Source organism: Pipistrellus hanaki, assembly GCF_964339955.1.
Source record: "Pipistrellus hanaki genome assembly, chromosome: 10".
Lineage (NCBI taxonomy): Eukaryota > Metazoa > Chordata > Mammalia > Chiroptera > Vespertilionidae > Pipistrellus > Pipistrellus hanaki.
The window spans coordinates 31535615-31607703 of NC_140512.1; the positions used below are offsets into that span (position 1 = coordinate 31535615).

The following is a 72089-nucleotide window of genomic DNA, read 5'->3' on the forward strand; positions in this document are numbered from 1 at the left end:
AAGAGGGGAGAGACTTCGGGTTTTACTCTGGTGAGAAACCACTGGAGGGTTTTGTTGAGCAGAGGAGTGACATCTGATTTACAGTTTAGGTGGAAAAATGACCGGGGTTGATCATGGCCAGAAGCAGGAATCCAAGGAGCCACTGCATTGTCCAATTAAAGAGACCGTGGTGGAGCAGGAATTGGTGGGAATGGGCGAATTCTGCCCATTTTGTGGGTGGAACCATCAGGATTTGCTGAAGGACCAAAGGTGTGACCGGACAGAACTAGGCCGGGTCGCTGTCAGCTTTGGAAACCCACCACACCCTCAGCATCACTTCTGCACAAGGTGGACATTTGTAAACGTCCTGATTCGACTTTTGCATCTCAGACTAATCAGAATCTCCAGCCTCCTGGCCTTGGAAACAATTCTTTTAAAATGACTCCCAATGTTTTTTTTTTTTTTTTTTTTTTTTTTGTGCACAGCCAATTTGACTTCAGATAATGAAACTGGCTCGGGCTCACTTGAATTACTTGAAAGAGGTCACAGCTTCAGGAGACAAATGAGGAGCCCAGCACTGTGCAGAGTATGAGGGTTGGTAGGCTCCTGGATGGACAGATCAAGCCCACTGGAATCCCTCTGGCATCGAGGTAAGCATGGCAGGCTTCCTGGAGGAGGCTGACTTCGGAGAAGGCTTTCTCAGGCCTTTCTCAGGGGGGCAGAGAGGAAGATGAGTGTAAAGGATGATGGGGTGTGGCTGTGGAGTGACCACTGGCTCAGGCCGATTGTGTAGTTGGCGTCCTCTCTCATCCGGACGTTGCCCTTTCGGCGGCTCCGACCCGACTCCACACCCCGCCCAGACAAGCAACCGGCCGTTGCCCCGGTGCCCTGCCCGCCGTCGTAGCTCCGTTTCCGGAAGGTCCTGATTTCAGGGCGGACCAACCCGGGAAGGAGGTCGCACGCCCACTTCCGCCCGGCGCAGGGCACGGGGCTCCCGGGTCCCAGTGCGCAGGCGCGGTCTGCGGCCCGAGGCCCACGCGCGGCGCGATGCCGGCGGCGCACGTCGCCCGGGTGCGGGCGCTGTACCGGCGCCTCCTGCTGCTGCACCGCGCGCTGCCCCCCGACCTCAAAGCCCTGGGCGACCAGTACGTGAAGGACGAGTTCAGGCGACATAAGGCGGTGGGCGCGGACGAGGCCCGGCGGTTCTTGCAGGAATGGGAGGCAAGTGCTGCCCCCTTTTCTCCGCCCTCCACCTCCGGCGTCCGCCCTCTGCCCCCCACACCCCCAGGTGTCCCGGTTTGTTCCCGTGGAAGACCGCCTGTCCCACCTGACTTTCCCACAGCCTCTTCCGCCTGCGTTAAACTGTTCAAAAGGCGCAAAGCTGTTCCAAAGTTATCCCCCAAGTGGCATCCCCAGCCCTTCAGTCCGTTTCTCCCTCCCGATCCTCGCCGGACCAGGTGCCGGACCCCGGCGTCTGCAGTTCATTGGGGCCGAGCGAGCTCCTAAATATGGGTATTGAGGACTTTCCTAAATTTAAAACACTGAGGCATTAAAAACAGTGTGTGTTAGATGTCAGGAGCCTGCCTGGAGTCAGGGAAGTTGAATGTTCCTCTCTGAAGAGATGACTGAAGTGTGTGCGGGCGCCTCTGGGGTGGGAAGGGAGGTTACAAAAGGGAATCAATCACCGGCAGGTGCTCGGGGAGCTGAAGTCCCGCACCGGGCAAGCGCCTGTGAGTAAACGAGTGGTTTTCTCAGTACCTCTTAAGTTTGCAAACTTAGAGGCTTGTTTCCATAATGACAATTTTTTTTTTTTAAACCTCAGTGCACCTTAATAATGTACTCAGTTGACTGATAGAGAAATCAGGTAAGCCTGGGGAAAAATGCTGGTCGATGAAGTCAGGTGAAAGCTGGTTTCTCCTGAGTTTCGGGGGTCACGTTGCCCTGCCACACTTCGCATTACATTTAATTGCATTACATTTGTTTTGTTTTGTTTTATTAAATTATTATCCGTGTACATATACCATTGCTTCTCCCTCCCATACGTGTCCTCCCTCCCCAGAGTTTTGTGTCCATTGGTTGTACTTATATGCAAGCAGACACGTGCATTAGGAGTTAACCTGTTGACTCCCCACTTTTTTTTTTTTTTTTTTTTTTAATGAAGGGAAAGGATATTCAGAGTATTGGGTGGGGTTCTGGATCCTCTAGGATTGTCCCTAGTTGTGATTTGTAAATATCAAGAAGTGAGTGGAATTGGAGATTCCAGCAACATCTCAGGTATCTGAATGCATGAAGCAGTGTTTGTAGAACAGAGGTGAGCGGTTCTTTAGCCTAAAATGTTGACGATTGAAGAGATGACTGAAGCCTGTTTTTTAAAAAAAAATCATAAAGGTTGGTGGGATGAACACACAGCCTTTTTACTGAATCCCAGAATTCGTGATTGTGGAGTCTTCGAGGCTTGCAAGAGAGGCATTTAGGACAAAGATGGAATTTAGAACTTTCCTAAATATCGTGGGTATTAGATGTCAGTAACCTGCCTGGAGTCAGGGAAGTTGAATGTTCTTATATGCAGACTGGTATCTTTTAAGATGGTAACTTGGTCTTGGAGCCAGAACTGGATTCAGATTCAGGTTCTGGCTTTTATGAAATATGTCAGATCACTTCATTTTTCTTGTCTTATTTCCTTGTCTGTGAAATAACAGTAGTTGAAATATACACCTCTAAATTTTTGCATATAAATGTTTTTAAAAGCACTTTGTAAATTGTTAATGGCAATGTAAGATAAGGTTTTTAAGTCACATCTTTCAAGCCAGGCCAGTTTGAGGCAGGACAAGGGGAGAGTCTAGCTCTGCGTTGGGAAGAAGTAAAGACATTTGGAGAGGTCCTAAAGTGTAAGAACTTGGAAGCTCTTTTGGAAGGAATAGGAATTCGGTATAAATTGGTAGTAGGCTGGAGGAGAGGCATTAAAAACATGGGTAAGTATAACATGTTCTGCTCAGCCTAGGTGGCTTGGTATTAGGAATTCAGTTTTTCCTGTGGGTTTTTATCCCCTTCTTCACTCTCTTGGAAATTATTTTAGACTTGCAGAAGTTATAAAGACAGTGCAGAGTTCCCACACGTCTTACACTCAGCTTCCCCTTGAGTTAACATTTTATACAACCAGTAATTGAAACTAAGAAATGAACATTGCTACAGTACTGTTAACCTCAGTCTTTATTCACATTTTGTCCATATTTCCACTAAGGTTCTTAATGTGTTCCAGGATCCTCCATTGTATTTAGTTATCCTATCTCCTTAGTTTCTTCTAGTCTATGATAGTTCCTCAATCTCTTCTTACCTTTCATAACTTTCTTGAAAAGTTTTGGTCAGTTGTTTTGTAGAATGCTTTTCAATTTGGGTTTGTCTGATGTGTTCCATTGATTAGATTGGTTATGTGCATTATTGGGAAGGGTCCCACCAGGACGACCTGCCTTCTCAATACCTCAGGTCAGAGGGCACATTATGTCCATTGCTTATTACTGGTGATGCTAACTGTGATCACTTGGTTAAGGTGATATATGCAAGTTTCTCCACTATACAGTTGCTGTTTTCCTTTTTGAAATTAATACATATTTGGGGGGAGATACTCTGAGGCTGTACAGATAATCCTGTTTCTTCTTCTTAAATTTGGCCAACTAATTTCAGCATTCACTGATGGATCTTGCCGTTGTGTTCCAATGTGACTTTGTTTCTCTCATTTATTCTGAATTTATTAATTGGGAATGTTTCTGTAGGGAAGCAGTGTCCCTCCTTCCCTGTTTTTGATCTAGCATTTTTACTTAAAAAAAAAAAAATGAACAAAAGTGTTTTCCCTGGGGCTAGAATCCTATTGATAGCAATTGGGTAAAGGTAAGTTAAATCTAATTATCTATTTGGATAAAATAATAGCTCTCACAATTACAAGGCACCTCAGTCTAAGTGTGGGATTAGAATAAAGTAGGGTGGATTCTACCAAGAGAGCCCGTTTCTTTTTTCCAAGGATGAGGCTAGAGAAGATTCTAATGACTTGGAGGGGAGAAAAACCTGGCTAGGGCAGCAGTACGAGGAGCATATTCCTCGTTCGGCCTTCTAAGCTGTTTTCCCCTTGTGTTCTTCAGAACATCTGATTTATGATTATCATATTGGTGATACTAGTTATGGGATAGACTTCTGTTGCTTTTGGTAAATGATGATTATAAACTTGGTACATTATCTGAGTGTTATTACAAGCTTGATGCTTATGTTTATATCAAGCTAATTGAGAGTGACATAATTAATTATGATTATAAACTTGGTACACGTTATCTGAATCTTACAAGCTTGATGCCTATGTTTATGTCATGCTAGTTGAGAGTGGCCCAGTTGTGGACTTACTGTGCTACATGGAATTGGTCTCTGGGATTCTCTCACGCACTTCTGAAACTACTTATGAATTTAATGGATTCTGAATGTGTTTTACTTAACTGGCAAAGTTGGGTACCACTGGGGAAAAAGAAAGGGGAAGGATTGGGAATATTAGAGGCCACGGTATTAGGAGGAGAGTTTTGTATTCCGTTGATTTGTCGTCACGGACAACTGTGGCCAATATAAGAGGGAATTCAGCTGGGAAGTTTTTGTTCAGGAACCATTTGGGATAGGTAGGAGAAAGCTGTTTCCTTTTATCTTTAGGATAAAACTGTAAATGCATATTTACAGAGTAAATAGTGATTTTATAGAATTCTTTACCTCAAGAGAAAGATTGTAAATTCAGGATGAGATGTTGAGAATCTGTTAGGGAGAACGTTTGATAACTGGTTGGTAAAATATCTATTGTAATCTTACTCTCAAGTCTTGTAGGAGGCAACTATTGGAAGTGGAGTTGGGGCTGGGTAGCTCAGGGGTCTTTTTTATTATGGCATTTAAAGTGTTAACTAGCTCAGTTTTGGAGTATAGCTGATTTAGACAGTGCATTCCTTTTTTCTCCCTGTGCCCACCGAGTTGTGGAGAGAAGAACTTAACTTTCTGGGAAGTCATAATAGGCATTGAAAATTAAATAGTAAGTAAAACACATTTGTGATAGGATGAGACAGAGTAGGAAACAGTGAGCTCCCAGGAGCTGCTCTGGAGAGACTCCATGTGTTTAATTTTCTCTTTCTGTCCCATTTGTTTGTGTCTATTGCTTTCTTAACTGGCTTCTGTGCTTTTTCTTTAATGGCTGCTTTGCTCTACATCTATTGGGGGATGTTTATAGAGGAAGTTCTGTTTCTGGGAAAATGTAAAAAGGTTTAAACATTCTATAAATAGTTATTGGTCACTTATTATTGCTAGTCATGTGGGACACAAAAATGAATAATAACTTTTATTTTCATGGTGTCCAAAATTTAGTAGAATATAACCTACAATCCTATATATATAATAAAAGGGTAATATGCAAATTGACCCTAATGATGGAACAACCAGAACAACCACTTGACCAGTCACTGTGAGGTGCATTGACCACCCCTTGGTCCCTTTCCCTGGCTGGCAGGCTCCGATTGCCCACTGTGGAATGGGGAACTGGGGGTGGGTTGTGGGGGATGTGGGTGGTGCCAGGCCAAGGCCTCTGCCCCACCAATTGCCCCCCCACACAGAGGGCAACCTGCAGCAGGGCAGGGCTGGCAAGCAGACAGGAACAGCTGACCCCTTGGTCCCTTCCCCCGGCGGTCAGGTTCCAATCACCAGATGGCAAATGGGAAACCGGGATGGGGCGGGGCGGGGGGGCGGGGGGGGGGGGGAGGGAGGGAGGGGGGAGCAGTTGAGGGCAGCTGGGGAAGATGGCCCTGATTGCAGGCCAGGCTTAGGGTCTGTACCCACACATAAATTTTGTGCTCTGCAAATCGACCAAACGGTGGAACAACCAATCACTATGATGCACGCGACCACCAGGGAGCAGACCCTCAACGCAGAAGCTGCCCCCTGGTGGACAGTGCGCTCCCACAGGGAGAGCGCTCAGCCAGAAGCTGGGCTCATGGCTGGCGAGTGCAGCACTAAGGATGTTTGACTGACAGCTTAGGCCTGCTCCCCAAGGGCTCCCGGACTGTGAGAGGGCATAGGCCAGGCTGAGGGACACTCCGCCAAGTGCACCGGGCCTCTAGTATAGACAGCCCTTTATACTATATATAAAGGGATGGAGGAAGTTGAAGATCACATGCGATGTCAAAGCTGAGTCTTGAGCAAGTCAAAGTTACTTGACTATGTCAAGAAAAACAATTTTTAGAAAGAGGGAATAACGTACGCAGAGATAAATAGTAGTATGATTCCTCCAGATCTGTGGTGATGTGTTTGGAATTTAGTGTGTTATATGTGAGACTAAGAAGAGAGAACGCTAAAGAGCTAGCAAGAGACAGGATATTCTGCTAAGACTAAGTTTTTATTTTGGATTGTTGAAAGAGTTTAAGCAGAGGTGGAAATGATTCAGAGTATATCCTAGAAAGATTACTTTAGCAGCAACATAAAGGAATGATTGAAGAATGAGCCAGACTGAAGATAGGGAGAACTATTAGGAGAAATGTAATAATCCTAAATATATTTTTGCCTGCACCAATTCAGAGGTGAGGATGTAGAGTATGGATTAGGCATTATCCTTTTTAAGGTAGAATAGGACTTGATTTGGGAATTGATGAAGGATGAAGGGGGAGGAAATAGAATGAATAACTCTCAGGCTTTAGACCATGATACCAATAACCAGAATAGTACATTTTATGTTAACAGTTCTGGCGGGACAGTCAAGTGGAGATGTTCTGATATATATATATATATATATATATATATATATATATATATATATATCTGACACTTGGGAGATATTATCTGTAGTTGGTGGTCCAGAGGAGTGGGTGAAAGTGCCCACATTGGGTATAACATAGGGAATGGTGGTCAGATAGACCACTAACATTTAGGAGTTAAGAGAATGAAGGTAGTAGCATAATGCTGGAACTGTTCGGTTTTCTTCTTCTGTATTTGTTTGTCCTAACTACTTCTGCAAAGGAGCATACTTTTTTCCTTCTTGATTATGTTTAATTGTTTAGATTTGTGTGATAGTTTAGATCTCATAACAGTTGCTTTTTTGTTTTATTTTTATTTTTTGTATTTGTTTTAGAGAGGAGGAAGTACTTCAAATTTAATGTAACCATCCATTTGAAACTCACATGGGACATCTTTTTCTTATTTATGACTTTGAAGTGGATCATCAGATAAAAGTATGATTAAGTTGCATGTCACCTATATTTAGAGTTTTTTTTTAAACTTAGTGTAATTAGGGTTGAGTGGGTATTTTGCAGTTTTCATAATTGTAAGCCTCTCTTACCTAATTTAGGGACCTCATTATGTTGCTTTTGAACACTCTGATTTGTAGTTTGTGTTTTAGCTTTGGGGAGAAAAGGAATGAATTAGCTCTCTATTCAGTAGATGGATCATGTGTGTGTGGGATGTATCTACCAAGTATGAGCCGGTCATTTGGGGACCTCTCAGTTGTACTGTTTATTCTGTGTGTTATTCATTGTAGTGTTTCTGTGATAGTTTATTGAATGGTGATGTCACACATGTATGTTTTCTACATCAAGTTTTACCTTTTACACAATTTTGGCATTATTGTGGTCCATAACCAATGATTAGAAAGGAATAATGAAGAGGAAGGATATGAAACTGTGTATCCTTGGAACATAAAATTTTTATTTTTTTCCACTTCTGAAGTATTTGGAGTTTTAGTGAAGCTTTTAAGATGTTTTTATTTAGGAACATTTAACTTTTATTGGTGTCATGACATGTTATAACAATGCTTATGTATAAACTAACTAAAGGTGTTTTCTTTAAAAAATCAATATTTGATCAATTTTGCGTATATTATTGACTTTATTGGAACATAGAGGTGTATGTTCCTTTTATTTAGGTGACTTAAAATGTATTTGAATTTACAGATTTAAAATAATGCTAATAGCATGACAGTATCAATATGCTAGATCTGTATGTCTACGTAGGGATGTCTGTATTGTGTATGTATGTATACATCTAGTCTTAAAAATTTGAAGTGAATTTTTGTACAGAACTAAACATAAAGGAATATATATATATATATATATATATATATATATATATATAATGTTACTATCATATGAAGTAAATATATTTTATGGTTGCATAATAAGAATAAATGTGTGAAATTTTACGTAGGGAGTATTATAATTGAATGAAAGATAGCTTCTACCCTAGCCAATTTTGGCCAGTGGTTAGTGTGTTGTCATGCAAGAATGATGGGCCGCAGGTTTGATTCTGGTCAAGGGTATATACCTCACTACAGGACTCGATCTCTAGTTGGAGCATGTGTGGGAGGCAACCAATTGATGTGTCTCTCTCACATCAATATTTTTGTCTATTTCCCTCCCTCCCTTCCATTCTCTCTAAAAATCAATGGCAAAGAAAATATCCTTAGGTGAGGATTAACAAAAAAATAAAATAAATAAAAAACAAAGGGAGCTTCACATTGCTTTAGTAAACTCTTATTTGTTTCCATGTAATTCACTTAACCTTAAAAAAAAAAGTCAAAGTAATGTATACATGTAGTTTAAAAAATAATTAATATAGGAGGGCTTATAATAAAGAGCAACATTTTTTTTAAAATATATATTTTGTTGATTTTTTATAGAGAAGAAGGGAGAGAGATAGAGAGCTAGAAACGTCAATGAGAGAGAAACATCGACCAGCTGCCTCTTGCACACCCCCTACCGGGGATGAGCCCGCAACCACAACGTACATGCCCCTGACCGGAATCGAACCTGGGACCCTTTAGTCCGCAGACCGAGGCTCTACAGCTGAGCCAAACCGGTTTCGGCAAGAGCAACATTTTTAATTTCTTAATTTATCTTTTCTCCTGGGGACATTTAAAATTTTATTTGGTCTCTTTCATGTTTCACATATCTTGTGAATTTGGTTAACTATCCATATTTGCAAGTTAAGCAATAAGAACTGACTGAGAACTCCACATATAGGTAGGCTTGTTGATTGGAAAATTACCTTCCGAGTTACAGAGTTTCAAGTAGTCTCCCTTGGATTTGCTTTTCCCTTCTGACTTCCTTACCTTGCTGGAGTTTGTGTTCATTTGGTTATGGCAGTTTGGCTTTATCTTCAGCTGTATATTCTGTTTTGTGTTCTAAACTGGGGTTTCCTCTATCTGAGCTATTTTGTTGCATTCCTCTTCCTATCTTGAAAAATTTGTTGCTGTCTCTTGGCTGCTGATGGCTCCATTTTGTTCTCTTAGTCATAAGGGATTACTCCTTTAACAAATTTCTCTAGTATTCATTCAGTGAGGCTGTGGAAGGGAGAGGAAATAAGAAGATCCTGTGATTTCTCTAGTCTGCCATCTTGGGCTAGAAATTTGCAGTTCTTTCATTTTAAAAAAGAAGAAACTTAAGGCCTATAAAAATAAAATGATAGCCCAGACTGGTTTGGCTCAGTGGATCGAGCGTCATTCTGAGGACTGAAGGGTCCCAGGTTCGATTCCGGTCAAGGGCATGTGCATTGGTTGCGGGCACATCCCTAATGGGGGGTGTGCAGGAGGCAGCTAGTCGATGATTCTTTCTCATCGATGTTTCTAGTTCTCTGTCCCTCTCCCTTCCTCTCTGTGAAAAATCAATAAAATATATTTTTTAAAAAATAAAAAAAAATGATAGACAAAAATCTTGTGTTCTTACCTCATGAAAGTCTAGTTAAGCTTTTTGGAAATTAAGTTCCAAACGCTATAAACGTTTGCAGTATAAAATGATTATATTTTTTTTCTTTGAATTATGCTTGTTACAGTTTATTTGTATATCTGAACTATTGATTTTTTCTTTACTTTTTGTACTTTTCCCAAGAGAAAGGAAAGCTTGTTAAACAAGTTTTTATCTTTTACAACTCTCGTATGATAAATGTTTAAGTCATGATTTATTTTTGCTTATTAGCCCAAGATGCTAATTGACACACCACTCTCAAAATTATATATATATATTTTTTCAGCAATGAAATAAGAATGGAAGTTGCTACAGTATAACTTAAATTCTTATACTAGTCAGGCACATAACGTTTTCTGTGTCATTTTTGGAAGGTTTCTTTGGACTTCAGTTGTCTCAGTAAGAGAAATAGTGTTTTACCCTTGAAATTAGGGATAGACCAAAAGGTTCTCTTTTAACTCCAAGATATAATTTTATTAGGAGCTGAGTTAAAAATACTGTATCACCCATATCTTACTGGACCTGCATCTATTGTCCAGTCCCTTTCCCTAATGATTAGTGGGCAACAGACTTGGAGAGTATTAAATTGCAGCTTTCTAGCAAAGCTGTATAAATGGCATGCCTATACTATCTGGTCTTCCCTTTACTCCTTTCCTGTTAAATAATAACCAGATTTATTACAACAGAATCAACACCACTTACCATAAAATTATGAAGAACTTATAAGCATATATGCATAACCAATGGACACAGACAATAGATAGGTGAAGGCCTGGTGAGGGGGATGAGGGGAAGGTAAGTGTGTGTGTGGGGGGGGGGAGCAAAAAGAAGAAAACGGGGGACATCTATAATACTCTCAGCAATAAAATACAACTTTAAAAAAATGAAAAGTTTAGGGATAATTCAGACAAAGGATGTACAAAACTGCACTGAAAACTATAAAGTCTTGCTGAAAAAAAAAGTGTAGATTCAAAATTAAACTTTAGTTACCTTTTTTTTTTTTTTTTTTTTTTTTTTACGTAACCACTAGAAGGCATATTTAGAATCGTTAGGGCTCTAAACTGAGATGAGAAAAGAATTATTTGGGCCATCTGATATAGTATTAAGTCTTTGTAAGTAACATGAAGGATCTTCTCATGTTTAATTTCTTAGAGGACATACCTAAATACTATTCATTGATTCTCCAATAATTTATTTTGATCAAAATTAAGTTGCTACTTAATAACGTGAAATCTGTTGTATTTTAATTTTTCATCTTTTTCTAAGTATTGTAGAAGGTTGCATGAAGGTTGACAGGGAGCTAGGATTGGGAGGGCAGATTAGTTAACTGCTAGTTTGTCTTTTGGCAGGTCAGTCAGAGAGGATGCAAGACTGGTAAACAGGCTCACTTGGTGACTTGGAAACCAGTAGGCTTAGGAAAGAAATTCTAGGTGAGTATGTGCCACTCAGGGCAGTGATTGTAAGTCCTGGTCATTGACCTTGTAAGTCTGGAATTAGACTTTACCTATACTCAGAGACAATCAGATACTGGCATCAGATTCACACTATGGAATCTGATGGAATCTTACCTAATAATAGGCAAACATATAAATTGACCGTACATCTGCTATGCCCACAACCAATCAGAGTGAGTATGCAAATTAGAAGGCCAAAGATGGCGGCTGCCCAGCTGCTCCAGGTGTGGAGTGGCCAGGCTGGGCAAGACCCCTGCTATGAGAGGGAGAGCTGGAGGGTGGGGGGGGAGGGAGCAAAGGTATTTACAGGAGCAGACAAGACTGAAGACAAAGAAGGCAGACTCTGGCCGGAGTAAAGGCCTGGGTCCTGGGTGCCGGAGGAAAACCGGTGTTGGAAGGTGGTGCAATGGGCCTCTAGTTCTATATAATAAAAGCCCAGTGACAGAACAGCTGAACAACCAGAATGACTGGTTAACCAGTTGCTATGACATGCATTGACCACTGGGGAGCAGACGCTCAATGCAGGAGCTGCTCCCTGGTGGTCAGAGGGCTCCCACAGAGGGATGAGCAGCTGTTCCCGCAGCGGGCCGACCCCTGCAGGCCACGTCCCCCACCAGTGCACGAAGCCTGTGCACCAGACCTCTAGTCTTTGTATATGTATGTAGTGTTAAAGTATAAATTGGAATGCTGATTCACTCATTTCTGTGGGTAGAGGACAGGAGGCTGAGAAGAGGGCTCTCCTTTTTCAGGAGTCAGAATATTTACCTGTAGATCCAGGGAACTCACTTTCATCTGTCTCAAAATTCAGAAATTTTCTAGATTTTAGAAAGGCAATAAGGCATATTATTACATTTTAAGAAACACCCAGTGGAATCTTGGGTGGTATATCCTGTAATAAAATACATTAATATTTCTGCAGTAAAGTATGTGACTCTTAATATTAAGTACAGTAAATAAAGGCTTCATGTCTATTTTAGGTCAGGATTTGCTGCCAGATAAGTTTTGAAAGAGCTTTTGTTTTTTTAAACTTCTTTGACTTCAGAATTGCAAGTAAGGAATGGTGGACTATGAAGCTTTCTGGGAAGCTGAATTAGTGTTTAGAAGGTTGCCTGGTAAACATGAATTAAAATAACAGGAAATGGGTAGGCCTGAGAGGTTTTCTTCAGGCCTCACTGTGTCTGCAGTGGAAGCGCCATGGGTACTGCTGCCCCCTGCTCTTTTCCTGGACAGTGCTGAGCACACATTAGCAAGTTTGCCCGCTCGTACCAGTTTAGTTTTATTTTAAGCACCTTTTTTTCTGTCAAAATATTATTATTATTATTATTATTATTATTGTATTAATTGATCAAGCTACCCAATTTGTCTTCTGGGCCTGAAGGAACTCATACGATTTCCCATTGTGTGTTGATTTAACTAGCTTAATACCCATGGGAGGATTATATTTATCTTACATGTTTTTGCCCTTTACTCCTAAATCATTAGAACTTGAAGGATTTCTAAAACTTGCATTTTGACTTCTAAGTTATCAAACAGTAAAATGTTTATGATTTATTTGAATATATATATATTGTATATGAAAGGTATTTTCATTTATATATATATTCTGCTATTTTTTGTATGTTTAAGTGGCAGAGGTTTCTGGACTTCGATGTGGTGGCTCAACTTTTCTGGAGATAAAGAGGTCTATAGTTAGTTTTTAAAACTATCCTTTTGAATGAAAAAATCGATCCACATCACAGAGGAACCTCTCCCCCTTCGAAACTAAGAATGGCAGTAAACGAAGTGGCAAATACATATATGTATATTTACACAGCCACCACAGCAACAGTGTGCAGCATCAGTGGGTTTGGCGTCACAGCGCTTAGTCTAAACTACAACCCTTCCTGTCACCTTGCTCACTGCCTCACACTTCCCAGGCTGGGCCTTGGCAGTTTATCTGTTATTTATTCCCTTTTTAAGTTGTAGATATGTGCAATTGATAATTCAGGATTTCTAATGATAATCATACTTAACACCACTTAAAAAAATGCCATGAACATCTTTAAATGCCTTTACAAGGCTAAGGGCAAGATACACAAAGTGAGAAATTTAATTTAAATTTAAATTAATGTACAAATATGATATATGGGTAGTTTCAGATGCTTATGAAATATGTACAAATTTGATATATGGGTAGTTTCAGATGCTTATAACACCTTAGCTAATTCATGTAAGTCACTTTAAATTTCCAAGCGACTTTGGAAACTGTAATGTGACTATATTCTAATTTTAGAATTCAATCTAATGAAGTCAGAGACACCTCAGAGAGATATATTATGATACTTCCCCTTCTCTGGGATGCATGCTGAGGTATATTATATTTCCCTATCCTCGTCTCTTCCTTAAATGACTCCCTCTCCTTTTCCTCATGTCATCCTCTTCTCCTTCCTGTTCCCTTTTTTCAGACAATAGACTGTCTCTTTTGCACCATCAGATTTTCCCGAGTCAGCTAGATCATTTTCATATCTTTGGCCTCACTATCCTACGTGGTAAGGCTGCATGCTTGCTATCAGATGACCCCACATCTATTCGGTCTTCAGTGGAGACTCCAGGGGTTGTGAATTTGCTCTTTGGTGGAACTCTAAACCGAACAGGAAGGTATCTGCAGGCCATTCGGGTCCTTTCTGCTTCCCTTAGTCCAAAATGCTCCAGTTCTGGATCAGCAACTTTGGATTTCCTCTTCCCAGACATTGTGTTCTACATCTCAGAGCACTTCTTAGAAAGCTGCAAAAGAAAAACAAAACAAAACAAAACAAAACAAAACTGCAACACTGATGGGAATCTGGATTTTTCTTCTTTTATACTGCTTGTCTCCACAAAGGAGGCAAAGCAGATTCTTTGTTCTATGGTTCTTGGGTCTCATGATTATTATTAGTACAGTTATAATAGTATATAAATATATGCCCTGACTGGAAATTGAACCCACCACTTTTTGGTGTACAGAAGCACACTCCAGCCAACTGAGCCACATAGGCCAGTTATAATAAACATTTCCATGCCATTTTCAACTACTGTCTTTAATCTGTTAGTTTCACCTGTTTAATTTATGAAGCTGTTGGAGAAAGATTTTAATAGTAGAAGCTTTTGAAGCTTGGTAGTTTTGTAACTACTTTTATACTGTATATTTCTGAAAGGTTGTTTAGAAATTGATTTTTTTAATGGAACAATATTTTATGTATATTAGCAAGCTTACTATTATATTTAAATACAGTCTTTAGTGAATCCTTTTGTAAAGGGAATATTCAGCCCATAATTTGTTTCTTTGTGTAAACCTTCATTTGCATACATCAAATTTGTTTTAAATGGGATTTATCTACAAATGTCGATCTATGTGTCTGAAAAGAAGAAAATTTAATTTCTGTTTGATGTGAAGAACAAAATCAGATTTGGCACTTTTGATAGATGAGACAAGCCAAATTATTTTAGTTCTATTCTTTTTAACTAAATGCTATCAAAATATGATCTACTCCCTAAATTAAGGGGTGGCAAGAGTTCATATGTTAAGGTTGAACTAAAGTATATTTTTAAACTATATTTTCTTAAATAGTAACAGGGCTAGTGTGAAGTTACACAAAGTTTAAATCATTATTTAGTAGCTTTATCTTTACTTTCCTGAAAGCATAACTGGAATCCCAAATCTTGATGATTTTTTTTGTTTTTAAAAAAACTTTTACTTTTTCTTAGTCTATAGTCATAGAAGTGGATGCATATATTGCTTTTAATTATGTGTTTGTTAGCTTTTTACTTACCAAACTTTGATGATACCTACCAGTTTATTAAGCTTTGTTTAATACTGGGAAGATATTAATAAAAATGCACCCTCCTTTTAGTTTGGATACTGAAACATTGTTAATTAGAATTAACCGTAAACCGATATGTAGTTCATAATATAGCATAAGTATAGTAGATTTATAATGCAAAAATAAGATGTAATTGTTGTTGTATACTATTTAACTGCATTGTGGTTAAATAGCCTTATTCCTGCAGGGCTGTCTGGGAGCTAATTACTATTTGTTACACTGGTTCTCTGGGAAAGTATATACAAATTAAAGCTGACAGCATTGGGAACTTGACCCCATCTCTCAGACCCTCTGCACAGCCTACTGATAGTCAGTCAAAGGAGAGCCCGCTCACGGTTTAACATGCGCACTGCACGGAAACTAAAGCCCTTCCTTCATAACTGAGGAAGAAGTCAGTGGGTTAGGGAACCCTTGGAAATGTCATAGGATCCAGCCATTTGTCCACAGACTTAACAAGTTGGGTGTCAGGAATAATCCAGAGGACATTGTTAACGTCAAAAATGGGAAAGAAAGCAAAGAATCAGGAGCATAAGTTTGAGCGACAAGTTCAAGGTGGGGCCTAGAGACATTTTTCCAAATGTAGGCCTTGACCTGTGTGAGGATTTGGGGCACACTGTGCCAGGGAGGACTAGACAGAGTGGCCCGACTGAGTTTGTTTGCTCACTCCTTCACTGTCTACTGTTCTTCAGGGGATGCAGAGATTAATACAGGGCCACTGTTAACGCGTTTATAAGTGGGCTACAAGTCTGTATAAGATAGAATGAGACTTGTACCTCAAAGAGTTGTAGTTGAGAATGCTGATCTTTTCGTAGTAGGGCAAATAATGAGTCTTATGAATATGGAGGAATACTTTTTCCCTTTAACCATTGAACTTATGATTAGACAGTTCTCTAACTAATAAATCTACCCTGTAACTTGCCATTCCTTTTAAGAATTTTTTTGAGTTTCCTTTAAAAATATAGCTATTCCTATGAGACTGTGGTTGGCAAACTGCAACTTGCAAGCCTCATGTGGTTCTTTGGCCCCTTGAGTGTGGCTTTTCTACAAAATACTGCAGCCTGGGCGGGTCTGTTTTGAAGAATTGGTGTTAGAAGAAGTTTTAGTTTAAAAAATTTGGCTCTCAAAAGAAATTTCAATCATTGTACTGTTGATATTTGGCTCTGTTGACTAATGAGTTTGCTGACCACTGCTATGAGAGATTCCATTTTAAACTATTATCAGTTAACATTTCAATAATTATTTGACATTGGTGAATATTTAGCCACTTACTATGTGACCTTGAGTAATTTGATTAACCACTCCAAGCCTCATTTTCCTCATCAGTAAAATGGGAATGAATACCAACAGTACTTAACTCTAAGCTCTAGTGTGGGAGAGGAAGGCGATTGATAGGAAGAAGGCAATATTTCTAGGAAAGAGCTTTGAGGGTGCTGTAACAAATTTTGTAATTTCATTATTTTAATTCTTTGTTCACTTATCTTCCATATCCAAATAGTTGCTAAATCCTGTTGATTATTTCCTTTTACCATGTCAGAGTTGTGACCTATTATCTCCACTTTCATTACCTTTGGATGTTTGTAATAATTTCATAAATAATCTTGCCTTTAGTCTCTTAACTATCAGCTTATAAAGCACAACTTTGATCATATTATTGACCTGTCAAAAACCATCTTTGTTGCCCTTGCTGGTTTGGCTCAGTGGATAGAGCATTGGTCTGAGGACTGAAGGGTCCTGGGTTCTATTCCAGTCAAGGGCACATGCCTGGGTTGCGGGCTTAATCCCCAGTGGGGGATGTGCAGGAGGAAGCTGATCAATGATTCTCTCTCTTCATTGATGTTTCTATTTCTCTCCATTCCTCTCTGAAATGGATAAAAATATACTTTAAAAAAAAACACCCACCATTGTTCTCCCATTAACTTTTCTTTAACCTGGAATTCAAAATTGTGCAAAATATGATTTGAATATATTTATCCTACCCTACATCTTAACATTCTCTGTCATATATTCTGTGTTCCAGTCAGATTCCACTGAGCATTATTCTCAATGTGGCCTTAAATTGTTTTGACTCTCACTGTCTATTTGGTCTAAATGTTTTCCTGTCTTTTTCTGGTCAGATCCTAAAATGTCTTTCAAAACGGCTCTAATTCTTTACTATCAACTCTATTCTTCATTAATTCTTTTTAAAAATATATTTTTATTGATTCAGAGAGAATCATTAATTGGCTGCCTCCTGCACGCCCCCTACTGGGGATTGAGCCCCACAACCAAGCATATGCCCTTGACCGGAATCGAACCCGGGACCCTTCAGTCTGCAGGCTGGTGCCTTATCCACTGAGCCAAACCAGCTAGGGCTTCTTAATTCTTTTTTTTTTTTTTTTTTTTTTTTTTTAAATATATTTTATTGATTTTGTACAGAGAGGAAGGGAGAGAGATAGAGAGTTAGAAACATCAATGAGAGAGTCATCGATCAGCTGCCTCTTGCACACCCCCTACTGGGGATATGCCCGCAACCAAGGTACATGCCCTTGACTGGAATGGAACCTGGGACCCTTCAGTCCCCAAGCCGACGCTCTATCCATTGAGCCAAACCTGTTTCGGCTTGATTAATTTTTATAGTAAAAAGCAAAACACCATGTTTTCTTATTTCCTAAAACATTATTTTTTTTGGTGTTTTTGTACTCAATGCTTTCTACATTATCTTATGGTTATTTGTTGACATTTTTGGCACTAGAAGATGGTAAGTTATTTGAGAACAAAAACTATGTTTTACCTATCTTTGTGTACTTTGAAGCTCCTAGAACAGTATTTTGCTTATAATGGATGCTCAGTAAATCTTGCTTTGTGTTTTTTATTTTTCTTAAAAGAAAAATGTGTGACTATTTTTTAAGATGAAGACAAAACATGCTAATGTCCACAGGTAGATAAAAAAGTTAACCAATCAAATGTGTGAACCATAATCTTTATAAAGATGAATAGTTTAAGCCAGTGGTCAGCAAATTCATTAGTCAACAGAGCGGAAAACCGCGGATCGAGAGCCACATGTGGCTCATAAGCTGCAGTTTGCCGACCACTGGCTGAGGATATCTAATGGTATAGGTCAGTGGTCGCAAACTCATTAACAGAGCAGCAAACTGTGGCTCACGAGCTGCAGTTTACTGACCACTGGTTTAAGCAAAAGCATTTACCCTGATTGTGGGAATTCTTAAATTGTATTTCTTATATATTTGAGAATTCAGTGTATTTCATAGGGTACTAGGCTTATTCTAAGCACTTTAATTCATGTTTTAATCTAAATAGACTGTCAGATAACTAGGCATATGAATGTATGAATGAATAGCTGTTTCAGTTTATGATTGTTGTTATGATTATTGTGCTATATAGCTATTAATAAGCTTTTGATATTGGTCATCCGTGGTTCCTGATTATTCAGGACAAGTTAAAGTAGCTTAATATCATTGCTTCTTTTTCCATTTAATAAAGTATGCCTAAGATGGGAGAAAGGTAAGGAAAGATTATTTACGGAACTTAAGACCATGAACTGGTAGCGACCCAGAATAGTCATAACTGCTAAGAGTCTTGAAAACAAAAACGTAAAGAAGTGTCCTATGGTTCCTTGAGCTATAATGAACACCATTTTTCTCTTAAGAGGAAGAGAGAAGCTAGGAGCAATGATCATTTTCACTAAATTCTCCTAGGAATGTTTACCTGTTAGCAATTGGATTCATCCTTTCTAATATTGGGAAATAAATACTAGTCAGATATAGGAATTTATTGTGTAAGTGTAATTTAAAAAGTTGCCACACGATGGCAGAAGACCCTTGTATCTGGAAAGACATAAAAAAAAACTCAGTTTTATTTGAAATAGTATTTGTCTTTTTATATTTCAACTAGTAATCATCATGTTTGTGTTGTCTGATATAGATTTATTGTTACCATTTTAAATGTTTCACTAATTTTAAAATGGAATATGTGTTTTGTTGTATTTTTCCCCCCATTTCTCATATACAAATTTAACCCATTTTTAAGGTTTTATGTATTTCCCCTGAATAGTGTTTTAAATAATTGGTAAATGTATTTTTTCTTAAATAAGTCAATTTAGGGGAAATTGGGTGCAGTTATTTATTATTTATAGATAAATGCATGAAACCCAAAATGTGGAATTTTTACTTTATTTTAGAAGTGAAGGAATTGATTCATTCTTTGTATTAATTTGCTTAGAGTTTGGAATGGCCATCTCATGTTCTTTTGACTGTTTTGTTAGTTGCCTGCTTTATCACTGTCAGGTTTTCTCTGAAATTTTGTCTTAATTTAAGAAATGGCTCATTCTATAAATATTTATTAAATGCTTACCATGTTTCATATAGTAGCCAAGATACTGAAATTTATAGTGATTAAAAAATCCATAAGATATAATCAGATATAACTTTTTCAGAGTTCATAATCTTGCAAGGCAGATAGCTACCAAATACATTATTGTGTTTGACTTCATGTTTGTGGTTCTTCTTAACACAAATATACTTTGCATACAAATTTAAAGAATATACAGCTTTTACATAGAGTAGATTAATTGTAAAAATATTGAATTATATGAGTGATGACCTGGAAAAGATAAAAATAAAGATTTGGAAATTTGGGGAAAACTTAAATAGTTCAAGGTTTTGTTTTGTGTTTTGAAAGATGTTAGATTCACTAGTTAAAAAGGGAGGGGGAATAATATAACATTTTAAAAGTTTAAACTAGTGACATTTTGGACTTTTTCGGTGTCCACATGATTTTCCTTATATATTGTTAGTTTGTATAATTTATAGTCAAAACTGGGACATGATTGTAAAGAAGCACTAAAATAAAATCATATGACACATTTACAAATATGTACTTGAAATGTATACATTATTGACTATTAAATTTGGTTTATTGCTAGAACTATAAAATAGTTCTTTATGAAAACAGCCTTCAAAAAATAAAAATTACATATATCTGTTACTGTAAGACAAAGAAAACTCTTCCACCTTTATATTGTAGTAATTATATGAACATTGCAAAAATAAAATAAACAGAATAATTGATAGTGGGATATATTAATGTGTGTCTTCTTTTTAGCTGTTTCTATCTGTAATACTTTGTTTTTTCTGAAAAAATGTAGTTTTTACAATATGGTATTAAATTTTTTCTTAAAATTGCATGCAAGATTTTGCATGCATATTTTATAGTTAATAGGTTTGAATTGCTGACTTCTTTAACTGAGAAAAACCTCCTTTTTGAGTTAGTGCTTTTGATCTCTCTGGATAAATACCCAGATGTGGAATTGCTGGGTCATAGGGTAGTTGTACATTTAAGTTTTTGAGGATCCTCCATACTGTTTTCCATAGTGGCTGTACCAATTTACAATCCCACCAAGAATATACGAGAGTTCCTTACTTTTCACATTCTTAGCAATACTTACGATTGTTGATTTATTGATGGTAGCCATACTGAGATATGTGAGGTGATGTGTGTGTTTTAATATGTTTTTATTGATTTTAAAGAGGGGAAGGGAGAGAGAAAGAGAGAAACATCAGTGAGAGAGAAACATCAATCTGCTGCCTCCTGCACACCCCCTACTGGGGATGAAGCCTGCAACCCAGGCTTGTGCCCTGAACAGGAATCATGCCAGTTACCTCTTGGTTCATGGGTTGACCACTGATTAACCCCAGCCTGGTCATTGTGTTTTTAATTTGCATTTCCCTAATGAGTAGTGATGTTGAGCATCTTTTCATGTTATTGGCTATTTGTATGTCCTCTTTGGAGAAGTGTCTATTCAGATCCTCTGCCCATATTTTAATTGTATGTTTGTTTGTTTTTTGGTGTTAAGTTGTATGAGTTCCTCATATATTTTAGCTATTAATCCCTTATCAGATGTTTTATTGGCAAATATTTTCTACCATGCAGTGGATTGTCTTTTCATTTTGTTGTTAGTTTCTTTCAAGATGCAAAAGCTTTTTAGTTTGATATAGTCTCTCATTTGTTTATTTTTCTTTTGTTTCCCTTGACTGAGGAGATGTGGCTTTTTAAACACATTATTTGGGGCCTCAAGAAACTTTAAGATGCAGAAGAAGAGTAAGAAAACTACAGATATGATATAAGGCACTTGTATTAGGAGTATTAGGAGTATAAGGAGTCAAGTATTAGGAGTATAACTATTGTGGACCAGTATTAGGAGTATAAGGTGTCAAGTATTAGGAGTATAACTATTGTGGACCAGTAATTCTATTGCTAGCTTTACCCAGTGGCCAAATAAGTTTCTATTGAATAAGTACAAAAAACGTTTTACATAAATGTTAAAGGCATGCTTTAAAATTAAATACCCATTGCATTTTAAAGTTATTTATTATATGTTCTTACAAGCTATTATCTTTTTAAAGTATGATACTTTGTAAACACTGTGTAATATGAAGTGAGAAATCTTGTGATCCGTCCATAATGTGTTAAGGAAAAATAAGTTATAAAAGTGGAAGTTCAGAGTGATATCTTGAAAAAGAAATTATTAGAAAGGAATTGTATTTTATTGGCAGATGTTAGGTGACTTACTTGAAGATATTTCACTTTTTGAAAAAAAACTTATTCTTTCCTCATATTTTTTAAAAAGCTTCCAAAATTGAAATAAATATATATTTTTTAACATCTCTCCATCTGAAAATGTGCTTTTGGATTTTTGTGTACAAGAACCCAAGATGTTTTATGTATTAAGTATATTTTTATTGATTTCAGAGAAAATGGAAAAGGGAAAGATAGAAACATCACTGATGAGAGAAAGTCATTGATTGGCTGCCTCTTGAACACACCATACTGGGCACTGAGCCCACAACTGGGGCATGTGTCCTGACTAGGAACCGAACAGATACCTTTTGGTTGATAGTGAGTTACCCTGGCCGGGCTGGTGAACATCTTTTCTTGTGCTTACTTACCATCTGTACGTGTGTTTGGTGAAATGTCTATTCATGCCTTTTGCATATTTTCTAATTAGATTATTTTTTTTTCTGTTGAGTTTTGAGAGTTCTTTAATATTCTAGATACTAGTTTATTTATTTTTTTTTAAGATGTGGTTTGCATATATTTCTCCTAGTCTGTAGTTTGTTTTTCATTCCTTTAACAAGATCTTTTTCAGAGTGAAAGTTTTAATGAGTTCCACTTTATTACTTTTTCTTTTTATGATCATGCTGTTGATGTCAAGTATAAATTCTTTATTCTTCCTAGGTCCTGAAGATTTTCTTTCTTTTACACTTTACATTTAAGCCCATGATCTATTTTCAATTAACTTTTGCATATGATGTGAGGTTTAGCTTGTTTCTTTTTCTTCTTCCTTTTTTGGTATATAGTCCATTTGCTTCAGCACCATTTGCTGAAAAGGCTATTTCTCTTCCATTTTATTGCTCTTGCACCTTCCCAAAAAATGAGTTAGGCATGTTTGTGTGACTCTGTTTCTGGGTTCTCTGTTTTGTCCCATTCGTCTGTGTGTCTATCACTCCACCACACTGTTTTGTTTGCTGTAACTATAAAAGTCCTAACATCAGGAAGAATGATTTTTCTGAAACTTGGGGAGATCAGCTTTGGGGAAAATGACATCTTAACTATGCTGAACTACTTCAGTTTTCCCATTTAAATTTAAATAAAGGAAAATTAAGAACTCCGGTTCTATGGTATTATATTTCAGGTGTTCAAGTCACATTGGCTTGTGACTACTCTGATGGATAATGTAGCTCTAGACTACCATACATACTAGTTCCTGTGTCTGAAACACCCCCTCCTATTTATTATAGCTTGATCAGCTTCTTATCCTTTAGATGGCACCTTGTTCTAGATACCCTCTCGGTCCCTCAGCCCAAGTGCTGCCATGGAACTCTGTGTTCAATTCTAATTATGGCAATAATTATGCACTGCCTCCTCATTACTACTCTTTTACTTGTCTGCTCCACCACTAAATTATAAGCTCCTTTGAATCAGAAATTGTCTGGTTATGCTTATATCTCTAGCACCTGACATTTAGTGTGTGCTCAATAAGTAGTTGGTGATATATGAGCAGTATATCACATCTAGTTAATTTACTTATTTTTTGTAGACTGTCTTCCAGTTGGGATTTGTTCAGTGTTTTCCTCATGAGTAAACTGGGGCCATGGGTTTGGGGAAGAAAGGACACAGAAGTAAATGCCATTGTCCTCACATCATATTAAGGGTACATTATTGCCATTGTTTTGATCTCATTAATGTGTTTGATGATGATGAGCTTGTGCCTTTCTCTGTTACTTTTACTTATTTCAGCATTTATGGACTACACATTAATTAGAAAATTGGATTTTAGTAAGTAATGGTAAATGCTAAATCTTTAAATAAGAGTTATCTATTAAATAGTTGGAAAGTTATCTGTTGACTAGTATCTTTTTTTGCTTGTGCTTGCATTATTAATATTGTTTTCAACCACAGGATTCTTTATAAGCATCTTTTAAAGTCTCCTGTCCATTAGAACAGATAACATAAATTGTAAATCCACGTAACTGGATTTACTATAGCATGTCCCAATACTGGGCTCTGGGAGCAGATTTTTGTGGTTGTAGGGAGAGGTTTCTCTCAGTTTGGTGGCATAGGGAAACTGGGGAACTAACCTTATATTACTTATTGCCTGAATCCTACATGACTTTCACAATGTTAGACAGTTATGTGACACCCTGCAGTTTAAATACCAGTAAAGCAAAAATTTCCTTATTTTTAAATAAAAATCCTAAATAGAAATTCTTATCTTTTCTTCCCTTGCTCCAGTGGATTGCCTTGCTGTAATATCCCCAAGGTACTCACATCTGACACTAGAGAGTAAGTCTAGAAAATGAAAAGAATTTCAAAGATATTTTTCCTGCCTCCCTAAATTGATTCTTTCCTATAGTCTCAACTTCTTTAAGTGATTATTCCTTTTTACACGGTATCCTTGTTATGACAATTCCCTTTTTTTATTTTTATTTTTTATTGTTTGAAGTATTACAAATAGAGGTACATATGTTTCTCCCCCCGTTAGCCTCCCCCTGGCCTCTCCTACCCCCCAGTACATGCCCTCACCTGCCCACCCCCCTCCAGTGTCTTGTATCCATTGGTTATGCTTATATGCATGCATACAGGTCCTTCGGTTGATCTCTTACAGCCACCCCACCCCCAACCTCCCCTGCCTTCCTGCTGTAGTTTGGCAGTCTGTTCAATGCTTCTTTGCTTCTGTATTTATCACCCCCCTTTCCCCCATTTATTTCCTTTAAAAAAAATTTTGCCTCTGCAGACTAGAAATGAGCATATAATAACAAAAAATGTTTGAATCCCAATTTCAATGTTCAACAGTTCTGAGTCCCTGTTTCAATGTCAAACAATTTCTTATGTGTACATGTCAGCAATGATATCTGGATGGTGGGCACATGATGGCAATGTAGGTCTGGCTCTCTCTGGTTTTGTTCTAGGCAACCTGTAGCAACGCACAGCTGCTGACTGCTAGCATGGCAAGGCATAGTCAGTGTCTTTCATCTCTGGACTGTTTCTCCTCTTGTCTTTGTGGTTGGAGCAGACCTGTCAATTCCTCTCTGTTGCTGGAATCCACCTGGTCTTGGAGTTGTTTTCTGAAAATATACAAACATATTCTCAACCAAAAGTTGTTAAAGGAATCTTTTCTATATAATTGATTTGGGATCCTTTTTATTTTTGCCCAAACGATTTTCCTTTGTGTTAGACACCATGTGCGTTTTTCATGGGTGTATTGCTGTTAGCATTACAAATGAAAATTAATTTGGACAATTCCCTTTTATTTCCTGACCAGAGGCCCAGTGCACGAAATTTGTGCGGGATGAGGTGGGGTTCCCTCAGCCCAGCCTGCACCCTCTCCATTCTGGAACCCCTCAAGGGATGTCCGACTGCTCATTTTGTGAAACTATTGTTAATTTTTTTTTTGTCTAAAAATATCCAAGATGAATTCAGGTTTAGGGTTTCGGTTATGTCAGGTAAACTTAACAATTGAATGTTTTTTCATTTGTCACTTTGCCTTCCCATTGTTTCAAATGATTCTTTTTTTTATTATTCAGATCTATTCTCTTGTTACAGATTCCTCATCTGCAGCATTATAATTGAGGAGAAAAATTGCATGGTATTGAATACAATTTGAATAGCTTAACAGTAATCTATAGTTATTTACCCAGTTAATATTCCCAGATGTTAATGCTAAAACTCTGACTCAGATGAAATTCTTCTTATAAGATAGATGTATTCTATAGAAATCTAAGCCATTGCTTGATTACTTATCTTAAAAATTTAAGACAAGTTAAATTTGAGTATATGTGATTTCACTCACCTAATTTGTATTATGAAATGTAACATTCAGTTAAATTTATTTTTGAAATTTGGTGTTAAGTCACACATACTGGTGCCAATTTCTTTGCAGCTCTTAAAAAATACTGTATAGTCTGTGGGACTCTACTTCATAATTAGCTGCTATTGGTTGGAACTGGAAGAAGGAATGATTACAATAGCAGTATTTCTTCTCCAAATAACTTCTTGAAATATCCTATCTAATAAAAGTCTAATATGCAAATTGACCATCACTCCAAGATATAAGATGGCTGCCCCCAAGATGGCCACCACAAGATGGCCAGCAGGGGAGGGCAATTGTGGGTGACCAGTCTGGCAGAGGAGGGCAATTGGGGGAGACCAGTTGGGGGGGACCAGGCCTGCAGGGGAGGGCAGTTGTGGGCGATCAGGCAGCAGGGAGGGCAGTTAGGGGTGATTGGGCCAGCAGGAGAGGGCAGTTAGTAGTAATCAGGCTGATGGAAGTGGTTAGGGGGTGATCAGGCTGGTAGGCAGAAGCAGTTAGGGGCAATCAGACAGAGGCAGGTGAGTGGTTGAGAGCCAGCAGTCCTGGATTGTGAGAGGGATGTCTGACTGCCCGTTTAGGCCTGATCCCACTGGGCCTAAATAGGCGGTCAGACATCCCTCCAGGGGTCCCAGATTGGAGAGGGTGTAGGCTGGGCTGAGGTACACCCCCACCCCCACCCCCTATGAATTTCATGCACCTGGCCTCTAGTATTTATATATTTACATACACATTGAACAGGCTATATTTTTATTTTTAATGTTTTTAGTGACAATATAAAGAAAATATATTTCCTGAGGGTCTAATTGAACAGTAAAAAAGAAGTCATTTTTCTTAAGTATTTTATAGCAAAATAGCATATAAAATACCTATTTTATAGGTTCCTTCAAATCTAGGTCTATATTATTTATATAATTAATGCCAACTGCCATAACAGATAGTCCCAAAGTGTCAGTGGCTTAATATATAAATTTATGTCTTGCTCTTGAAATGTGTGTAGATGTCCTGTTCAGGCAGTGATACTGGAAACTAAACTCTTTCAATATTGTATCTATGTCCCATGTGTGTGATCTTCTAAATACCCAGAAATATGTGGGTTCTTTTCAAACTCGAACTCCCCAAAGCATCTCATTTACCAGCCTTTCCTTCCAAGTGTATTGGTTAGCCTGTTGTTTGTCTCAACTGCCATCCCTTGTCCTAGGCATCTGTGACTTGTACATGTGCCTTACATGTCTTTGAAAAATGACTCCAGGTGCCCCTGAGACCCCCAGCACTGGAGAGTTCAGAGTCGATGAGATAAAGGCAAGCCCATTGAGCTACTCTACTCCTCCAGGAAGTCACCAAACAGGTCACAAAAAATCTTAAATTCTCTGAGAGTAAGATCTGTTATATTCCCTCTGATACTGGGTACCTGTACTGGGAACGTGAATTAAAACCACTGCCCATCTGGAGGGCTTTCTGACAGGATCAGAGAGTTAAAATACCACGGAGCTCTCCGACTGAGACAGCTCTTTTTTCTTGACTAGATGTTTCCCAAGTTGCTGCCAGCTTCCTATTGGTGCCCAGAGTTCTGAAAAAGTTGGTTTTTGCCAGTGCATTTGTTGCTTTTGTGGAAAGTTGAACCATTGGAGTTCTCTATTTCACTGTTTTTGCTAACATCTGGGTCTAAGATGGTTAATGTTCGAGAATGATTTTATCCTGAGGACACTGGGGAAGGAGAGTGATAACGACAAGGATATTTACCCATTGGATACTAACAGAAAGTATCCAAAAGGAGCTGCACTGTAGGCAGTTGGAAATATGGACCTGCACTGAAAGGCAGAGGTGTCATGGTTTGAGGCCAGGTTTAAGATTTGGTAATGTTGAATCTCTAGAATTTAGAAGTAAATTTTAGAAAGAATAGCAAAGGGCTGCTGAGGCGAGGCGTAGGTTTGAAGAATAGCCTACAGATATTGTGTAAAAAGAAACCTGTGAAGTTAGGGCAATATAACTTTTTTCTTTTTTTAATGGGAAAATTATTTTTGGAATTTGATGTTAAGGAACATATCTGATGCCAATTTCTTTGTCAGCTCTTAAAAAATACTGTGTAGCCTGTGGGACTCACACTTCACAATTAGCTGCTGTTGGTTGGAATTGGAAGAAGGAATGATTTATAATAGCTGTGTTTCTCTGCTTAGTTTTTATCAGAAAATCACTAATTTGTACTGAAAGAAATAGAGTTGGATACTTAGTGTCTTCTTTATTTTCTGTTACCTTTTTTTTCCACTTCGCCAATTCTCTCCCCTCCCCAAACTCATGTAGCTTATTTCTAGTTTCCATTAAACTAGAGCCAGTGATTTTTCAGTCTTTTTCATCTTATGGCACATAAACTACTAAATTATGCAGCACACCAGAAATTATATTTTTTGCCAATCTGACAAAAAAAGTGTATAAATTTGATAAATTTTACCCTGAACGGCTATTGTTGTGTTGGCCATTATAAATTTTTTGACAATCCAAGGGAAAAGAGGTCAGTGCCCCTTACTAAATAGTGATGCATGGTTTTTTTTTTTTTTTTTTTAAGAATATATTTTATTAATATTTTACAGAGAGGAAGGGAGGATAGTTAGAAACATCGATCAGCTGCCTTCTGCACACCCTCTACTGGTACATGCCCTTGACTGGAATCGAACCTGGGACCCTTCAGTGGGTAGGCCAATGCTCTATCCACCAAGCCAAACCGGTTAGGGCAGAGATGCATGTTTTAAAAATTCTTGGAGCACACCAGTGTGGCATACCATTGAAAATCACTGAACTAAAGCTTTAATCTGCCGAATCAACTTGGACAATAATTTCTTCTTCTCATTCTTTTTTCCCTTCCAGTCTTTACTTCTCTCTTTTTTACCGTTGTTTATTACAGGCCTGCAGGCATTTGTGAAAAGTCAATGAAATGAAATTTATAAAAAATTCTGATGTACCTTGCCAATTTCCAGGATGAACTACCAGAGGCTTTAATTATTGGGAACTACCAAAAAATCCCATTAAATTAAAAAAAAATGTATAGTTTATAAATATAATATAGACTGAATCATAACCTCTTAGGAATTTCAAAATAATTTCTCTAGTGACTTACAAGTTACTTGTCTTTTAAAAATCAATTGATAATTAGACTGGAAAAGAAAGGATATGTTTATGAAAGTTTTAATTGCTCCCTAGGTGTATTTTACCAAAGTTTTAACATTTTTTTTTTAATTGGAAAAGGAAGGCACTATACTATTTATAGGCTGTGTTATTGAAAGTAGAAACACCAAAAGCATTTCCCCAGGAATATTGGTTAAATCATGTTAATAATTTGTCTGTCTACTAATGAGGTATAGAGACTTTGAGGAAATTCTATTTAGAGTTGGATATTCAATTTTGTGAACATGTATTCTTTAAAACATTCCTGTCCTATTATTGTATGAGGACATAGTATAAAACATATTACCTATATGCGATGGAGCTTAGTATGTATATGCCTTGGAAGCTGGTCTCATAAGGCTAGGACAGTGTTCGGCAAACCGCGGCGTGAGCCACATGCAGCTCTTTGGCTAACATCTGGCTCTAAGGTGGAGCAGGTAGGGTGGTGCCAGGCCACAGTGGGGTGTCAGGAAGGGCTGCAGGGCTATGAGGCTGGGGGCCGATCCCTACAGGCCACCCACTTGTGCACAAATTCGTGCAGCGGGCCTCTAGTTTTAACATAACGAGTAAAGATTTTGAGGAAAGTAACCCTTCTCCAACCCTTTTACACCATCTGAATATGTTAATATTTTTGTTTTGTTTTTAATTTTTGAAATGTAGATATAGCACAAAGTTGAATAAAATTACATAAAATCTTGCAAAGACATGAATCTTTGTAGTCACTTTAATTTTATATTAATTTTTTATATTGATAATTTTTTTTAGAAACTGTAACTATAAATTATGATTACTACATTGAAGTAAAACTCCATTTAACTATATTGCTTTCTTTTCCAACATACATCCAGATGATTTTAGTAATGCCCCAGGGTTAGTGTTAGCTTTTTATTTTTACAATGGGAATTAATTTTTTGCAAATATTTACTGATGTGAAGTATATAACACACATTATATGTGTCATTAAAATATTTGTGTTTTATTTGAATCCTTTATTCAATCTTAAGCTGCCTTCCTGGGCTATTACAGAGTTATTTAATCTTAAAAATAATGAGTTTTGTTTTATTGGCATTTATAGTCGTGCTACAGAACACATTCTATGGCTTTTTTTTTTTTTTTCGCTGTAAGAATTGAGATGAGACAAAGCAGTTAAAAGTATGTGATATTGTCAGTACACCCAGTTTATGTTATAGTAGTTGCTCCTATTTAACTAAATTACAGTTTTTATTTGGTGAAAAGGACTCTGAGCATCCTTTCCATATTATTTTTCATTGAACTCTTAAAATATTTCAAATTTAGCTCTAGCTGGTTTGGTTCAGTGAATAGAGCAGCTGCCTGTGGACTGAAGGGTCCCAGGTTTGATTTCAATCAAGGGCACATGCCTGGGTTGTGGGCTCAATCCCCAGTGGAGAGATTGCAGAAGGCAGCCAATCAATCTCTTATCATTGATGTCTCTCTCCCTCTCTGAAATCAATAAAAATATATTTTAAGAATATATTTCAAATTTATTATTAAACACCTCTTAGTTCCTGGATATTAGAGGGCTGAATAAAGAGCAGTGTTTAGAATAATTGTCCCCTTCTCCCTAGGTAGTTACGTTAAGCAGAACTGATCTTCTGCATGGGCTGAGCACTTACATATGTGTTTGACAGGATGTACCCTTTGTGAAGGAAGGAGTTGGGAAAGATACTGTCTAACCATAATAATAGTGGCTCTCAAACTTCTGGGGACCTCAGACTCATCTGGAGGGCTTCTCAAAACACAATAGTTTGATTCTATAGATCTGAGATCAACCTGAGAATTTGCATATTTAACAAGTTCTCAGATGCTGGCTATTTTCTATTTTAGAGACTTAGCACATTGCAGACCGATCACGAGAACTCTTCCTTCATATTACAGTGTTTTACAAAGTATCATACTTTAAAAAGTCATTAGCTTGTAAGAACATGTAATTAATAACTTCAAAATGCAATGGATATTTCACTTTAAAATGTGCCTTTAAAATTTATATAAAACTTTTTTTTGGTACTCGTTCAGTAGAAACTTATCTGGCCACTGGGTAAAGCTAGCAATAAAACTACTGGTCTGCAGTGTGTTAACAGAGATAAGGCTGACAGGAAACTCAGAAGGAAGACTTCACTTTTGGAAATACAGGCAGATGAGAAATCTGAGAAGCAATTAGTGCAGGTGTTCCTGAACTAGACCTTATTCCCTATCTGCCAGAACAGTCATTAAACATCCTTTATTTTTTTTCTAAGTTTTAAGTTTACATGGTTTCAAGAGTGAATAACAAACATTTACATTAAAAAGTCATCATCCTATCACATTCTTCCTCATTCCTGCATTCGTGTTTTCCAAAGACAGTCACTTTTAATTCTTCAGTCTTAAATCACATGATCAGATGTCAGCTATTAGATCTTTCTCACACACAAAATGCCTTTTTAATAGATGAATATTACCTATAAAGCAAAATAATCCTGTAAGCATCTAGTTAAAGTACAGAAAAGGGAAAGCATTACAATTTCTAATATGCAGATAAATGAAAAAATCACTTTGATATAGTATTTATAAAATATTGATTTTGACCTTATCCAATTTTGTCTAGTTTTTTTTTTTAATGAATCTCAAAATATAAAGGGTTTTTTATAGCTGCAGTTTCAGTCTTAGTCTATCTTCCTTAAATAAACAAGGCATGTATCCCTTTACTGGTAAGTATAGTTGACATACAATATTATTAGTTTCAGTTGTACAACATACTGGTTAGATATTTATATACTATATAATATGATTACATGGGAAGTCTAGTAAACATCTGTCACCAAAGTTATTGTGATATTGTCGGTGTTCCGTATGCTATGCTTTATATCCCTGTGACTTAGTTATAACTAAGTTTGTGCTTCTTAATCCCCTTCATTTTTTTGCCTATTCTCCCACCACCCAGCCCTCTGGCAACCATCAGTTTATTCTCTATCTTTGAGTCTGTTGAGTTTAGTTTTTTAGATCCGCATGTAAGTGGCATGATAAAATATTTGCCCTTCTCTGACATATTTTACTAACACAATATCCTATAGACCAATCCATGTTGTCCCAAATGGCAGGAGTTTATTCTTTTTCATGGCTGAGTGGTATTTTGTGTGTGTGCACAGGGGTAGGCAAAAGTAGGCTTACAGTTGTTTGCATGGAAAATAATACAATAATATTTAAGAATAAGTTGTTTCATGTTCTCACAACTGTAAACCTATTTTTGCCCAATGCTTATACACACACCACTTTTTCTTTAAATATCCATCTATCTGTGGACACCTAGGTTGTTTCTCATCATGGTTATTGGCAGTAATACTGCGGTGAACATAGGCATGCATACATCTTTTTTTTTTTTTTTTAAATATATTTTATTGATTTTGTACAGAGAGGAAGGGAGAGAAATAGGAAGCTAGAAACATCGATGAGAGAGAGTCATCGATCAGCTGCCTCTTGCACACCCCCTGCTGGGGATATGCCCGCAACCAAGGTACATGCCCTTGACCGGAATCGAACCCGGGTCCCTTCAGTCCCCAAGCCGACGCTCTATCCATTGAGCCAAACCGGTCTCGGCTGAATACATCTTTTTGAATTAGTGTTTTGTTTTCTTCAAATTCCCAGAAGTCAAATTGTTGGGTCCTTCTTTGTCCCCTGTTATAACCTTAGTTTTATTTTGTTTGGCATAAGTATTGCTATCCCAGCCTTTTATGTTCGTTTCCATTTTCATGAATTATTTTTCCATCCCTTTACCGGTACTTTGTGTCTCATGAAGCATTATAGGCGAGGGTCTTGTTTTTTAATCCATTCAGCCACCCTCAGTTTTTTAAATGGAACACTTATTCCAATAACATTTAAAATAATTACTAATATATATATATATATATATATATATATATATATATATATACTTATTGCCATTTTAATTATTTTTATACTAGCTATAAAAGTGGTTGGTCTACTACCTTTATTATATGTGTGCCTTTATTGGTGACTTTTTTTTCCTTATATTTTCTTATTGCTAGTTTTGGCATTTCCTTAACATTTTTTGTATGCCAATTTAGTGATGATGAACTCCTTTGGTTTTTTGCTTGTCTGGGAAATTCTTGATTTCTCCTTCAAGTCTGAGTGATACTCTACCCTTGAGGGAGGGTAGTTTGGTTGCAGTTTTGTTTTTTTGTTTTTTTTCTTTTCATAGTGTTGAGTATATTGTGCCACTCCCTTCTGGCCTACAAAGTTTCTGTTGAAAAATCAGCTGATAGTCTTGTGGGCTTCCTTTTGTATGTAACTAATATTTTTTCTTTGGCTGCTTTTAAGATTCTAACATTTTTATCCTATAATACATCATCTGTATTTTGCATTGTGTACTTATCACCCAAAATCTAGTCTCCTTCCCTCACCATATATTTGACCCCCTTAACCTTCTTCATCCTCCCTCCCCCTCTGATAACCACCATACTGTTGTCTGTGTCTGAATTTTTGTTTGTTCATTTGTTCTGTTTTATATCCCACATGAGTTGTATCATATGGTTCTTATCCTTACTTAACATGACACTATTTTTTTAGCCTTTTCTGATATCCCAATTAAATGGAAATCTCATAGATACATTTATTGTTGAAAGTATTTCATATGTCTCTCTCCTGTTTCTGGCTTACTGTATTGGGCAGAGGAACCTAGGGAACCTGATTCCAGAGAGGGCCAGCTTCATGGCCACCTGAGAAATACACTTATTGGTGACACTAGTGTTACTTTGTATTGTTTTCTGTGAATCATTGTGACGCATTGGGCTAGCAAATGGCATAGGTTATTTTTAATGTTTTTTGTATGCTATAAAAATGGAAAATCTATCATCAGTGACTTGAAAATCACAAAACTGCGTCAGAAAGAGCCAATATAAGTCAAATTTATTATTGCCAACATAGATTCTTTTCTGTAATATAAGATATTCTGTATTAATGACTTGAGCAGCTGTACTTCAAATCCCCACAGTGTCTTTGAATTTAGTTTTTGTAATTCAGGTAGCTTTCAGGTTTTTATGGGGAGGGGGGTTGTTCCTTGAGGAGGCATGGCATTTTTAATCAGTTCTCTAGGGAAAGCTTGATTAAATGCTCCAATTAAGTTTGTTGGTTCATTGTTGCTAATAAAATCTTATAATTGTAGAAGAAAGGTAACTTTCTTCTAGATATAGTTGTTGCCATTCTGTTTGGGAGTTTATATTGAAAGGAGTGCAAATAATTTAATTTGCTGAAACTGAAGAATTACTGTCATTTTATTTTTCTAGGAAATTATGGGTATAGCAGCACCATATATGCCTGTCTTGTAAGGGAATTTATAGTTTTCACTTTTGCAGGAGCAGGTTTGGCTGAAAACCATCCTCTTGGGCTCCTCCTTGCCCCCCCCCCCCCCCCCCCCCCGCAGAACTGACCTTCCTCTGGGGCATCCTGGCAGCGGGCCGGGTGCCTGAGGGCTGCGTTGTGCCTAATGAACCTGGGCTGCCTCTTAAATTCACTTTTAATATATTTTCAGATAATTCCTACTGATATAGTTTCAAGTTCCTTGAGTCTTTCAACTCCAATATGCTTGTTAAATGCATTCATTGAAGTTATTATGTATTTTTAAGTTCCAGATACTGAATTTTAGAATTCTAGAACTTTCATTTGGTTCTCTCAGTTTCTTATTTTCTGGTGAACTTTCTCTATGCATTCATTTAAACCATATTTTCTTTTACACATTGAACATATTTATAGTTGCTGTTTTAAAATTTCTGTTCTTGCTAATTTTAATGCATTGCCTTTCTCTTTACTGTTTCTTCATGTTTATAGTAATTTTGGATCCCCTCCCCAGACACTGTAAATGATACTATGATTTTCCAAAGTGTATTGATTTTGTTTTTATCAAGGTGTTAGCTTAACAGAACTTAGATTCCAAATTCTGTATCCCCTTTGACATGAAGCAGCTGAAATATCTGTTGTTATTTTTACCTTAGCTGGGCTGTTGAAGTCTGTCCTGAGCCATGCCTTGTTAAGCGGTTAAACAAAGATTTTTTGGGAGAGATAGTTTGCATAATCTGGGGTTCCCCTTCTGTAGCTCCTTTACCCCGATATTTCCTCTTCTCACTTTCCAATTGCTATGGTTATCCCACACTGTCCTCTGATTCATCAGTCACACTGAGAACCCCCCAAGACAAAAGCCATAAAAATAGGAATCTTATCAGTGTCTCTGCCATTCTCTGAAGAGTCAACTCTTTTCTACTTTTTGTTTGACTTCGGTGGTTCTCCAGTGCCTTGGGTTATTTTGCTAATATTTTGTCCAGAATTTATACCACAAACTCTTTTGTACCAAACAAACTGTGCTCATTAAGAAATAAATCCTCATTGTCCCTGGTAACCTCCATTTACTTATAAGTGGAATCCTATAATATTCTTTTTTGTCTGGTTTATGTCCCTTAGCAAGATGTTTAAGGTTCATCCATGTTATAGAATGTATCAGAACTTCATTCCTTTTTAAGGGTGAATAATATTCAATTTTAATTTCTACCATATCTCATATATCCATTCATTCATCTGTTGATGAACAATTGGGTTCCACATAATGCTGTTACGAACATGGGTATACAACCATATGTTTGAGTTCCTGCTTTCACTTATTTTGGGTATTACCTGTAAAGAAATTGCTGGGTCAATCTTATGTTAATTCTTTAACACATTAAGTGTCAAGCCTGTTTTGTCTTCCTTTCTATTTAGCCCGTGATAATCCGATTTCACCGATATGCTGGCAGCACTGGTGACTGACATGGCACTTTACGTGTTAACTTTGAGGAACTGCCAAACTTGTGCTGCAGAGTGTCTATATACCACTTTATATTCCCACCAGCAATGTATAATGGTTTCAATTCCTTCAAATTCTCCAACACATTATTATTATAGGCATCATAGTGGGTATATGGTATCTCATTGTGATTTTGATTTGCATTTCCCTAACAATGTTGAGTATCTTTTTACTTGCATATCTTCTTTGAAGAAATTTTTATTCAAGTCATTTGCCCATTTAAAAATTGAGTTATTTGTCTTTTTGTTGAGTTGTAGGCGTTCTTTATATATTGTTGGTATATATAAAGAACTCCTTGTTAGATACATAGTTTGCAAATACTTTTTTCCCCATTCTGTAGTTTGTCTTTTCACTTTCTTAATAGTGTCCTCTAATACACAAAAGTTTTCCATTTTGAAGAATTCCAGTTTATTATTTGTTACTCATTGAGTGTCATATCTAAGAATCTACTGCCCAACCCTGGGTGCTGAAGATTTACTGGTGTTTTATGGCTTTTAGCTCTTATAATCCATTTTGTTTGTGGGGATCCAGCTTCACTCTTTGCATGTTGAGATTCAGTTTTCCTAGCAATGTCTGTTGGAGTCTGAGTTTTACCTCATCAAGTTTAATTGACGCCCTTGACAAAAATCTGTTAGTCTATATATATCTCTCCTAAAGCCTGTACCTAAAAGCTTTGATTACTTACTGTAGCTATATATCTCTATATATGTCTCTCCTAACGCACATGATGAACAGGCTTTGATTACTTACTGTAGTTTTATGGTAAGTTTTGAAATTAGGAACTGTGAATACTTGAACTTTGTTCTTTTTCAAAATTGTTTTAACTATTTAAAGCTTCTCATTAACTTCATAAAACCTGTTTTTCGGATTCTGTTTGCTTTGGAGATTTAGCCATGTTCATACATAGATATTTAGTCCTTTATTATAATGAAGTATCTGAGTAAACCTCAGTGTAATTGTCCTTTCTCCTATTGAAGTACAATTAGATAGTTTCCAATTTTTTACTTTAACAAGCAATGCCACAATAAATATTCTGTGCATGCTACTTGTTTATACCTATGAAAGTTTCTTTGGGACAATAGTTTTTAGCCTGGGATCATTTGGCAATGTTTGGGGATATTTTGGATGATCAAGACTGAGGGGAAGGGTGCTTCGGGCATCTAGTGGATAGAGACCAGAAATGCTGTTGGTAAGCATCCTATAATACAAGAATTATTATAACTTCCCTCCCTCCCCACTATAAAGCATTATCAAAATGGTCAGGAGTGCCAAAGTTGAAAAACACTGCTCTGGGGTGGGAATCATAAAGCTTAAGGTGTTTGCAGTTTTTTATTATATCAAATGGATTTCTAGAAAACATGAAGAAAATATTATTTCCAATACAAGTAAAGATTTAGAATGTAGCCAAAGAAACCCAAGAATGTATGCACCACTATTTTCACTGCAGCATTATTTACAATAGCCAAGATTTGGAAGCAGGCTAGTAACTGAGTGGACAAAAAAGCTATGGTACGTTTACACAATGGAATACTATTCAGCCATAAAAAAGAACAAAAATCTTATCTTTTGTGAGAGCATGGATGGATCTGGAGAACATTATGTTAAGTGAAATAAGCCAATTAGAGAAATACAAGAACCATGTGATTTTACTTATTTGTGGAATCGACTGAACAAAATAAACTCACAAAATGGAGACTAACTCATGGATACAGAGAACAGACTGACAGCTGTCAGAGGGGGTGGGTGAAAAGAGGGAAGGAATTAAGAAAAAAAAAAGACTCATGGACACAGACAAAAGTATGGTGATCGCCAGAGGGAGGAGGTAGAAAAGGGTAAAGGGGATAAATGGAGATAGAAGGAGACTAGACTTGGGATGGTGTGAAATCTATAAATATAAACAATTTCATGACTAGTGTGATTTCTCTTTTCCATGCTTGGATTTAGTATGCATTGCTGAAAAGTGGGTATTTCCTTCCATGTTTAAAGCCACGTGGTGATGAAATTAAAACTAATTACAATCTCCCTCTGCACCCCCAAAAGGAAATATCTAGAATTAATGTTTCTTTGATATAAACTGGCAGTTATAAGCAATTTAATTCTCTTAAGCAACATAGGTAGCAACGTTAACAAATTACCGTATTTTTCGGACCATAAGACGCACCAGTTTTTAGAGAAGGGAAATGAAGAAAAAAAGATTCTGAAACAAGTAGTGTCCTAAAATATTTTATGTGCATTAAAACCCAACATCACAGTCATAAACACATGTAATCAACCCTGTAAAGTAAACAGCAGCATTTAAAACCATTTTAGAGCTGGGCAAGTACACAGAGACCACACAGAGCCGGGCAAGTAAAAAAACTTTTTTTTTACAGTATATATGTAGGCTATATTTGGACCATAAGACGCAGGGACTTTTTCCCCCCACTTCTGGGGGAAAAAAGGTGCGTCTTATGGTCCGAAAAATACGGTAATTCACTTCACATCATCTTTAACTTCATGAACTGAAATACAGTAATACTTCCAGCCTGATTGAAAAATTAATTGTAAAGTGAGAATCTGCTTCAAAGTGTCACTTGTGTATGACGATGATAGTTGGAATATTAGGCTGAAGATGGTGATTGAATGAGAGAAAAATTATAGCATAAAAATAATATAGAATTTTTTTCCTGACAAAATGGTTGTTAAATATAGAAGACTTAAAGGTTTGCAAGGAAAAAAAAAAATTTTTAAATCTCTAGTGTGATTTAAATTAGTTTTTAAATTGAAGACAGGGATCAACTTAAATTTTGAGATCCACTTTTAGATAGATTTTCAAAGGGTAGCCATTGGTTTTAATAATATAATGAAAACTATGGCTTCAGGACAGTGCCATGCTTGTTTACATACAGTTTTTCACATAATTTTTGGGTGGCTTATACTCATTTCTGAAGCCCATCCACGGACCATTCTCACCCACCCTCAATTGCCTGCTATCCTGCAGCTTTCCAGGTTAAGAACTTCGCTAAAAGCTTACTCAGTCTCTTAAAATACTTGTAATTATTACTGAATAGTAAAGACACAGCATTGTTTGTATGTTTTTCATCAAGGTTAAAAGACTCTGGTAGTTGGAATTAGAATTCTTTAAGTCCTCCAATGTTAAATGAATGAATACAGACCTTATTTTAATTTTATACCTATTACCTTCATTTTTCTCTCTTTTTACTAGGCATATGCAGCAGTGCTATCGCAACAAGCTAATGAAAACAGCCAAAATTCAACTGAAAAGGCATGTTTTGGAGCCGTCCTACCAGAAGAGAAACTTAATGACTTTCGTGATGAACAAATAGGACAGTTGCAGGAACTGATGCAAGAAGCCACTAAACCCAATAGGCAATTTAGTATTACTGAATCAAACAAACCAAAATGTTAGTCTGTACAATAAAGCTTAACAAAGCATTTCAAGTTCAGAACCCCTTATTTTAATTGTCATTGGTTTTAAAAATGTATCAAGTTTTTAGATTTTGAGAATGCTTGGTGTTAATGAAATATGTATTTTTTTGTTTGGGAATGTTTTTTGTTGTCTGCAGTGAATGGATCAGCTCATCAGTGGACAGAATTTTAGATTATTAAAGTAATTAGCAGCACTTGCTGGATGGGATTTGATTTTTGAACTAAATAAGGAAGAACCGGTGGAAACTGGACAAACCTTTTGACAACTGTAGAACTGTCAAAAAATTTTGGATATATAAATTTGTTTTTAATGCTGTTCTTGTTCAATCATTAGCCTCCTGGTTTTGTAGTCAACAGCACCAAGGGTTGTTTGCATTTTCTATTTGATCTCTAATTTATTCTCTTGTTAAGAGACCTAGTAGAAGAAATACTAGAGGACCTTTGTAATGTCAATTAGATTCATACGAAAGTATCGAAATAGAAGAGGCTGGTAAGTTCATCTAGTCTAAGCACGTTTTTCAACCTTGTAGGATTTATTTGATCAAGAGATGCATCTTGACTCTCAAGACTAGTGAATTTGAGACACAATGGATTTATTCCAACTAATTTTGTGTTCTGCAAATCTCACACAGAGACAAACAGAAATGCTGTGCTCAATTGGCAATTATGGCTTAAATAAATGTATTGTTGTTAAACAAATTTAAGATTAACTTGTGCTATTTTAGCAAAGAAATAGAGTTCAACGCTAGGTACCTGAAATAGTACACCCTTTTCAAGGGTTTCAAATCATCTCAGTGCAAAAACTGATGAGAGCTAAATGTTGAATAATAATTGCTAAGCAACTTTAAAAACATTTAACTATCTGCATAGTAATGACATATCTAGTGAATATTGTCACTCACATTAAATGACTGAAAGGAGAACCAAGCACCGGAGTTGAAGAATAGTCAAATTCTAAATTCAGAGCTCCCTAGGGAAGATGTGGGTGCAGTCCACGGGCTAGCAGAGCTGTTTGCTGTGTTGCCCAAGCTGGAGCTGGTCTGTATTTGCTGGGCCAGCAGAAACTGCCCTGGGGGGGGGGGGGTGGGTTGCACTGAGACTGGCAGGCAGGCTTGCAGAAGAAGTTGGGGTATTGGGGTTCCACTAGGCAGTACTGCAGTTTGCAGCCTGGAGAAACAACTTGGGAAATGCAGGCAAGCTAGTGCCGGTGGCAAGCACACATGATTCAGGGCATCAGGAACGAAATTGTAGATGGCGAGACAGTGCCATGAGGTCTGGATGCTCAGTGTCCATATCAGGAGGGCCATGCTAAGTGGTCATGAGTCTAGGATACAAGCTTGACAAGAGCCTTTACATCCTGGTGTGCTGCTGGAGGGAGTCCCACTGGATCTCCTATCACACGTGCCACTGACAGCCAAGCAGCAGGAGCAAGAAATCCCTCTCCTGTAAAAACCCGCAATGACAAAGTAATACTGGGCTCACCACAAAAGAGATTTAAGTCTCCGTTATCATACAGCTGGTAATGTGGGTTTCTTGGAGAGGAGAGGCAATAACTGGTACCAGCACCTACAGCTAACAAAGAATGCTTACAATACGCCAGGCACTGGGATATTTATATGGATTCTCTCATGATTTGGGATGCTATTATTTTCTCTGTTATAGATGAATTATCTGAATCTTAGAGAAGTTAAATAATTTCCTTGAGGTCAAGGAGCTGATGCAAGTGCCGGGATGGACCTTTTTAGTTTGCCTAGCACCTGTATCTTAATCACTGCAGCATTGTACTTCCTTCCAAAGGAAAATTGAATTGGTGGAAGTGATAGCTGGATGCCCTGTTGGGTCAACACCTATTGGTTCCGTACTCACCAAGTGGCCTTTAGACACTTGCTTTCCAGTGGTCTTACCCTCTCAGAGGGTCTCACAGGGTCTCAGCATGTCTGAGTCAGTTCCTCATGGATGAGCGCCACATACTGGTCATATGGTAGTCATGCCAACAGATGGGGCCTGCCCCACTCTAGTCCCCTCTGCAGGGAGACATGGAGGTGTGGCAGTGAACTAGATGATAGCAACTCTCCCAAAAGGAGGAGACTAGCAAATTTCCCGAGGTTCTGACATCACACAAATGGCTTTCAAATCTGAAAACTGAGTGTATCTTTCATATTCAGGACCCTGTTTAATAACCACACCAAATACCCTATTTTGTTCTTAGGATTTTGGCTTTAGACCTCTACTCACTCCATTCTCTCCCTGTGTGTTCCATCACCTCCCTTGACTGTACCACGTATTTTGATGATTCCCAAATCTCTCTCCAGTGCAAATCTCTTCCTCTTAGGTTTCATAACTCTGATTCTCTCCACAGTTCAAAAGTGAATTCTTTTGATTACCCTAAATCTGATTACCCTTCAGTCTGGGCTTCTTTTTATGAATTCAGCCACCCAGCTGGTATTATCAAAGACTGAGTATTGGCACTCATCGGTTTGGCTCAGTGGATAGAGCGTTGGCCTGTGGACTGAAGGGTCCCAGGTTCAATTCCGGTCAAGGGCATATACCTTGGTTGTGGGCACATCTTCAGTAGGACATGTGCAGGAGGCAGCTGATTGATGTTTCTAACTATTCTCCCTTACTCTCTGTAAAAAAATAAAAAATAAATTTTATATATATATATATATATATATATATATATATATATATATATATATATATATTTTTTTTTTTTTTTTTTTTTTTTTAAGAGGACTGAGTATTGTCTGTGATGGCTTCCTTTTCCTCACCTCTTAAATTGGGTTCTTGGATACAATTCTAATGGGGTTCCCCCCAACACACAATTCTCAGATACCAGCAGAGTGTTCAAAAATTCAACTCAATTCTGACACTATTTACCAATAGATAATATTACACTCCACATGTTGAGGGTTCAGTCCTACAAGGCTCCCCCACCCCCACATACACACCTCAGATGCCAGCCACAAGCCCAGGCTCTTACTTATGCCACTGACCAACCAGCTAGGTGGGAGGTTCCAGTGACAAGTCTTCCCCTCTTGGAGTTCAATTAGTTTGCTAGAACGGCTCACAGAACTCAGAAAAACCCACGTATCACGAAATCACTTATTTCAAAGGATATAATTCAGGAACAGCCAGATGAGAGAGGCACAGGGCAAGGGATGTGATGTGCGACGGGGTGTGGAGCTTCTGTACCCTCCCTAGGCTCCCCCTTCCCCCCACCTCTGTATTCACCAACCTGGAAGCTCTCCGAACCCCCATCCATAGGTGCTTCTGAAAGTCACCTCAGTCACATGGCAAAAAGACACTTTTATCATTCTAATCCCCTAGGAAATTTAAGAGTTTTGGGAGCTGTGAGTCAGGAACTATGGATTAGACCAAATATCTATTTCTTATAAATCACAATATTGCTCCTCCACGTGAGATAAATTCCTTTTCTTACTCAACTTTATGCAATCCATCACCTTTTAACTTTTCAAATTCAGAGGAATAGGATTCTCACTTTCCCTGAAAGAATCCTATATAATAAAAGGCTAATATGCAAATAGACCCAATGATGGAATGACCAATTGCTATGATGCACACTGACCACCAGGGGCAGATGCTCAATGCAGGAGCTGCCCCCTGGTGGTCAGTACACTCCCACAGGGGGAGCGCTCCCACCTCCATGGCAGTGCTAAGGGTGTCCAACTGCCAACTTAAGCCAACATCTCCCGGGGGCTCTCAGACAACAAGAGGGTGCAGGTGGGCCGAGGGACCTCCCTGAGTGCACAATTTTCGTGCACCGGGCCTCTAGTAGATCATAATGCCAGTAAGTGGCAAGCCCTGCTATTCAATGTGGTCTGCTAACCAGCATGACCTGCAACTTATTAGAAATGCAAAATCTCAGGCCCCTACTGCATTTTAACCAGCTTCTTTCATGCACGTTAAGCTTAAGAAGCACTTGTGCAGTGGTTAGAAATACAGGGTATGACATCAAAGGGATTTGGTTTTGAGTCCTATCTGCCATACTCTATATCTCCTCACTGGGCTCCCGTGGGCAAGTTGCTATCATCTTTAGACTTAAGTTCTCTTATTTTCAATACATTGGGGGTGATGATAGCTATCTCAGAGGTATTAGAAGGATGAAGTGAGGTCATGATTCTAAAGCTCTCAGCATGGTGCTTGGCAAACAGAAAGTAGTAAATAAAGGTTAAGGATTGATAACCCCAACATCAACCATAGCAAACACCTAGGAAGAATTTGAACTCATGTTATTTTTGCTTTTTAACTTCTAAGATCATTTTTCCCCTGTAAGGGAGGAAGGAAAGAAGGAAGAAAGGAGGGAAATATAAGAAAAACAGAAGAAAGTCTTATTCCTTGAATGAATAAGCATGCTAAAGTCATTCCTCGGAGTGCTGGACGATTCCTCTCTCAGTGGAGGTAATTGGCATTGTTTCCTTGCAGCTCTGCCTAAAACCCTGGTGACTCAATCTGCCATGGATTGACACTGAGTACAAGGGCTCATGTAGTCCAAGTGACCCTGTTAGCTACTCAATCTGACTTTCCTTTCACAGAAAAAAAACACAAAAGGTCTTCAGTTAGTCCTATTAGTGGCAAAAGTCCCAGTGTGTCTGAGAATTGCTTCTCTGAGGATTGAGAAAGCAGAGGTATTTTCTCACTGCCACCCTTCTTTCATTGTTTCACGGGCACCGCAAGGCCCGTCTAGGCATATTTGTCCTGAAGAATATATTTTGCCACCAAAAAAAGCCCTCAGACAAAAAGAAGGCACTGGGATGTGAGGGAACTGTCTGAAGGTGACTTCCCAAATGGCTTGGGTGGATGGGGCCAACTTGTCAGGGATAAACAGCTTCAAGATTCATGTTTAAAAGACAAATTAATGTACAATTACAGCTTTGAATAATCGTATCTTTTTATTCAACTATATAAATATTCATCCTCTATAATAAAGAGCTAATATGCTAATTAGACCGGACGGCAGAATGACCTTCCAGAACGACCTTCCGGAACAACCAGTGGGTGGGGCTGCGAAGGCCGAGCTCCTTGCATGAATTTTGTGCATCAGACCTCTAGTTCTTTATATTTACATGCATAACATTGCATAACTTCATATATTTTTTAAATCTGATGTGTTGCCATTCAGATCTCTAGACTCAAAACTTATTGAAAACCATTGATTTAAAGACTAGCAACCAAACATCCAGCATGATATTCAAGTCCTTCAAGGTCTATCCCAGCTTTGCCTCCCCCCTCTATGCCCTGTCTCTCCTGTGCATTATGACCCAACATGACAAAAATCCTGAGAGTGTGGCTTCATGCTCCTGGGCTTTGTAACACACTGACTGCTCTTCCAAACTATTCTTTTCTGCTTCATAGTCTTCATCCTTCAAAGCCCACTTCAAGCACTTTATCCCTTGCACCTTATCCCAGTGTTCCCAGGTTATCTACCTCCCAACAGTTATCCCTGCTTTGTTCCACTACTACATCTTGAACGTGCTTTTTAGGGAACATGTACCTCATTGTTTTATTTTTTAGGGGGCATATACCTATTGATGAATATGTTTCCCCCAGGAGACTGCATAATTGTCCATGTTTTATATAACTTGTATTTCCTTCATCTACCATGAACTTGATACAGGATAATTAATGAATAGTATTTCATTAAATTGAACCTTATTTCCTGGATCTACCATGTCACATGGGGTAGTAGATTCATCCAGGCTTATAAAGCCAAGGTCAAAAGAAATAAAGGCAAGCAGATCTTACCCCAGCACTGTGGTAAGGAGTCTGGCTATTATTCTAAAAGCAAATGAAAACCATTGACGGAATTTAAACAGAGGAGTCACATGATCCAATCTGCATGTTAAATATTTCACTCTAGTACGCTTTCATTTAGATGTTAAAGAAAGCTTTGTTCATGGGCACTGAACCATTTATACCATGCGCATTATGGGAAGACAGGTCCACATAATTGACATCTTCAAGGAAGATTAGAAAGAGCAATTTATATGTGGCATGTCAGACAAAGGGATGATCCTGCCACCTTCCTATTCTCCCACACGTGAATTTTCTATTGTGAATTCATGACCCCCCAAAATACTTCAGCTACAACATAGAAGTATGTTCTTTAAGTCTATGGCAGAAAACCTAATGGCAGATAATAAGATAAAACATCTACAATGTCCTAATGATAAACTTGTTGGAAGTTTAAAAAAATGGTCAGGGTTATTTTTTTGTTTGTTTTTTGTTAATCTTCACCCATGGGTACTTTCCCCCTTGATTTTTAGAGAGTGAAAGGGAGGAAGAAGGACAGGGAGAGAAAGAGAAAGAGAAACGTGAGAGGGACAGGTTGATTGGTTGCCACCTGCATGTACCCCAACTAGAGCTTGGGATTGAACCTGCAACCCAGGTTTGTGCCCTTGACTGGGAATCGAACCTGTGACCCATTTGGTGTGTGGGCTGATACTGTAACCACTGAGCAATACTGGCCATGGCAATCAACACACTTTTTATTGTTTGTTATTGTCAGGGCCTCTGGCAGGCTCTACCAGGTGAGAAGCTAAACAGTGGGATGATGACTGATCCAACCTTCCCATCCTCAGGATGGTGAACCTCCATAGTGTTCCTAAAGCCAGAGAGAACGTCTTGACCCTCCATGGCTAATGTCACATGTCTAGCATTCTTCACTCTGACATCTCTGAGTGGACACCTCTCTTGCCCACTTGTTCCCCAGCAATTACCTGGGCTTGGACACTTCCACTACAACTATGCCCGAAACACATGGCATAGACTGGGATTTCAGAACGAAAATCCTTCTTCAAGGAAAACTGAACATAAATGGTGAAACTTCAATACATTTCCCCCGCACTATTCATGTGCCAGTATTTCCCTGATTTCAGGTGTTTTGTTTGGAAGCAATCTGGAAGAATCTCAGAGAGAGAGAGAGAGAGCAAGAGTCAGGAGTCAGTCAGATCTGCTGCTGTGTGATATTGGTCACATTTAACTTCTCCGACTCCAGTTTTGTCCTTTATAACATGGCAGTCATAGCACCTGCCATACAGGGTTTATTAGAAAGTCAGAGATGGTGTAAATACAGGGTTTTGCACACAATAGATGCAAAAATAATGACAGCTTTTATTGCTATTATATTTGCTAGCTGTGCCTCTCCATAGAGTTAATAATACCTTTTTAATTATGAATGGATTAAGTTAGACTTGCAATCGCTTTTTGCTCTGTGGTTAATTCTATCATCTGCTTAGTTATACTACTTTTTACATTTTCACATGAATATAATTCTGATTTTTACAAATTGCTTTCTTTTTTATTTTATTTATTTATTATTTTTAAAATATATTTTATTGATTTTTTACAAAGAGGAAGAGAGAGGGATAGAGAGTTAGGAACATCGATGAGAGAGAATCATTGATCAGCTGCCTCTTGCACACCCTCCACTGGGGATGTGCCCGCAACCACGGTACGTGCCCTTGACCAGAATCAAACCTAGGACCTTTCAGTCCGCAGACCGACGCTCTATCCACTGAGCCAAACCGGTTCCGGCAAATTGCTTTCTTTTTCATATCTTGCATGGATCACTCCATCCTTCAAGCCCAGGTCAAATACTACCTGTTTATTTTTCAAGGAACACCTACAAAATGCCAAGGCATCCATCTTCCTGGTGTAGAAGATTCAACAGAAAGTGGGATGTAAGTGGTCTATAGCCTCACATAACCCATCTTCTTTTATCTGTATTTTTGATGGCATTCACTATGTTTTTTGTCATTTGTGAACATTTCATTCTATTGGACAGTGAGTTGCTTGATATTGGCCTCATTTTACAATTTTCAGTGTTTTCCTATGGCACTTATTTTGGTGCTTAACACTACCATCAGGTCAAGTAACATGTGCTGAATCAATGAATGACTTTTCCCAGCATGCTTTGGTGAAGTAATGCAACAAGCTTCTCTTCTATGAAATTGGTAGAAACAATCATAATTACTGTATCTTGGAGTCCTATTAAGAAGTTGGCACCTTAAAAAAAAAAAAACCCACTAAAATGGAATGATAACACAAAAATCAGCCTAAATTTTTCCCCATGAAATTAAAAAACACATTTTATGGCTTAATATTAGTTAACTTTGTTAGTGAGAAAAAATTAAAATGCAGAATATTTATCCAGAGGCTTAATAACTACATAGAATACATTATAATGTACAAAGAGAGAATCTAATTTTGTAATATTAGAGAAATTTTGAAAATGCTCTAAGTATATTTTTTATGAGAGATAATATCTAGATAAGGGAATGCTTTTAAATGATCTCTTTGATTTATTTTAAAAAGACTTTTTTTTTCTTTCATCTTTTGTGGACACAAATTTCAAAGGTAGGTATTTTGAAGAATTAAATTTATATCCCTCAAACTCAGAATTTGCTGATATTTTCCACAGTTATTAATTTAGAAAGCTTCATTGCTCTTTCTTTTTTCTCTATATAGCTTACCTAATATCTGCTTTTTTATTTTCTCTTTGATCCAAAGCTATATTAATTTTGCATAAGTTATTTTCATTAATAACTTATGCAAAATTAATCTTGAAAATAAACTTTAAGTCACTCAGCAGGTCTACTTAACTGGTTTCCCATAGGGGGTATTTCACTGAACTTCTAATTTTGTCGAATGTTATTTAGTGTCTAAAGGGTGGAGCCAAGAGAAGAGGCGTTTTAACAATTTTGTGATTTTCTAGAACTTGAGGGTTGTACCAACCTGTTACCTGTAAAAACGCACACATCTTCACACACTAAAGTACCCCATTCTTTCTATCTATGTTAGAACAAGGCAATTAGCAGGCCACAGACACCCCTTAGCTATCTCTTTTCCTGAGAGCCTCCATTTAATAGAGTCCATAGCCCCCTTTTCTTTCCCAACTAGATTTGTAGAACACTGTGTTTTCTATTTCGGGCCCAGTTAAAGAATGCTAAGTTAATAATGGTCCGTTACTGCCAGAGAAACAGGAACATTACAACATTGTTTAGAGAAATTCTTCCCTGAGGGGAAAAACCCCACACACAGATTAAGGAAGCTAGAGGCCAAAAACACCAGGGTAGCAATACACCTGAATGATAAAAGCTCTGAGACATACTAAGATTCAACATTCTTTGTTTAAACAAATCTTGCCTTCATTTCTTTCCGAAATTCAACCCAGTGAGTTATTCAAAGCAAAGGTTAATGTTACTGTCATTCTCCATCATTCTAAAATGTTATTCTGTATTTACATTAATTACATTTGACAAGTAGGATTACATTTTCAGACCATATATCATTTTTCTCTAACATTGGAGAAACTGTACCCTCAACAATAGTCTCCAAGTAAGGTCTCTAGGTTCCTTCAAATACACAGGGGCACAGGCACAGGCGGCAGCAGACGGAGCACAGTGATAGGTGTGGTGTGGACATCACTGTGATGGGGCTGAAGGCTACAGAGCGCTGCTCTCTTAAGACTGAACCATTTGCATCCTGTTTGAGGCAGCAATATAAACAAATGATATTGAACAAACTGGTAGGTGGTTCTTAAGCATTGGTGTGCATATAAATAACCTAGCATGTCTATAAAATTCAGATTCCAAGGCTCCTACCACCAGAGATGGATTCAGTAGATTTGGTTTAAGGCCTGTTAATGTGCATTTTAGAAAATGCTTCAGGTAATTTATTTTGAGGAACACTATACTTGGAGCTTATAATCGAGTACTCAATAAAGGCTATTTTAGGTCCAATACCTGTCTGGGAAAACTTTAAGGGTTGGGTGGGTCTTAAAGCATGATATGGTTCTTTATGTCTGAAAAAAGAGGCGAGTCTTTCACATTAAAGTGTCACGAGCCAGGGCCTGGGGGTGGAAATGGGTCTTATGAGAAGGGACAGGGAGGAGCTATTGTCCTAACATGCAGAGGTCATGGTGGGAAGCAAGGACAATATTGGGAAGGTCGATGTTCCGTAAATACTTGTTGGGTACAACTTTATTCCTGGGAGCTGTCATCTGTAGATTCAAAACCTAAATGAAATACTTTACTTCTTCATCCCATCCCCTCCTAAAAGCCACAACATCTCTCCTTGTCTCAATGCCACTTTTATGGAAGTGTGTACTTCCTATCTTATTATGATTCATATGTTCATCTTGTCTTCCTTATTACCTTGCAGACTTTTTGAGGGCAGTTCTTAACATATTTATATTTTGGTGTTTTGTTTGTTTGTTTGTTTGTTTTTATCCCATCATATAATGCTTTGCACATAGGTGGTGCCCAAAACACTTGTTTAAAAAAATCAATTGATGACATTGTCGCTTTGTCAATGAGTATATGTCATGGGCTAGACACTACACTAGGTACTTTGTACTTAACATATCACCTAGTTTTTGTAAACCTAGTACACACTCGGCATTGTTACATGTTTTAGGAAAGAACACTGAGGCTTAGACAGTCAAGTACTTGTCTGTAGTCACACAGTTCTAACAGGAGAGGCATAAAGAGCTGTAGGACTGGAAACTGACTCAAAAGATGTACTCTTTCCCTGCTGGATGGAATGAAGGAATGAATGAGCAAATGAATGGAGAGTATAAAGGTAAGTAATTCATCTTCTTTATGGATGTTTAGAGAGGGAGGCAAAAGGAGAAAGTAGAAGAGAGGGAGAGAAGTGGGGGAGAGGAAGAAGAAGAGGGAAAGGGAGAGGGAGAGGGAGAAGAGTGGAGAGAGAGAAAAAGAAAGAGAGACATGAATGTGAGAGAGAAACATCAATCAGAGAAGGAGAGGGAGAGGGAGAAGGAGAAGGAGAAGGAGAAGGAGAAGGAGAGGGAGGGAGAGAGGGAGAGAGGGAGGGAGGGAGAGAGGGAGGCAGGGAGGTAGGGAGGTAGGGAGAGAGGAGAGGAGAGGACAGGAGAGGAGAGGAGAGGAGAGGAGAAGAGAGGAGAGGAGAGGAGAGGAGAGGAGAGGAGAGGAGAGGAGAGAAGAGAAACATTGATTGGTTGCTTCCGCAGCCTAGATATGTGTCCTGACTGGGAATCGAACATGCAACCTTTTGTTGTATGGGAGGATACTCAACCAACTGAGCCCCACTGGCCAGGACAGTAAGTAATTCATCTCAACTGAGGAAGAATAAATGAGATCTTAATCATTTATTAATCTTAATAAGATCTTAATTGCATGCATTGCAATCTGCTTATTCTAGAAGTGGAAGGAAGGTAGGCAAGGACTCTTTGTCCAGCTCTGAGTTCTTCGGAAGTGTGCTGGCAGGGGGTGCCAGAGCATAGGCTGTGCAGTTAGAAGGGGCGTGGAATTCAGGGTGGGGCCGGCTCTGCCTGAGTTGATGAGAAGGTAGATCCAAATGCTGACACAGCAGCACTGTGTGAAAGTGACAGAGGAAGAAAACAATTCCTTTTTGACTGGAGCTGGTCTTGGATGAACAACCAGCTGAGTGACTGGTTAAAAAAAAAAATGCCAATGACCAGGTCCCATCTCCAGAGCTTCTGATTACATTGGTCTGGGATGATACCCAGGGTTGAAGAATCACTGTCCTTTGATTTCATGTCAGTTCCTCAACACTAGGAGTTGTATCACTGACCCCACAGCTTTGCCTTCCACTGGTGCCCTTCGGGGTAATATATCATGACTCTGAGGTTACTGGTCCCCTGATGTGGAATGAAACAAGATGATTATTGCCAATGAACTGCTTTGTTCTGATTAGATGAAAGCCATCTTTTTCTGAGCATTCTACGTGATTTTGCTTCTGGGACCAAATTATGCAGTCATTGGTAAAGGGCCTGCTTAGCAAAATTAATGAAAATGTAATTAAGCAAGTTTCCCTCTGTTGTACCATTTGAAGGGTCCCTATAATTTTTAAATAATAAAATAGTAGGATAACAAATTAAGAAAATGATTGTTGAAATTACAAGTTAGGCTTTTCAATTAAACTCAAATTATACCTCTAATGAAGTGGATCATTAGTGATGCTTTCAAATTACAAAGCAAGACTTCGGGGATTTAAAGCATGGGCCTGGAAGCTGGAGAACAAGCTCCAAATCCCGACTTTGCAGAAGGAGATGGCTAACTTCAGAGAGGGCATGGAACTCGCCGAGCCTCAGTTTCCCAGTTTATAAGGTGAGGCAGTGATCCATGCAATGCTGTGCTGGTAAACATATAACAACCAGCTCTTTGGAGGTGAGGCTGATTTGTGGCATTTGCCAATTTCTGATATGTAAATACTCCCATCATGGCAGATTCAAATTAGCAACAGAACTGGTTCACAAATTTCCTGAAAATGTGTCAGTGGGCTCTCAGGAGTACCACTGCTTACTGAGATATCAGTGACAAAATGAGGAAATTTGTACATCAACGATCTTATACGCATTTATGCATAACCCATGGACTCAGACAATATTGCGGTGAAGGCCTAGGTGGGGTGGGTGCTGGATGGAGGGGATCAATGGGGATAAAAAAATAGGGATATCTATAATACTTTCAACAATAAAGAATAAATAAATAAATAAATAATCACAGTGCCTGGCCCAGAAAACTAGGCTTCGACAGTCAAGCCTCAGTTATGTACAATGTTCCTCAGTTATAGTTTCCAAAAATTTCAAATGTTTACTCAATTGAAGATACAATTGCTAACCATTTGGAAAACAAGATATTTTACTCATGGCAAAAAAGCGCAATATGGTTTTAGAAACCAAAGCCTGAAATAGTTTATATTCTTCCAAACTGGGTTAGGCCTTCATTCACTGTATTTCCCATTATGAGTACTGGAAATTCTACATTTAGATATTTGAGAATTATTAGACTTGTGTGGAGGATTCACAAATCTTTATTAAGCACAGTTTGAGTTCCCAGCACTGTGCTACATACCACACACACACACACACACACACACACACACACACACACACACACAGTATGGACAATGCCAGTAACTTCCTTACAAAGAAAGATCTGCATCTGTGAAAATATTACACTATTTTTCTCAATGACCTACTTCATTTTTGGCATCCAGTGCTTCTTTATGCCTCTTCCCTGCTCCTCCTTCTAGGATCTCTTTCCCTTTCCTTTTCCCTTCTCTCTCTCTCTCTCTCTCTCTCTCTCTCTCTCTCTCTCTCTCTCTCTCTCTCTCAGTAAAGACACCACTAGAAAAATAATGGTCATATCTGAGACAAAAAGACAAGGATCATGGAGGTTTGGGGGACACCAGATATTTGGCAGCAAAGCAGAGGGGTTAAGCTATATACCATTTTGCCTTTTGCAAGGGGTTTGGTGCCAATAAGTGACATTAATGAAGGTCTGTCAAAGCTCTTTCCTACCAAAGCACCCAAGTGACTCCCTATTTCCTGAGGTCTAAGCATGGGAAGGCACAGTTAACAGTCTCTCCCTTGTGCAGGCCTCTCACTCTGCACTTACACACTTCTTGCTATATGCTCTGAATTAAACCAGACTCTTACCAAGGCCTGAATAGCCCTGCATGAACCTGCCACTGCTCCAATAACAACAAATGTGCATTTATTGAGGGCTCATTCTGAGCCAAGAGCTGCCCTTTGTGCTGACCGGAAATCAGTCACCTAATTCTCAAAACAACCTTTAGGACATTAATCCTGATTTACAGATGGGAAAACTGAGGACTTAGTTTAAATCCCTTTTCTGAGGTCACACAGTCCAATGTGGCAGGGTGGGATTTAAACAGCAGTGGTGAGTGGGGACTTACTTTGTTCTTTTTAAATCCTCACCCAAGAATATTTTTCCCATTGATTTCTAGAAAAAGTCGAAGGAAGGGAGGGAGAGACAGAGAGAGAAAAAGGGAAAGAAACTTCAACATGAGGGACACAGCCATCGGTTGTCTCCCACACATGCCCCTACCATGACTGGAGAATCTGCAACGGAGGTACATGCCCTTGACCGGGAATCAAACCTGAGACCCTTTGGTCCTCAGGCCAACGCTCTAACCATTGAGTGAAACCAGCAGGCTAGGGACTTGTTTTGTAAAGGACATGCTGTAAGGGCAGAATTCTGAGCATGGCCAAACCTGCCATCTAAAGAGGCCGGGAGTGTAGTTCTCCCCCGGGGAAGGGCCCCAGGGAAGAGGAGTGGAGGTGGAGATAAATCTTGTCTATGCCACAGTTATGGAATTAAAACAGCGAACCAAGCCACATGCAGTTGTCTGGCTCCCCATTGCTATCCATATGTAAACTTAATTGAAATAGACATTCAGAAAGCTGCTCAGGTCGTAAGTGCGCATGGATGATGAATTTTCACAACAGAAACAGATCCACGTAACCAGCACTCAGATCAAAACCTGGATAATCACCAGCGTCTCCAAAAGCCCCCTTGTACCCCTTCTCATTTATTGACACTATCCTCCTCAAAGATCATTCCCCGGGTTTTCTCACTATAGATTACTTTTATGTTTTTGAACTTTATATAAATAGAATCATACACATTTATTATTTATTTATGATTTCAGAAAGAAGGGAGAGAGAGAAACATCAATGATGAGAGAGAATCATCATCAGCTGCCTCCTACACAATCCCTAACCGGAAATGGAATCGTGACCTTCTGGTTCATGAGTCAACACTCAACCACTGAGGCACACAGGCCGGGCCCCACTCTTTCTTCCTTCTTCCGGCAACGATTTACATTTACGTCAAAACTTTATACTGAGTTTCTTTTAGAGAGTTTGTCCTCAGTTCATAGCCTCCAACCTCTCTTCTGAGAACACTGTGTAAACAACCGGAACTCAAGTTTATGGAAATAACCCTATTAGAGTTACTTTATGATGTTGCTTTCTGTGTACTATATTTCATGAGTCATTTAAAACTGCTTTTAAAACTAATTTGAAAGAGAAACTCCCAAATATATGCTCATTAATAGAATTTCAGATGAATCATGTAGTACAAAAAGAACATCTATAAAAATACATATTAACAAATAATACCCTCCTTCCCACGTAGGTGTGCCTGGTAAAGTACATGTGATACATGAACATTTGCAGCTGCACGAAAGATAAATGCTTTCAATACAAAAGCATCCTCTGGATTACAGAGGGATCCACAATAATTTACATAATGCTCTTTCGTGACTCTATGTTCTTCTTTGCACATTCCGTTTCATCTGTCTTTTTACCCAGCAAGCTACTCAAACTATGAGTAAAACATAATTCATTTATGGAAAAATGATTTATATATAAACTTTATAGCAAAATATTGCATCAAATAAGCTCCATCTGTAGAAAAAAGAGCACTTTGCAGACGTCACTAGGAGACTTCCTTGAAGTGCTTTCTCTCCCGGTGGCAACAGATTCCCACTGATTGCTCCATACTCCCGGCACCGGTGTCATGCAATGTTGGCAAAATTGGAGAGGGTGGCCAAAAAATCTACAGAATTCTGTATTTCTAGGACTGAATTAACCCCTTTTTACTGCAAATTCCAATTTAACATAAAACAAAAGGAAGCAAAACACACACACACACACACACACACACACACACACAAAACAAACAAACAAACCCCCCCAACACATTTGAAATGAAAATTACAATAGAATGCTCAATCTGTTCAAGGAAATGACCTGAGATAAAGGCATTGAGTTGAAGGTGTCTCTGTAATTTTAAACCTCAGGAGAGAATGCAGAGGACTATCAGCCACTTGGATTACGAATGCAAGGGGAATCCATGATTCATTTGCTCTAAAGGGAAATAGAAAAATGGCTTGATAAGGTGAGGAAAATGTGGAGTGAAAAAGAAATTATCTTAACATGGAAGAAATAATGGCATATTTGTTTGTAGATAGAATGATCTAGTAGAAAGGACAGAGTTGATGATACAGAAGAGAGAGGTGAGAACTCCTGGAGTGACATCCTCTGGAGGTGAGAGGGGCAGGGATTCTGTGCCCAAAACATGTTGAGGGGATGAGTGACCTAGCATGTGGGGATTTGCGTTTATATTTAGCATTAAATGGGACCTCAATGTGGTAGAGGGATCAAAAGCAGATACCTTGGAGTCTTGGAGACCCTGCAATGTCTTGGGCAATTTGCTTGGACTCTATAGAACAGGATTTTCATCTGTGAAATAGGCATAACAGTAGTACCTCCCTCATAGGGTTGCTGGCACTATTAATGTGACAGCGTATGTGCACTGCCTGGCAAAGAGCCTGGCACATACCTAGGGTCCCAAAGATGGCAACTTGCACTGTCAGCAATGCCTCTGCCTCGCGTCCCCAGAGTTAGGCGTCCTGTCCAGGGTGAACGCCACAGGAAGCCCACGTGCCCCTGGCAGGAGCAGCACAGAGCTCCCTGCTCTTCCCGGCAGCACACCTGTTCCTGTGCCAGCCCTGCGCCAGGCCCTGCCCTGACATCTGAAGGAGAGGCTCCCCTGCGCCAGGCCCTGCCCTGACATCTGAAGGAGAGGCTCCGGAGAGCCCAGAGAGATTTTCTCTCCTCTCACAGCCTAACCCAGAGCAGAGCAGAGGGCGGGGCCTGGAACTGGGGCAGGGCCAATAACAGGGAAAAGGTGATTCACTCCTCCACAAGGGTAACCAAGACTGCCTTGAGCAGGTGCTCCATACACGGTATTACTACTTCCCAAGGAATCTGAAAGCCCACACAAGGAAGGCTATAAACCTAAAAATTAATTCCCAGTGTTAAGAAAAATAGGCTGATAAATATTTACAATTTGCAAAATCTATCTCCTAGGCTGTCAATCAACATTCCTCGTCTATGGTAGTTAGAGACTTTGACAGTCTGTGCAGGAACATCCACACACTAATTTGGCTGTGACTAATCCCTCATGACTGATCATTTGTTTTGTTTTGTTTTGTTTTTTTTGGGGGGGGGGGGTTGGAGAGGGCAATTCTAAGGGAAAAAACAAAACAAAAACAAGTTATGATAATTTTAAACCCATGTTGAACAAATCAAGTATAAGGTTCACATTCTGGGTAAATACTGACAAGAAAAGAGACCCAGGGTAGAATAATTAGGGGAAAGAGAACATTATGGCCTTTCTTGATTTTGGAAAAATGCTAGCATAGGCAGGAGTCACTGAGAATAAAATGACATTTCCATGACTACATTCCCCAGGCTAAAGTCCAATGATATAATTAATTGAGAGTATGTTACACTTACATTGTCAGCTAGAATCATATCAAATTCATCATTTCTGGCTTTTGTACTGACTATACTGCCTGCAAGTCAAGGATAATGTCCCTCAATTCAGTAACTGATTAGTGCCTTGCAAATTATAGATAGCAATATCTCATTTGTTAAGTTTCACATCTTAAATTTACCAGAGGGCTCATTTTCAGTCAATTTCTCCACCAGTTACTGTCATAATCAAGTAATAGAATCTTTCTTACACTAATTAATTTTTTTGTATTTGACTTACAATTATGATGAATTTTCTATTGCTCTTTTCTGAGTTTTGATATTGACAAAGTATCATAGGTCGGCCAATTCTTTTCTTTTTTTTCTTTTTCTTTTAATCTTCACCCAAGGATATGTTTTTATTGATTTTTTTTCTTTTTTTAGAGAAGAGATAGGGGAGTGGAGAGAGAGAGAAAGAAAGAGAGACATAAATGTGAGAGAGAAACATCAATCAGTTGCCTCCTATACACGCCCAGACCAGGGATTAAACCCACAATCTAGGTATGTGCGCTGACAGGAATCAAACACGAGACCTTTTGGTGTGTGGGGCAGGTTGGCCAATTCTTGAATGGTCAATGGAAAAGTCACAAACTAGCAGTGTGGCATCACTGATGGGCTTATTATGTCCCCTGAATCTAGTGCCTGGACTTCCTTCAATATGATAGATACCAAGAGGCGACATGCGTGTGTCAGCTCTCCCTCTGGAGTGGACAGACATGTATTAACTGTGCAGAGTTAGGAACTTTCACATGTGTCACTTAATCCTCTTACAACCCCATAAGGTCAGTATGATCATCTCCATTTTAATTAATTAAAAATGTGAGGAAATAGGCTCAGAGAATTTAAGTGAAAGACTTGCCCACAAAAATGGCAAAATTGGGATAGAAATGACTATTTTCTTACTTTGTATGGTGCGCTTACAGTATTCTATCGCTTTAGCCCAAGACTCACTTGTGCTCTTGGGGAACAGCACCTACCAGCGCTTCACCTACTGTGTCGTACCTTTGGCTATGGATTGACTCCCCATTCACTCTTTAAAAAAAATTTTTTTATTGAGTTTTTACAGAGAGGAAGAGAGAGGGATAGAAAGCTAGAAACACCGATGAGAGAGAACCATCAGCTGCCTCCTGCACACCCCCTACTGGGGATGTGCCCGCAACCAAGGTATATGCCCTTGACTGGAATCAAACCTAGGACCCTTCAGTTCGCAGGCCGACGCTTTATCCACTGAGCCAAACCGGTTTTGGCCCCATACACTCTTTACTCCATTAATTTCTTCGCTCATTCAACAGAAATGTACTAGTATGTTGAGCAGCTACAAGGTGCTAAGCACTCTGCTACCAGCTGGGAATGCAATGTAAAACCACTAGATACAGGTTTCTTGCGTTTGTGGAGTTTATGTTCTATTGAGTATCACCCAATAAACAAAGGAATGTCCTGTGAGATGAGTGCTGCCAAGACATCGGTGGGAGGAAATGAGATTCTGTAATGGGAGGACCTGCCTAGGCCATCTTTGAGATGCAGTTTGAAGGCTCACATCATGACTCTGTCACATTTGCAGGAATATCAGTCTGATTTCCAAAAAATTGCTTAAAATTAAAATTTTAGTGCACTTTATTGACAAAATGCCAAAGAGGGATTTCCCACAGAAGGCGAGTAACATTTACTAAGCACACACTATGTGTGAAGTAAAGCACCCTTCAAGAGGTAGAAATGATTAAGGCCCCTGCTTTATAAAGACACTGAGCTACAAGGAGATCAAATGACTGCCAAAAGTCACACAGCTGGTAAGTAATAGCTATTGGCTACAAACCCAAATATTCTGTCTCATAACAGCTATGTTATATTATCACTTGGAAAGGGAGTTCTTAAAACTTTCTCTTCTGTTCTTTTCTCTTCTCCTTCTATCTCCCATATGTAAAGCACCCAAAAAAGTACTCCTCAAATTTAGGACCCTGGTTTTTCTGACTCTTCTTCCCATGCCTTCTCTAGTATATGTCTAAATATGGCACTCTTTTTTTTTTTTTTTTTTTGCCTTTGTGAACTGACCCATTATCCCAATTTCCACAAGAAAGTGAGGGTATAGGATCAATCCCTAAGAGAGAGTTCTTGCTCCCCAAGATATGTGAGTGAATTGTATTCCAGTGATTGTGTACTCCCTTGAATAAGAAGGGCAAATGCTTTGAATTCCATCTCTTTTGTCACCATTTGAGAGGAGTTAGTGATGAGCCAGGCTGGGAGTGAGACAAGTGCTCCCGCAGCGGGCCTTGGGATTTCCTAAGGGACAGGAGTACCTTGTTATGCTAACCAGGTGATTCAGGGTGAGCCTCTAGGTAGCTTCAGAATGGACAATAGTCACCAGGAAGACCAAACACATGATTGAGGCCAGCACAACTTTGGGCCAGCACAGCCTTCCAGGAAGGAAAGAGGGCTGGAGATTGCATCTCAATCACATGACCAACGATTTAATCAATCAAGCCTACACATTGAAAACGAATGAAAAGTCCCAATAAAATCCCTGGATACTCAGGGTTGGTGGAGTTTCCTGGTTGGTGAGCACACTGATGTGCTGGGAGAGGGCGTGGAAGCTCCACACCCAGGACTCTACCAGAACGGGCCGTGTGTATATCCATTACAATCAAACCAGTTGCAAGCATGTTGCTCCCCTGAGTTCTAAGAAGTGTTCTAGCCAATTGTCAAAACAGAGGGAGCTGGTCATAAGAACCCTCCAATTTGTAACCCAGTCAGTCAGCAGTGTGGGTGGCCTGGGAACTCCTGGAACTTGTGATTGGCATCTGAAGTAAGGGCAGTCCTATAGAGGACTTGACCCTTAAACCTATGGATGTTAATTCTGGGTAGTGTCAGAACTGAATTGTAGTAAGCCCTTTGGGGTGGAAATGACAAGAGGTCATGGAAATGGCTGTTGTAATGAGAAAAATGTTCAGGAAGACTACTTAAACCCGATGGACTTGACAACCTTCTCTATGGAAAGCCATGGCTCTCTTTGACTGACTCTGCCACTCACCAGGAAGAAGCTAGGGTAGGAGGAAACCCTGGGGAGAGGGGGCGGGAGGGAAGGGGGTACAGTCCTGGTCCTGGTGCTCTGATGGACTTTCCCAGGTGTGACCTTCCCTCTTGTAACCCAAACTCTGGGCTCCTTTCACTCCCTGCATCTCAGGTGCTTTATTTCTGTTAGTGAAGATGGATAAGCTGTAGGTTATTTACTCTTACTTTCGTTCTCTCGGCACCCGGCTTGTGGCTTGCTCCTGGCAGAACACCCTGTGTGTTTGAGGGGGTAGTGGTGGGAGGCGATGGATGACAGAGCAGTTACTGGGGGCTGTGAATATTACTTACTGAACCGGTGCCTCACTAAACGGCTTTTCTGAGCAAATGTGGGATCCATTTTCTCAGTTAATTAAGCCAAATGCATCGTGAACGAGTTGTGGGCTTTCCTGGAGTCATCTGGGGCTTGCACTCAGCCTCTGGATCTGGGGAAACTGTGCATGAATAATTTAGCATCTTTGAATGTTACCTGAGAACTAACACTCTGGACTACTAATTAGCCACCCAGAACAAAGAAGGTTTTTGTGTCATTTTTTTTATTTTCATAAAAGCATCATCATGCAAGATGATTTCCCTGAGGAGTAAACACTTTTAGCTGTATTTTATGATATCCTATGGGGGCTCTCACACGTAAACAGCTGAGAGGCAAGAGGTATTTGGACGCAGAGTTGACTACACAATGAAAAGTTTAGAGAAGGGATGCCCGCGTGGGGGCTGTTATGCATCCTGAAAGATGTTTTAGTCAGAAGAGAAATGAATGCCTTAGGTTAAAGGACAGTCACAGGGATGAATCTTAATAAGCCACTGGGAAATCTGAATAGTATGGTCTGAAGAGCCCTTCTGGCCCTAACCAGGCTGCTGCCCTTTGTCCCTAACTTCCTGCTTGTCTGCCTGGTCATCTTGAGGCATCCAGGCATCTTGGGACTACTGGTAAACATTGGCTGGCAGCAAGTAGAAGTGGTGTCTCGGCTCCTCCCTATCTCTGTACCAGATAAGTCATCTCTCCAGACAACTGCTCATTCATGTGCCTCTAACCTTGACCCTGCCTTCCCACACAACCACCATCAATGTTCTTCTAGATTGTTTATGTTGGTGGGGAAGAGGAACGTGGCCCACAGACATTTCTGAGTTCAACTCCTGGCTACTTCCAGCTGTGTGGCTCCAGCAATATCACACAATTCCTCTAAGCTGCTGGTCTCTTTATAAAAGTGAGTAAGAATGGCCCCCAGGTTTGCTGTGATAATTACAATAATGTATAACGTTCTTAGCACAGTGCCTGACACATCCTAAGTACTGGGAAATAGCAGCTGGTAACATTATTATTTATCATGTTTATGAATGGGCCATCAGTAAACAGCTTTTACTCAGCAGGCCACGTGGCTCATGAAAAAGATAATTTATAGAGTCTAGTAGTTAAATTGCTTACAGTGCTTATGAGGACAAAGAAGTTTCTGGGTTCTTTTTCTGTTCCACGGTGGCCACAAGCTTGTTTTCTGGCCAGACATTCAGACAGGCATTGTGTGAATGAGAAGTGATGTCTGAAAGCAAGCACACCCCTCTCCCAGAAAATCCATCCCTAACATACAGTTCATTGGCTAGGGAGTTTTAAAGGTAAGGTATTCCCCTCTCCCCCCCGCCCCCCCCAAGAAATATACTATCATAAACGAGGAAAGGGTCTTAGTACTCTGTCTAAGAGTACTTAGTACTTTTTCTCAGCCTCTATGGGGTGATTTTAGTTGCAAGGAGCCACACTCATTCAGAGGACCTCAAGCAAGGAGTCCTAAGGCAGCAGGAGAGGAATGTGCAAACGTGGCAGCTTCAGAGAGACTGGCCTTAAGGGCCTAGAGCAGATAATACATGAACTCATACTTATGGAACATGTCCATCCTTAATAGCTAGCTTTTAGGGAAAATGGAGAAATTGATCATTGGCTAACTGCCTAGGAGGAGGAAAAAAAAGAGTAGGAGCTGAAAAAATCAGGATAAAAATTCATTCTGAAATAATATGATAAAAAACACTTGACCCCCAAGGAAATATTTCTGTACTTGATGTTAGGTCATGACATACATGCAATCCAAGATGAGAAAGCAGGCCTTTTTTTTTTTTTTTTTTTCTGGAATTAAATAATTATTTTTTAAAATAAATGGTAGTTTATTGCTACTTCTTTAAATTTGGGAGAGCACTAAGTTCACCTTCTCCATTGTTCTATCATCCTTTTGCATTTGACTTGGGACATTTGATTTTACCCCATCATCTATCTAATAATAGAGGAATATGCTAATTAGCCAGGACGCTGTAACATCACAACCGAACAACAGGGACCTGAGGCTGCATGGCAGGTGGCTGGGGTGAGGGACCTCAGGCCACATCTCTCACCTGGCGCTGGGCCAGGGGACTGAGGCTGCATCCCCTGCCTGGAGGGGCTTGACGGGGGTGGGGCTGGCCAGGTCTGGGTCTGAGAACCGCTAGCGACCCACAGGTTGAGACCCATAGGTCACAACCCACAGGTTGAAAACCGCTGCTGTAGAGCCTAAGACCATCAGAAAACACAGATATTTACATTATGATTCATAACAGTAGCAAAATTACAGTTATGAAGTAGCGACAAAAATAATTTTATGGTTGGGGGTCACCACAACATGAAGAACTATATTAAAGGGTTTTGAGGTATTAGAAAGGTTGAGAACCACTGTATTACAGAGAAAGAGCAAATAGCAATACTAAAATATTTCCTCCAATTAATTCACTTTTAATGTGTACGAATTTCATGCACCAGGCCACTAGTATATTATAAATTACCCGTGTTATAACAGAAAAAGAACAAATCCTTGTCCGAAGTCCACTGTCATTACTAGATGATATTAAACAAGTTATTTAGAATCTTTGAACTTTGATTTTTCTCAACAAAAAGACTGGGGTACAATTAGCATATATGCTTATTTTCTTTTTGAAAAAATTTAAATTCTTTATTGTTGAAAGTATTACATATGTCTCTCTTTTCCCCCACTGACCTCTTCCCAACTGCTCCCCCTCCCCAGCACATGCTCTTACCCCCCTAGTGTCTGTGTCCATTGGTGATGCTTATATGCATGCACACAATTCCTTTGGTTGATCACTTACCCCATCCCTGCCTCCAATTCCACCCTCCTCTGCCTTCTCTTTGAGGTTTGATGGTCTATTCAATGCTTTTATGTCTCTGGATCTACTTTTGTTCACCTATTTATGTTGTTTCATAAATCAGTGAGATCATGTGATATTTATCTTTCTCTAACTGGCCTACTTTGCTTAGCATAATGCTCTCCAGTTCCATCCATGCTGTTGCAAATGGTAAAAGTTCCTTCTTTTTTATAGCGGTGTAGCATTCCATTGTGTAGATACACCACAGTTTTTCAATCCATTCATCTCCGGATGGGCACTTAGGCTATTTCTAAATCTTAGCTATTGTAAATTGTGCTGCTATGAACATGGGGGTGCATATGTCCTTTCTGATTGGTGTTTCTGATTTCTTGGGATATATTCCTAGAAGTGGGATCACAAGGTCAAATGGGAGTTCCATTTTTAATTTTTCGAGGAAACTCCATACTATTTTCCACAGTGGCTGCACCAGTCTGCATTCCCACCAGCAGTGTATGAGGAAGGTTCCTTTTGCTCCACATCTTTGCCAGTACTTGTCGTTTGTTTGTTGATTTGTTGATAATAGCCATTCTGATAGGTGTAAGATGGTGCCTCATTGTCATTTTGATTTGCATCTCTTGGATGATTAGTGATTTTGAGCATATATATATATATATATATATATATATATATATATGCATTGCAATCGAACGAACAAAATGACCAGTTGATCAGTTGCTATGATGTACACTGACCACCAGGGGGAGCTCAAGCAGGAGCTGCCCTCTGGTGATTAGTGCACTCTCACAGCCAACCTCCCATAGCCAGCAAACCTCCTGTGGTCCCTCCCCTACCCCTCCTGTCCCTTCTGGCAGGCTCCAGCTGGCAACCAGCAGGAGGCCCTGGCTGGCAGGTAGCAGGCCCTGGCTGGCCCGGTCCTAATCGGACTGGGCAAAACAGCTTTAATAGGCCCTGATCGCTGGCTGGGCCTAGGGACACCCACCCATGCATGAATTTGTGCACTAGGCCTCTAGTTTTTTCATAAGCTGGAATTCTTTTTTAATAAACACATGACATGTACCCTTTGGTCACATTTTGCTTTGGGGTGTGTCTTTAAATCTTAATCTCTAGATTAGGAGCAATGGAAAACAAAGGCACATGTATATTTTCTCCTCCATGGGCTGAGTCTTTAGGCACATGTTTCAGTTTTCAGAAAGACATTGAAATTTAAGAGGTCAGTGCAGGTCTCAGTAAAGTAGGAAGGTGAAATTAAAGCAAGCCATTAGAAAAAAGATAAATACCATATGATCTCACTAATACGCGGAATCTAATGAACAAAATAACTGATGAACAAAATGGAACCAGAAGCATGGATACATAGAACAGATTGATGGTTGCCAGAGGGGAGGGGGCAGGGGGTGACTGGATAAAGACTGTGAAGGGATTAACTAAAGAACATATATACATACCCCATGGACACAGACACGGACAATAGTGTGGAGAAGGCCAAGAGAGGTGGAGGTGGGGGTGAGTGGAGATGGGCAAAGGGGATAGGAGGATAAATGGGAAACTATCTGCAATAGTGTCAACATTAAAAATATTTTTAAAAAAGATAATAAATTTAAAGAAACACACAAAAAAGCAGTCCACAGTACCTGGGAGGTTTTCACCTTGCATAATAGTTGTTTACCTCTAAGAGGCACAGTTAACCCCCAAAGACTTCTGTATATATCTATTTAATTTTATTTCCCCCCCTGAAGATACATATCTTTGTCTTTGAACTAAAAGAGGCTGTTCCCTGTGGGGTCTGAGACTAAGGAGGCACAAGTGGAAATTGGGCCCTTGGGCACTCTCACAGCCAACCTCCCACTTGTTGCTAACTCTCTCCAACTTGTACATAAGGGAGGAACAGGGAAAGGGACACACTGGGGAATGAGTAGAGAATTCTCTTCAGGTTGATGGATTTTGCCCAAAGAAAAAGGGAAAATTATTTTGTAATTTGACTCTCTCTACCTCAATCAATAACCCGCCCCCACCTTCCCCCCATCTCCCTGGGAGTCAAATGTGAGATTTAAAAGCAACGTTTTATTTATTTATTTATTTATTTATTTATTTATTTATTTATTTATTTATTTATTTTAAAAAGATTATTGGTATTTGAATAGGCTTTAGAAAAAGTTTTTTTTTCTTCCATTTTTAAAAACAATTTGGCCTTTATAGTTACTTTGAAAGTAACACATATGTATGCTTGAAAATTTGGAAAATACAGAAAAGTATAAAGGAAATAAGAATCACTTGTGATCTCATTACATAATATTTTGACATTATATTTCAATCCTTTTCTACTCATATACACACTTTACAAAGTAACACAATTATACTGCACATTCTGTTTTGTGATTTGCTTCTTTCACTTACTTTATTGCATACTACATATTTTCCCACATTACTAGTAAGTACTTTTCTAAAAATTTTAAAGTACAGTGTTTTAATATACAGTGTCAATATTTATTGCACTATTCTCCTATTGTTGGACTTTTAGACTTCCTTTTTATTGCAATATGAACATTTGCTTTTATTTTAAATAGGAATTAAAGACTGCAAATGTATTTTAACCTGTTAACCAAGCGGGACGTATAAATACGTCAAATGTAAACAATATCGGGTATGGGTAGGACATATGAATATGTCCTTGAAATATACGTTGCGCCCTGAAACTGGCGGGACATATATTTCTGAACAACAAAGGTATTAGTCATCCATACATGATTTGACAACAATTTAAGACATGGAGGGAATCAGTATAATTTCGCTAGTGAGAGTGCTGGACGTGTTCAACAAGAATTGTTTTGGAGTTAACACATGACTTACTGAATCAAGGGTATAGGATTTACTTAGATAATTTCTATATGTCAATTCATTTGGCTGAACTCTTGTGTCAAAACAATATAGACATTGTTGGAACAATGAGGATAAACAGAGTCGGAATCCCCAGTGAAATAAAAACAAAAAAATTACAGAAAAATGAACATATAGTAAGATTCAAAGACAAACTTATGGTTTTAAAATGGAAGGATAAAAAAGACGTATTGATGCTCAGTTCTATTCATAATGACGAAAAGACAATGATTGAAAAGAGAGGAAGAAGGCAAGAAAAACCAAATGTTGTCCTGGATTATAACAAGAATATGGGCGGCGTAGATTTGGGAGATGGAGTTATTGTGGCCTACACGGCTGCCTATAATAGGGTAAAAAAAATTTATAAGAAAATTTTTTCTACGATTAATTGATATGTGCTGCTTCAATGCATATATTATATACAAAAAAGATAAAGGTCATTTGGATCAATTACACTTTTTGATAGAGTGTGTAGAGAAATTGGTAGATAACAACATAGTGAAAACCCACCCAAAGACATCAACAAGCAGCTCTACATCTAAACCATCACGCTTAGTTGAAAGGCATTTTCCAGAACAAATGAAAAGCGATATAGGAAAATCTACATCCAGGAAATGCCGAGTTTGCTACAAAAATAGTGTTAGGAAAGAATCTACATACTGGTGTCTGGATTGTAAAGTAGCACTATGTATTAACAATTGTTTTAAAATATATCACACGGTAGTTGAGTTTTGAATTTTTACATCTATATTTTAATTTTTTAAACTCAATATTTCTATTTTATTTGTGTGCTTTTGTTTATTGTTCTGTAATTGTTAACTTTTTAATATTTTTTATTGTGTATCGAAATAAAAAAATATATTTTTTGTAATCTTTATAATTGTTTGTAAAATTTATAATTTTTTAATTTGATGTTTCCATTTTTTTTGTTGCTATTCTTTTCTATTTGTTTGTAATTTTGTATTTCACTTTCTGCTTTATATATAAATAAAAAATATATATATTTCATAGTCTTTTCATTTAAGTATAAATAATAAAATAATAATATGAAATTACATACTCCGGGCGTGACGTACTGACACATCCTAGTGAAAGAGTACGCGCCAGTTATATTATATGTTGTGTAATTAAAAAGGGAATTCCCCAGTTAACAGGTTAAAGCAAAGTTTTAATTTCTTCTTCCTACAGCCTTAACCATTAAACATTCTAAATGTCTCTTGGCTGCTGCCTAAGGATAGAACCCTTTCTTGGCCAACTTGCAAATTAATGAAAGCTCTCTGGACAGGTGTCAGGAGGAAGATGGTGAAAATGGAGTGATTGGGTGGAGCGGGAGTGAGGGGGTTCTTGTTAGCAGTTAGTCATGGAACTAAATCTGAATGCTTGAAATATTTAGAAGGTAAAGTTATGAGCATGTGGATTCCAAGGTGTATGTATGTTTGGCACCTGGGATGGAGTTTGTTAAAGGTTAGGAATATGAGTTATGCAGAACAGAATTAACATGCTGAGGTTGAAGGTGAGTTGGATAAATCCTATTTCCCCACAGATTAACATATAATCAACATATAACACATAAGTTTAGGGTGTACAATGTAATGATTTTATACATGTATGTAGTGCAAAATGTTTACCACAATAAGGTTAGTTAACACACCCATCACCTTGCAAAACTACCACATTGTTGTTATGGTGATGCTATTAAAGCTGTACTCTCATAGCAACTTTCAAGTTTATATATTACTAGAGGCCTAGTGCATGAAATTTGTGCATGGGTAGGGTCCCTACTGGCTGCCAGCTACCAGTCAGGGTGCCTCCCCTTCCCACAGCCACCTGCCCCTGCCACTGCAACTGCTGGCCCCACCCTGCGGTCGAACTCCTGGTCAAGGGGACAATTTGCATATTAGGCTGTTATTTTTATTTATTTTTTAAAAATACATATTTTATTGATTTTTTATAGAGAAGAAGGGAGATGGACAGAGAGCTAGAAACATCGATGAGAGAGAAACATCGACCAGCTACCTCCTGCACACTCCCCACTGGCGATGTGCCCGCAACCAAGGTACATGCCCTTTACCGTATTCGAACCTGGAACCTTTCAGTTCGCAGGCAGATGCTCTATCCACTGAGCCAAACCAGTTTCAGCTAGGCTTTTATTATATAGGATTATAATCTACAGTCACCTTTAGATCCCCAGAATTTATTCATCTTCTACCTGGAAGTTAGCACCCTTTGACCAACATCACCCATTTGTCCCTGCCCTTTAGGTCCTGACAACAACCCCCACTCTGCTCTGCTTCTGTGAGTTCGAAGTCTTTAGTTATTGGTGTCCCCCAGTGGTTGAAGTATGATCCTTACCCTTATTCATCCTTATACTCATATGTGGCATGGAGCCTGCCAAAGGCGCTCAGCAAATATTTGTGGTGACATCAAACAGAATAAATAAAAGCCAAGGAGATAAGATAAAGCACTTGGACTATATACACTTCCTTCCCTTTTAATATCCTTGTGTTTGTTGTTTCTGCTCTCCTTATCAATTACTCAAGATTAGGATATTTAATTTAAAGTTGACTTATTTGAAGTCTATGAACTCTTAGGAGAAAAGAAGCTCCAAGAGCAACAGCCAATTAAATATGTAACATTAGGTGGGTGTATCATGTTAAACATCAACTACAACCAGGCATAAGATGATATAAATATCCCTTGATGTAAATCTCAACAGATCCAAGGCCTGCCATATTTTGTAGGTCATTGTTTTTTCTGGACATGGCCACACCTCTAGGTTGATAGAAGAATCAGAGGGAGGGAGAGCTAGCATGGATAGAGTTAATTCTTGTGTTAGATGAAAAGAGTGCCCTGGTGGGTCTGAATGTGCTTTTTTGTCTATGGGGAATTTTGCTGCTAGATTTAATTGAATTTATTACTTTGTACAGTACTTGACACCCAAGGGAAATTTCACTTGTTTAATAAGCAAAGAGAAGCAGGATTTATGTAAATCCCAAGTGACCTAATAAATACACAGCACAAGACATAGCTCATCCTTATGCTTAATTCAATTCAGTAAAATGAAATCAGGGCTAGGCGGTGTTTTCCTGCCTAAACATACACTTTCCAAATGGAAAACTTGAGTGCTAAGTGGAGAAATGTCCTGGAGAGGCCTAGGCTGGATCAGAAAAGCAGGTGACCCTAAGGTGGGACAGCTCTGACCACTTCAACCACTACACGCTTTCCTACGAACAGCCTACACTCGTATGGTGGCCCTCCTCCTCCCCCCTTCACCACACCTCCTACAGGTGGAGAAAGACAGGGGAAGTGATGCCCTCAAGAACTGTGAGAAGAAATAGAGGCCACAGTTTAAACCCATTCTGGGCACAGGTACCTTTGAGAATCTAATGAAAATTTCTGAGGCCTCTTCTCAGAAAACTGAAATAGTGTCATACAGACAATGCCATCAGCCATTCTAGACACTCTGACCCCCACCGAGAGGTAAAGCTAAATTCATCTCTTTCCTGGCACTGAGCAGCTGTCTCTGTGCTCACCACACAAATGAGAGAGAGAGGCTGCTGAATGTGGAAAACACAAATCTGAATGCTGATGCTCAAACACTCAGAAAGGAAACCAAGGAAGACATAACAATAATGGCCCCTTCTCTCTAGTTTGTAGAAATACATAAATGATTCATTTTTTTACAAAGAAAAGTTGAAAATTTTAATTATTATGACATTGAAAATTCTAAAATAGTAGCACAAATATACAATACCTATTCTGATATTGACAAAAGGCATTTGTTTGAAATAAAACAACTTTTCACACTGGACAGACAGATAGGTTCAGGAATTTAAAGCAATAATGGAAAATAGTATAAAATAAGTTTTATTTAAAAAATAAACTTATTTGAGATAAAGCAAAGTTGGTTATTCTATTTTCTTTTACCCTCAAGTTGTCCCTCTGGCCTTTCTTAATCATCCTTGCTTTTCCTTCCTACATTTGAGCTCAGGTTGACATAGGAAAGACTACAAATGTATTTATCAAGAAGAAATAATTTTTTCAAATGCCAAGCAAAATTTATGTGGGGAAAATCCCTCAGGCTAAATAGTTTGAAAAAATGATCTTTTAAAGAATATCAAGGACCTTTAAGAAAATAAACAGATTGTTTGGTTTCAAATCTGATTTTATGTTAAATGAATGCAGTATACAGCTACAAAATAGAAAAATACTCAAGACAATTTAGGCATCTTGCCTAAGATTACACAAATATAACCCAGGTTTCTCTGACTCCAAATCTGTGGCTGCATTTATTATTATTTTATACTTCCAGAGTTATACCAGAAATCCTACCTAGTTTTTCCATGGACAGTCATAATTAAAATGAACATACTAGCATAGATCATTAGCTCTTCATGGAAACATTTAGTTTATTCCCTAGGAAGAAGGTTAGGGTTTGATCATCTTTGCTTACTTCACTATTATGCCCATGACTGGCTCTGTTGTGTGCTGATTCTGGCACCCAGAACCTTCAGAAAGATTGAAGTCATGTGGTCTTGGGCCTCCCATGAGGAGTTAGAACTGAGACATTTAGAGAAAGCCTCCTGTGCAACTTGTTAAGCACATGTAGTTGGACATGTAGTTGGCCAGGGAATTCTGGGGTTCTTTAGAAGAGCTATTTGTATGTCTTCAGGACACCTGCATGCTCTCCAGGGAGGTCTGGAAATGTATGTGTTGTGTGTCATAAGTTGATTCTTCACCCTGTCAAAGTCTTGATGACAAAAAAGAGACTTCTGTGACGCATGTCAACTTCCAGTGCACAGGGTCATGGGCAGTGCACTCTTCATATAAATGCTTAATTTGTTGACTGATGAAGGTCATTTTAATCTTACCTGAATGCTAAGCAAGTCAGGATGGAATCACTATTTATCATGCCAACATTTCTACAAACTTCCTCTCAAGGTCTAGGGCTGGCTTTCCTCCTGGAGCCAGGTTTGTATAATTCAAAGAATTTTTTTTAAACCTCAAAACACATCTTATCTCTGAAATTCACAGATGCAGTACAATAAATCTTCAATCTTGCAGTTCTTTCTTTGACAATTAATGTAAATGGTGAGTAGTGAGGAATGCACAGAAAGGCATTCTTTTTGCTTTTTTTTTTTTTTTTTTTTTGCCTTCCTCTGAGCACAAAACATTGGCTAATGTCCAGCATACATAAAAATGAAATGACCTCCTGCCCTGCATTTACACACATGCTCTACCTGACCTTAAATGACGTAGGCAGAAACACTTGCTCAGGAACATGGTAAGAATTCTACTGTTTTCTGGAAAGACAGCGTTTGCTTTAGTTGGTCCACAACAAGGGCTTGGTAAACAATGTCAATATTAGTGACTAACTAGTTAAGTGAGATTGGCTATGTAAAGAGCTTCTGTTTGCTTTTTCTTTATTAAAAATGTGTTTTTATTGACAAGAGAGAGAGGAGAGGAGAGGAGAGGAGAGGAGAGGAGAGGAGAGGAGAGGAGAGGAGAGGAGAGGAGAGGAGAGGAGAGGAGAGGAGAGGAGAGGAGAGGAGAGGAGAGGAGAGGAGAGGAGAGCAGGAAACATAGATGTGAAAGAGAAACAGGTCGGCTGCCTCTTGCCATGCCGCCTACTGGGGATGTAGCCCACAGCCCAGCATGTGCCCTGCCTGGGAATTGAACTGGCAACCTTTTGGTGTATAGGACATCATCCAATCAACCGAGCCATAGGGAACAGGGCTTTAGTTTGCTTTTGAAACAGGCAACATTAACTGGAATCCTCCTGATGCTAACCCCCTGGACTTGATGGACTGAATAAAAAGCATGTGCTGACTCACAGAGATGTGCAACAGAGTCTTTTGGAAATTCCAGGAAGAAAACCTAGACTCCTTATACCTTCATAACATTTAAAGTGTTAACAGTTCCATTTGTTTGGGAGAAAAAATTTAAGTGCTTGTAGAATGACACTGAACTACAATAGATGAGATAAAAGTGATTTTTTCCCCCTTTCCAAATGGTAAAAAAAAAAAAAAAAAAAATCTTTTCAATTTGGAGGTAATGTGTGTGTGTGTGTGTGTGGGGGGGGAACCACCCACATTAAGGGAAAAGAACTGAAAGCTAGTGCAGGTGCAGGTGGTACGTTCAGTCAGGGTCGGGTGCTGAGCTCAGGAGAGCCACAGGCCTTTCCTTCAAGAGTCTAAATGCAGCTGCATTAAGCTTTCTTAGCAGGGATGTGGATGAGATGAGAACCAGAGGCTTTGTGAAATCCCAGGGTGGGGTTTCCCCAAACATTGCTTAACAAGATCTGCAGCAAAAGAAAAGTTCACACCGAACCAGGCAGAGTCGGTGGGTCCGTGAGCAAAATGCCAGCACAGATTACAGCCTGGATGTGAAATCCTGACAACTGTGCTAGCCTGCCATAACGCCTTCCTTTCACCGAAGAAAACCTCATTACTTCGCCTCAGCTTTCCAAAATGGCGTGTGTTCTTTCTTTTCAGAAAACACTCAACATCTTTACTTTTTTGACTTTTTCTTGATCATCGTGTCACAGTCTGTTTCAGATCGAAGTGACTTCCTTTCAATTGCATTATTGCTAATGCCAGTATTTAAGACAAATATCCATCTCCCTTAGACAAATACTACAATTGTTTTTGCTCTTATAAGTTATGAAATTTTGGTTTCTGGTGCTTTGTCTCTGAAAGGTTAGACTTTACAAATCCTCATGTAGTTAAAGATGAAGTAGCTTATGTGCCAATGTGCTAGAGAGGGAAGGAGGCCATCCTAAGATTTGAAGTTGGATGCAAATAAGTCTCACAGATATACTATCTTCAAGTCCAGTTCTACCCTGTGAGAGTAGTTGGTCACTAGTGTACCAAGCAAGCATCCTTGCTTTTCCTATGTGACTAGTTCGTCAAGGTCTACAACATATGCCAAATCCTATAGCTGCAAGGGTGAGAAAACCAACCTGAACTGGTTTTAGCATTACAGCATTCCATGGGATTGCAGTTAGAAATTCAGAGATAAAAAGTATTAAGAAATTTCAAAATGGT

At 38.7% G+C, this 72089-nt stretch overlaps 1 protein-coding gene across 1 annotated transcript; it reads left to right on the forward strand.

Moving 5' to 3' along the window:
• Nucleotides 1-959: 959 nt before the first annotated feature.
• Nucleotides 960-38834, forward strand: SDHAF3 (succinate dehydrogenase complex assembly factor 3). The gene is made up of 2 exons (XM_084896711.1): nt 960-1200; nt 38584-38834. The coding sequence occupies exons 1-2, from the start codon at nt 1027-1029 to the stop codon at nt 38785-38787; spliced, it is 378 nt and encodes a 125-aa protein (XP_084752837.1). The 5' UTR covers nt 960-1026; the 3' UTR covers nt 38788-38834.
• The last annotated feature ends 33255 nt before the right edge of the window (nt 38835-72089 follow it).

Coding starts and splice junctions, on each gene's coding strand:
- SDHAF3 (XM_084896711.1), top strand. CDS start 1,027: ATGCCGGCGGCGCACGTCGCCCGGGTGCGGGCGCTGTACCGGCGCCTC. Junction 1,201..38,583: donor GGTTCTTGCAGGAATGGGAG/GCAAGTGCTGCC, acceptor TCTTTTTACTAG/GCATATGCAGCAGTGCTATC.